General features: G+C 35.4%; 2 protein-coding genes across 3 annotated transcripts; both read left to right on the top strand.

Moving 5' to 3' along the window:
- The first annotated feature begins 7,224 nt into the window (after positions 1-7,224).
- Positions 7,225-51,727, top strand: LOC144434198 (scavenger receptor cysteine-rich domain-containing protein DMBT1-like). Its single transcript, XM_078122652.1, has 28 exons — positions 7,225-7,372; positions 23,176-23,429; positions 24,503-24,670; positions 25,922-26,009; positions 26,529-26,876; positions 27,413-27,541; positions 28,204-28,347; positions 28,795-28,898; positions 29,561-29,810; positions 33,621-33,761; positions 35,002-35,145; positions 36,775-36,872; positions 37,269-37,436; positions 39,688-39,784; positions 40,100-40,261; positions 41,308-41,487; positions 41,700-41,828; positions 42,311-42,502; positions 44,699-44,796; positions 45,241-45,366; positions 45,838-45,940; positions 46,683-46,909; positions 47,690-47,906; positions 49,024-49,173; positions 49,761-49,952; positions 50,892-50,933; positions 51,131-51,511; positions 51,696-51,727. Exons 1-28 carry the CDS (start codon positions 7,225-7,227, stop codon positions 51,725-51,727), a joined length of 4,512 nt encoding a protein of 1,503 aa, XP_077978778.1.
- A 1,045-nt stretch (positions 51,728-52,772) lies between these two features.
- Positions 52,773-60,206, top strand: LOC144434539 (uncharacterized). 2 transcript variants are annotated; one of them, XM_078123003.1, is made up of 7 exons: positions 52,773-52,833; positions 53,624-53,820; positions 54,478-54,891; positions 55,669-55,859; positions 57,403-57,480; positions 58,556-58,688; positions 59,412-60,206. In XM_078123003.1, the coding sequence occupies exons 1-7, from the start codon at positions 52,814-52,816 to the stop codon at positions 59,624-59,626; spliced, it is 1,248 nt and encodes a 415-aa protein (XP_077979129.1). In that variant the 5' UTR covers positions 52,773-52,813; the 3' UTR covers positions 59,627-60,206. The 2 variants fall into 2 exon arrangements, with proteins under 2 accessions (XP_077979129.1, XP_077979130.1); XM_078123004.1 differs by lacking the exon at positions 57,403-57,480.
- Positions 60,207-66,907: the final 6,701 nt, after the last annotated feature.

Below are 66,907 nucleotides of genomic sequence, written 5' to 3'. Positions count from 1 at the left end.
TGTTCACAGAGGCGACAAAAGAACTGATAAGATGCCAACATTTCTGAAATTTCTAAAGTGGACGTCTACACATTGTCAAAATGTAAAATTCATCGCGAAAGTTGACGATGATGTGTTCGTAAATCTTTGGCATCTCGTGAAAATGTTATTGGACACGCCAAGAAATTGCTATTTCACTGGTTATATTTTGGATGTTACGAAGACACCAATCAACGAACATACCAATATTTCAACAATATTAAAACAGAATTTGTCAGAAAGATTTCCTCCTGTCCCGAGTGGATTTGCATATATTTTGACGTCAGACGTAGCTAACGAATTGCTGTCGTCTGCCCGGCCGGAAAGAGTTTTCCCGCTTGAAGAGGTATATATGGGTATGCAACTAAGTTATTTGGGAATTTCACCAGTGCATCATGATGGGTTTGATATGTCGGGTTCTAAACAAAGTATATGTGGGTTGAAAGAAATAATCGCGTCAAATAACATGATGAGTGATGTGATGTTCGCAAAATGGCAAGAACTGGAGGAATGGGGAAATTTCAAACGCTGCAGTAAAAATAACATTGGATTGAAGCACAATACGTTGGAAGGAATAGGCGTTGAAGACGGACAAGTATATGGACTAGAGTCAACAACCACCAAAGAACGTGGAACTGGACCCTTCCTTATCAATCACCCTAACAGATGTAAAACCATCAACACAACTGACGATGTATTCGTACTGGTAGGCGTCCTTACTCATCCAAAGAACGAAGAGTTGCGCAGAGCCATTCGAGAAACCTGGGGTAGCTCTAGTACTGATTCAGAATCGGGCCTTCGAATAGAAACTATATTTTTCATTGGATTGACCGACAGCGAAGAGGGCCAGAAGTCAGTTGAGAAAGAAAATTTTGAGTATGGAGATATCATTCAAATCAATTTTGTTGAATCTTATCAACGTTTGGTTTTGAAAACACTTTCCATTCTAAAATGGGCGTCTGAATATTGCACAAATGCCGAATATTTAATCAAAGTTGATGACGATGTGTTTCTGAATTACCATAATTTGATCGAATTTTTACAATACTCTCCGAGAAAGAATTTATACATGGGAAACCCAAGACTAGGTACGGGAGCTATAAGGAACACGCGGGACAAGTGGTATACGCCATCGGAGATTTGGCGAAGTAGTTCTTTTCCGCCGTATGCAAGTGGTGGGTCGTATGTCCTGTCAATAGATTTGGTTTCCAAAATCATAGAGAAAACTAAAGAGATCCCAATATTCAAATGGGAGGATGTTTACATTGGTGTTATTCTGCAGCAGCTCGGAATAGTGCTTTACCCACACATACATTTTGACATTGACGTTGAAGGAAAGTATCGCCATCCATGTATTTTTCCCTCTGCACTTGCTTCTCACGGGTTTACCGCAGAAATGAATAGGTTTTTCTGGAAAATGCTGCAAAACTCTTCCAGTTTAGGCAAGTGCAACGGACGAACTCTGGAGAAACTGAGACCCAATTTTTATACGTCTTCCATTGGAGAGAATCCATCGAGTCAGACAATGACCAATAATACCATGGATGTGATACACGCTCCACTTCAATATTTTTCGATTAAAAAAACTAACCCGCCATTTCTTATAATTTTTTTGATGACATTACCCAAAGAGTATGAATATCGCAAATATTTCCGACTGCTGTTAAGTCGGTCGGACGTCCTTCGTAACCAAATTATGGTTCGTTTTGTTATGGGTACATCTAAAGAATTCAAAGATGACGTATGGACAGCAGTTAGTCATGAAAAGGAACTTTATCGAGATATTTTGCACCAGACGTTTATTGACACACCACAGAATAACACCAGGAAACTTCTTTCAGCCCTTCACTGGGCTACTACTTCAAAGTTACCAGGAACATTTGTTATGTTTTTAGAAGCAACTGTTCACGTGAACATCGAAAATGTGCTGCGTCATTTACATTCAGCACCGCAAACAAATCACGTATTCTGTTATGAGAAATCAAGTTCCAAAGCTGTACGCTCACCTCAAAGTGAATGGTATGTACCAATGGACGAATGGCAGGCCGAATATTACCCGTCACATTGTGATAAAAGAGCTGGAACAATAATGTCGTTCGATGTTGCAAAAAAAGTCGTTGATTTTTCACAAAAAAGACCAATTTTTAAATTTTACGATGTTTATTTTGGTATTTTGCTCCATGATTTGAATATTACTATACGACATGGAGACAATTTTAATGTTAGAGGACTTAATAAACAATTGTATGATGTTCAAGACTGTTGTACAAATACAATGAGTTTGACGTGGAATGGTTTGGCACCATCAAATTACCACTTTATGCTGAAACGACTTTTGAGCGATTTTCCTGAAAGATGTAAAACTGGGTAAATGGCTCACAAGGTCAAAAATAGCACGTTGGTGTTGAACTTGTAGCACAAAGTTTGTGATAAGTAAAAAAAAAAATTATCCACCTGCCATTTCATCTTTGTTTTTGCTGGTTCAATTATAATGAAATTAAGTACATAATGTTTGGGGTAATGGCTAGACCTGGTTAGTTTTTGAGCAAGATCTGTTCATGTTAATTAGGTAAATTTGCATATTAATGAATCAACTAATTATGCAAAATCTTAAGACTGCATACTTCAATTTCAATATAACTTAGTATATTCGTTAAACATAACAACATACATTTGTCCTATAAAATTTGTTGATGTACCCTACAGCCTTAATGAATAATTTGCATAATTAATTATTTTTGGTAATTAGGCTATATCTTAAGAATGCATACATCAATTTCAATATAATTTAGTACATACATTAAACGTAACAAACTTTATATGCCCTATAAAGTTTTTGATATACCTGACAGTGTTAATAACTAATTTGCATGATTAATGATTTTCGGTAATTAAGATATATCAATTTCAATATCATTTAGTACATACGTTAACCACAACAAAGCGGATATGTCCTATAAAATTTGTTGATGTAGCTTACAGTGTTAATGAAAAAATTGCATAATTAATGATTTTAGGTATCTGGGCTGTATCTTAAAAATGCAAGTTTCAAATTTCGTATAATATGGTACATATAACCATAATAATACGCACCTGTCCTATGAAGTTTGTTGCTACAACATTACCTTTAATGAGTATTTTGAATAATGAACGATATTCAGTAATTAATCAGTATCATGCACTCTTCAAATTCCGTATAATTTGGCACATACATAAACCTAAGAAAGCACGCTTGTCCCAAAAAAGCCTGTTACCATAGTGTTTTTTTTAGTTTAATGAGTTATTTGCGTAATTAGTGATTCCCTTACTGGAGGCATTCAGTTTAAATCTGGTTGAATATTTATCTACTTGCCTAACCAACTCTGTTAACGTTATCTTTGCAATATGCATAGCCATTTGGCTGTTGCTATGGGTGTGGTATTGTTGCGAAGAATATATTTGGATATGATATTTTTGAATGTGTATTCACTTGCCTACCCCGTTTTTTTATCTTTGCAATAAATGTTCATTTAACTTGCTATGCATGTGGTCTTGTTGCTAGGTATACATGTTTTGAATGTTTAGTCACTTGCCCACCCAATGTTATCTTTGCAAACATACTGGCATTTGACTGTTGATGAGAACGTTGACATGGTTGCTAGGGCCAGTTGTGTCAATATGTTTTGTATAATGTCTGGGTCAAATTTTAAAGTACAACTAACACTCCGAAGTCTGGGAAGCCTTGTTGCAATGGCAATAAAGTTGGTTTAGGTGACAGAATTCCGGATATCTTTTTTAAGAAGTACCAATCGTCAAAAAATGAAAGAACAAACGTCATCGGCGAAATTCTCTGTACAACATACGGTCGGTAAGACTTTCCAATGGAAAGCAAACAAACACTGCGACAGACTTCCCGCAGGAAGTACCAATCCAGTCTGTAAGGTACGCCGTGATGGGGCGCCCTCACACATCGGCCAACCCTTCCCAGCCGTGAGGGCGGAACGTCACGATGCACAGTCTACTACCAATCATCATTGAATAAAATTATACAAGAAATGTTGGCGGCCAAAATGTGATGTTTTAACTCAGACCACTATTTCTATATTGGGCTGAGGTTGTAATGAGGCGGAAGTTTCTTCTCCGGGCATATTTCAAGTTGATTTTAATAGCTAAACTTTGATGTAAAATTACTAATTCTCATCCAATGTATAAATGTCATCAGCTACAATTTAATGTACAATCCATAAAAGAAAGTCCGGCTCATAAAGTTAGCCAGAAATAGATTGCTTTTCAAGGATGCCAAACAACCCAATTTATTTAATGGAAGACCAACGGGAGCAAGTCCCATTTGCAGGCTCCTTAAAAATGAAAAACTCAAGAAAAAATACAAGTCTGAAAAGCACATAAACATGCCAAACGAACAAAATGCACATTAAAAAAACATTACAAGACAAAACAATCTTGCCAATCTTGCCAGGTGGACCTGAGATGACAGTCTTGCAAAATTTCATTTTTAAAATTTCTCAGAAATTAAGTAAAGTCAATATTCAAAAAGTTTTTTAAAGACCATTATAAGTCGTCATACTGCATCTCTGAATTGCACAGTGTTCAAAAACATTAATTCTACTTATATCAGGTCTAAAACAAGTACAATTTCAAGTTATCCTCTGTGGAACATTATAACGTAATTTATTAGCGAGAATATACGGAATATCATAAACATTTTTTTACACACTTGTATAAGAATACTATGTCTAAAAACACCCTCCGCTGGGAGAGGACGGGTAAATCGAAAAATTCGCATAAATTTTAATGTGCATAACTATCCCGATTTTATAAAAAAAAAAAAAAAAAAAAATGTGATGAATTTTTCCTGAACCCTTTCAATGCTAGCCTGTGGTTGTTTTTACGCGTACGCATTACATCGTAGATACGTCTGGGTAGTCCTGCTTGGCAGACGGAGTATACGGTACTCGATTCTGAAATTGTCCCTAAACACAGGAGAAAGGAAAGTGACATTGCCAGAATCGAGTCCCGACTTAATCCGTCTGCAACCACGACTAGCCTACGGTTGCTAAGGTCGAGTTCCAATATATACCATGGCGCGGGTAGAGGTTCAGTCTTTGTTTACCTTGTGCCGCTCTAATGACTATTTGGATTGTCAGTGATTTATGATTCAGATAAAGCCAATCAACTTGGGATAATATCCTAAAATTGAGTACAAACCACATGAAAGTACGGTCATCACCTAGAAATAGAATTTTGCATTACATTTTTCACCATTTATCGTCAATATTATATTCCATGTTGGTAAGATTAAGGTTATTTCAAAAAGCTTATATATATATATATATATATATATATATATATATATATATATATATATATATATATATATATATATATATATATATGTCTGATGATCGCACTCATACGTGAAACTCCGAGTTTCAAGAAAGAGTTCCAGAACTACCAAAACTATTGCGCTCTGCCACTGCGGTATAGAGCACTGTCTTAGAAGATTGATACTCACCGATGATTCATCATTGCAAAAACTATAGCATGTAGTCAATGTACATGTATCATCCTGTTTTCCAATACTTTTCTTAAGTGTAGGGTTGTAAACATATGTTGACTTTTAATAAGCTTCACATCCTCCATCACCGCATGCAACATCTGACAGACAGACAGACAGACAGACAGACAGACAGACAGACAGACAGACAGACAGACAGACAGACAGACAGACAGACAGACAGGCAGACAGAGAGAGAGAGAGAGAGAGAGAGAGAGAGAGAGAGAGAGAGAGAGAGAGAGAGAGAGAGAGAGAGAGAGAGAGAGAGAGAGAGAGAGAGAGAGAGAGAGAGAGAAATTGTAAATAACAACATAAGCTTATCAGCTTACCCACAACTCACGGAAAATTTAGGCCTAAATAAAACTCACAAATTTTGTATAATTCAAGTTACGTCAATATTGTAAAACCACCTGAGTACACTGTGTAGTACTGCAAATGACAAGGCTGGCAAAAGGGTGTTGTCTATATCATCACAAATAACACAGATTGAAGTTCATTGTTTGTTATCATCGCCATCGGACATAGCATACAACAGTTTTGATTTTACAAAAATCAATATAATAAGCTTGTGCACATATATTTACTAAAAATTGGGATCAGTTGCCTTGTTAGTCTTATATAGCGTAAGCCTTAAGTAGGCCAGCATACATGTATAGGTAAAAGTATTAGCGTTTCAAACGAATGTGTAACGTACACGTATGTATTATATTAGAGTAACACACCTTTATGATGTTGATATTAGCTGATAATGGTATGTTCCGACTACAAACACTGAAACAGGGACTTTCCCTGGTCATACCCATAGTACGTGACCTAAATTGACCTCCGCTTCACGAAATTATTTGCATAATTCAACGCAACGCGAAATGAGTAAATACGCAAGACATGATCAATGAGATCACAGAAAACAGATAAGGGCAAATGCAGTCTGCAGTAGCGGCTGTTGCAGAAGTCGACTTCGCTCATTTTGCGAATACCATTTGTACATATACAAGCGTTGAAGTTCAACTACTAGCAGCACTGGAGCATTTCTATTCCTCTGACGTCATTCAGTCAAGATCATTTCTTTAGAAGTCGCGCTCCCGTCCGAGGCCAGAAGTCAACCGCGAGGGTTTGTACGTCCAGCAATTGTAATCTTGATTTTATGGCCTTGGTGGGTGGTACTTACATGGTTGATTGTATGAGGCTGTTGTGTCGGTCGTCAAAGAGAACACGGAAGTACTTTTTACCTCAGATTGCATGGATAAAGAAGAATAGCTTTATTTGATTGGAAGTACATGTAGTGTGAAAATTACGTGGTGTACGGCATTATTTTTCAGCTACATTGATCAGAAGTAACCTACATGTATACCTAATATGAGTTATAACCGCACTCGCTGTACTGAGTAAATTGTACTGTAGTCACGGAGCACCCACTCGTACTCAGCGACGTGCTATATTTGGGAGAACGTCGTTGCTTTTCTTTTTTATCGAGATGTTGTAACTTTAACATTATAAATTTATATCTCAGATTGTGATCGACTATTAGACTTATATTTCACAATCGTGAACTGTGCCGTCCCAACTACGCGTACGTACACTACGCCTGCTGTGTGGAGGTGCACCGGGGTTGAAACACGATCCCTCGAAGTTTTGTATCCTCCAATTTCAAAATGGCGATAGAAAGTACGAGCTGTGTTCAACCGTTTCATCAGCTGCGAGGGGGGCTGCAGGTTTACGGATGGATGTTTTTCTTTAGTGCGTTCTACGTCGTTTTCGCGGGAGTTTCCTCAGAAGGGCCTACCCTTCCACCCGACTACGGTAAGTTCATGTATTGTATACTCTTAGTCTAAATGCAATTGTTAATTTTGCGAATTTTTAATTCGTATATTTTATTATTACACTTTTGCTTTGTACTGTTTACATTTCATTTGTATTGACTGTAAATCTTCTATACCATCGAAAATTCAAGGATATGATATGACTGCATCGCAGCGTACTAGGAAAAAACAATTCCCTGCCAGTGTCAGTATCACAGGCACTTGGTTCCCAAGATATGTAATAATGTATCAGAATATTTTTATCAGAATACAATAAAATGTCGATAATAGACGTATTTAGCCAACTATATATGAAAGGGGTAAAACTTAAATATGTTTCTGTGATCGCGCAAGTCCACTCACCGCGAGATAAAGTCTGTACCAGAAAAACTAGTTTTTCCAAACTAGTCAGGTTTGAGGATCCGAGAATTTGATATAAAATGACAAGAACTTGCTCCCAATTTATTTGAGGTACAAAAATAGCTGTTTTCACTCCATTCTTATAATTTATATACTTATCTGTTTATTTGTTTGTTTGTTTGTTTGCAAACGGATCAGTAAAAGGAATAGAAACTGCAGAAAGACATTGTAAGAAAAACAGGTGAAAATGTCTTCCCCCCCCCAAAAAAAAAAGCCTGTGTGTATAAAATGTACAATTATTAGAGCTATGCTTTCAACAGGAATAAATCTGTTTCTTACTAGTAGTAGTATAGACTCATCTTTTGTAGGTTTGAACAAATATCTGAATTTGATTAAAACCAAGTTGATGAAATGTCCTAATTTGCCTTACTTTAGCCTGTGTTTACTCGACAATGTTTTTCAAATGAAACCGCAACTATTTTCTATTTTTTTTGCTTTTGCACCTACCATCTACACAGAGAAGACAAAAATGCAAACACTGCTGAAAGTTTGATTGTTTGTGATGTATTTACTATTTTGTCCTTTGCTTGTTCTGTCATATGCCGAATAGTGAAAAGGTCATCACCCAGCATATGCAATATAACACACATAACTTACGTCATAAGAGACACAAACAGAAAAAATAGATGTAAAATATGCAATAAAAGTATATCAAATTCTTGATTTATTGTTCCTAAAATATGTGAAGTGTGCAGTGTGAGTCATTATGTGTCAATTTATAGTACATATGCAGTGTCTGAAATTGTTCGTGACTTGTCAAAGAAAAGACCGGACAGAATTCATGTCTGGTGAAAAGACAACATTTTGCATATGAATGGTGAGCATGTCATGTCTTTGCGAAAGAAAGGAGTGTTGTGAACCAGGAAGAAACTTAAATCTGTAACCCTTAGAAAACTTTTGACAACAAAAAAACTAAAGAAAGTGTTTGGAAAGTGAGTTGATATTTGTTAGTTTTCTGTTGTTCATCCTCAAGTCTTTTTAGAAGTGATTTTTTAGAGTTGAAAAAAGTGAATATTTTGTTTGAAATATAAGAAGATGGATGAGTTAACTAGTGTGAGGTACTGTGTAGATTGGTCAGATTTTGAACCATTCAAAATAATCATGTTGAACTGTAGAAAAACAGGCAACTTTTTTAATTTCATAAATTGGAAAGTAAACTTGAAGTTCCATATTCTTATTATGACTAAGAAAATTGAATTATTCTGCCTTGAATCTTGGTGGTTTTAGAAAGGGAAACATGACTTCAAATTGAGTAATCAGGTGTGGTACAGTACCATTGGTGTTATTTTTTGCATGGAGTGTTAATTTAACTGTTACCATCTTGAACCAAATTAAAAAATCAACCTGTGTAGAATGTTAAGGAGGATATATTTATTTCCTGTTTCTAATGTAAGCATGTCAATTGTTCCACCCGCTCCTGTAGTTATTTTAAGCAACAATGTAAATTAAGACTACTTGGGGAGGGGAGGGGTTAGTCATATGGGGGTGAAGATAATCAGACGTCGTGTTGGCACTTTTTCAAAGTAACTTAAATCTATTGTTCGTCATTTCCTTGTGTCGTAATCGCTTAAATCATTACTCATGGTGGTGTACATTTGTTTTGACATATACTCGGTATCCATGGTAATCTGCTGTTTCTCAGTAATCAAACCATGACAAGTCAAGGTATTAATATGATATGTGTCAGCCATTTTGTGTAAGGCAACAGATACATATGTATTATATGTTATTTGCCAAATACCGTTCTTGCTTTGAGAGGTCACCTGTCAGCCATTTTGTGTAAGGCAACAGATACATACATGTATGTATATGTTATTTGCTAAATACCGTTCCATATCTTGCTGTGAGAGGTCATTTTTCTGGCAATAACGGCGAGCTGTTTTTACTCTGTAGTATTGACATAATGTTTACTCAGTAATAATATATTCAAACTTACAACCGTCAGCTGAAAAATTAGTGTGTCTTTGTTTTGCGTACTGTATTCCATTTATTAATGTACAGAAATGTTTGTGATATGCTTTTCTCTTCTAGTTAAGCAAAAATGTCACCCTCTGCAGCAGTAATTTTGATATTGTTCATAAATTTAGGAATTCATGTTAATGATTGTGTGACAACCGTGCATTCGCCATCACTGGACTTTCGCTATTCTGTGTGGAATTTTTGACGATTTCCCTGTAACACGAAATGTACAGTTCAAAGACTTGTTACAATGTATACAACGATGATATTTTTTTATGCTTGACATTAAATTTGGCATTGGAAATGCTGGTCATAGCTGGGTTTCTAGTTGTCTGCTAGATTTCAAACTTTGTTTACAAGGGGACGTGCAGTGATCACATGATACAACAAGCAAAAATGTGGCTGTTGGTGAAAAATAAGCCTGCATGTCTGCAGGGCTCTCAACCAATCAGAATGCGAGATTGGTGACAGGTGATTATAATAAATGTATGTATTGAGGTAAATCGGTAATTTTGATGACTCTTCCTCGCCTGTAGTAATACTACATGTACAGACTCTTACACAACTAAGGGTTTATGAGGAAAGTGCACAGAATTAGCACTTAATAAAAAGGTTGCAGTTAAACTAGGTCAATATTCATGTTAATATGTTGCAAAGTATATACATTATAAAAGACTTATTGCATAGGTATAATTTATGTATCTCCATATGTTCAGAGTGAGAGTGTCTTAATTAAAGGGGCACATGTCAGTAACATTATGAACTTTAGTGGTTATTTTGTTTCAAATTGAATTGTTAAAATATATGTGATTCCAAGACTTCAAACATGTTGAGTCATGCCTAGCAATTGGCACGTACAAGTATAGCCAGGAAGTCAGATAAAATATAATATAACGTCATGACATAATTTATTGGTTACCGATAAATTAAAAAACGATATCTTAATCTCAGTTAATACCTCACCTCTATATATAGATTATATCATGCATTGTTGACTTGGAATTGATTCTAAAATAAGTTTTTAATGGAATTTTTTAATGAAATAAGTGTATTTTGAACACTGACTTTATCTGAAAAACAAGGTTTTGGTAAAACAGTCTGTTGGTTAATATATCTACCTTAAAGCCTTGCATTGAGCTGATCCACCCCTAGTCTAGTTCCTATACGGTATCGTTATGATTTACACCTCCACCCACGGAGACCACTTTGGCATCCAGACTAGTCCACCCCCATCCACCCCTGATCGCAATTTAAACAGGCTAGTAGAATATAGATGTGTGTATTAATAATAATAATCATGTTGGGTTCTTATATAGCGCTTTCCCACTCCGTGCTCAAAGCGTTTTACAATTATTACCCCTGGCTCGGATCAGAACGGCACAATGACCCATTAGTCTTCCTCTACTCCCCGGGGAGCATACATTCCATTGCAGCCATTTCAGCACATAGGATTAAAGCCTTCACATTGCAACCTACATCCTATCAGGTGTAGGTATAGGCTTAAGATAGGCTTTAACCATGTTAACAGGGGATTTAGCGTACAAGTAGAAATACCTAGGGAACTGTAGATTTTACCATTGCCACAAAATCAGGATGTTTCAAGCACTTCACTGTCAGAGCCCAGTTTAGAGCTTACAGGAGATCCCCTGTTGGAGTAGTACCTAGGGGACTGCATATCTTACCATCCTCACATTAATTCGGGACTGTTCCTTTTCAATATGAGCACTGAGGTTACAGGAGATATTGGTATTGTTAGTCAGAACAGATGCAAGTGGATGTTGAAAATTTTTTATCCCCCGATAGGTGTCTGACAGTCATCATAGCAGCTATATATACATTCATGTGCTTTTATGATCACATTCTTAAGTTTCTAAGGAAAAGTAAAAGTTCTTTTAACTCCCAGACATATCGTACTTTGTACAAATACAGTAACTACTTAGAATTACTGCTTAGTCTGAAAGATCCAGTCTCTGGTCCGCTTATGTATTAACCACTCACTACCAACGGTTACACGGAAACAAATGACTTGATTTTTTAGGCAAGATACGAGATCAGCTTTATTTGACCATGCACACACAGTTTATGGTCCATTGAATGTTAACCTTTCAGAATGACTTACAACTGGTTCTTATCTATCTAAATTGTTCTTAGGGAACATAAAATGTGTATGATACCACAGTCGTTTGGCAAGCCCTCAATGTTTTAGTTGTAATCGTTATATATCGGGTAAAATTTATTAGCGTTATTGACAAATTGTTGATATATGGCTAACTTGGCATTTGGCCAACAGGATGTACATACATAGTATGGCCATATAATAAATCTGTATTTAATAATTTGACATCTATAACTAAAGTACATACAGTAAAGCTACTGTCAAATATATCAAAAGAAAGAACTGAAACCTGTATCTCTAACAGCAAAATCATGAAAATCTTTCAAAGGAATCCAGTGACAGTATTTGAAAGTGGACGTTAAATTCTGTTTTTGATTCTAGAATTGACAATTTTAGGCTAATTCAGTATTACTTTATTTGGAACTTAAGTTGGTACTGAATTGAAAACAATAAACATTTCTTGGTGTTTATTTGGTTTATAGTTGATATAAAAAATATGTTCAGATAATTAGGTGGGGAGGGGGGGGGGGGTTGACTGGTTTTTTTTTATTTCAAATTAGTTGGCTTTGATATTAAGTTGGTCAAAGTAAGGTGTTCAGATTATCAAGTTTTGGTGGGGATGGGGATGGATATACTGATTTCTTTTTATTTCGCAGTGTGAAACGTTCATGATATTTGCTTGGTTGATTGTTGGTTGTTTTCAAAGGTGTTCACATTATCAAACAAATTAGCCAGTGTTCAGATAATCAAATGATGTAGATTAGTGATAATTTGATAATCAGCAAGGATGAATAAAGAGCAATCAGATGGAATGATATAAATAAAATATTGTTTGGATTATCAAATTGTCCAGATTATCAAATAGTTCAGATAATCAAATAGTCCCGATTATCAAATAGTTCAGCTTATCAAATAGTCCAAATTATTAAATAGTCCCGATTATCAAATAGTTCAACTTATCAAATAGTCCAGATTATCAAATAGTTCAGCTAATCAAATAGTTTAGATTATCAAATAGTTCATATAAAGTTTTCAGGGTAACCGAGTAATAGATAGACACAATTATTGTCCATATTAGCAAATAGTCAACATGCAAACAGTTCATATAAAGTGTCCATTTATAATCAACCAGGTTTATTAACCACCGTGCACATAATCAAAGAGTTAAGATTATTAGCATTCAGAGTACCAAACAGAACACAAACTGTTCAGAGCATACAATTTAAATAATCAAGCCAAACCGTTCAGATATTGAGCAATTGAGATTTAGATTACCGAACAGTTTAGGTGAACTATGTGTTGATAGTCACAAAAGTTTGAGTAATTGATTTAAAGCAGTTTACTTCTATAGTTCTGATGATGTTCTGGTAATCAAACAACTGAGGCTTCAATACCTGGAACTTTTCATTATTTTTTTTGTTAATATTAACGCATTGATATAAAGAAACGTTTTACTGGAAACAGTAATACTACAACCTCTTTACTCATCCTTGATGGCACTGTGTACACTGAATTGATGTCCATATGTAAATACTTGTGAAAGAGGTACCATTTTATCTGTTTGTCAACAATGGTAAATTCAAGGGATGCGGAATGCACTGTAATATACTGGATTGATGTTCTTGTCAGTATCAGGGGTGAACAAATCCACTGGTCCTGGGTCCAGGACGAGCGATTTTTTTGGGCGGACCACACAAATTTTACCTTGTCTGGTCCATCGGACCAGTACCTTACTGTTAATAACTATGTTAAAAAGTCGTCTGAATATACAGATTCATAGGTAAGATTTAATGTTTCACATTAGCGAGACCTGGGACCACTAATTCTTTCAGCAGGACCACTGGATTTTTTTAAGGCACTGGTCTGGGGACCACCAGTTCACAAAATGATTTGTTCATCCCTGAGTATCCTTACCACACTGAAAACTCTTGTCACAAGCTGCTACAGGTCATTTTCAGCTCTGTTCCAGTTTACCAAATTGGCTCAAATGCAGACATTCAGACATCTTTCAAGCTGCACAATGCTGGTAACAGATTTCTTGGGTCTTAGACAGTTTGGGAGAACAACTTCCACTGCTTGGTAACAGATGTATGTAGTAGTTGTGAAGGCCGAGCTTACACACTGTTAACTCATTTCTCAACAAGATGTAAATTTTAGAGAAATGCGTTGCCATGAATTATCTAAATGTGCAACAACATAAATTAAGTCAAAAATAGAAACAAAAAAATTATAATAAAAAGTAGAAAATAGAACAAAAATTCCAGTTACAGATGACCTTTAAGGTGTTTTACTAATTGTAACTTTTAACACTGACCTGACATTGAAACTTGCATTTAATACAAAATAGAACAATAGCAACAAAACTAGTGATCATGTTTCTCAACGAGTGACTCATAATTGAAAGTTCTACACGGGGTTGTGTAGTATTTGGGGGGGAAAAACAATGAAATCGCATAGTTGTTACTCGTGTACATAAAGTGCCGGGGAATCATATCTGTAGTATGAAACTTTGTGAATACAGTTTTTAAAAGTAACACACAGCGAGGTAGTAGAGTTTCACATTCCAGGGCAAGACCTAATTAGTCAGACATTAAAAACTAACTACATGGGGTCCAGGTTTTGTAAGGTATACTGTCAATGAATGCACTAGATAACAGCATGGGTTAGGATTATCATAGTATATACTGTATCAGGTTAGCAATATCAATGTATACTCTATCAAGATTATGCACTAATGGCTTACAATTTTCAAATTTGTTTGCAAGTGAAAATGGACAGTTAAACATGCTTAGTATGTTATTCTTTCATTTAAGATGATATTCTGTAAAATGCTGAAATTTGGCAAGACAAATTACATATGGACTGTATACAGTTGATTTCATGTTTTTCAGTCATTTTGACAACGTGTAGGTTCCGCCTGGAGATAGCATAGCATAGCTACCACTATTGACTATCATCTATCATGTGTCTATCCTGTCTTTGTGTGGGCTTACTAAAGCAATGCTTCATATCTTCAAGGCACTGGAAAGAATAAACTGGTAACCTTGAACTACTGAGTAAATAGACCTTATCATAAGATATCTCATATTCATAAACAACAGTGCTATTATATATAATACTAGTGGTGCCTCACAAATCAAATGGATACAGGGTGACAATGGTAGCTTTAGTTTCAAAACAAATCAGGTTGTCCCGCAAATTAGTCATTTTATTACTGGTGGATGGATGGATGGATGGAAGGATGGATGGATGGATGGAAGGACAGATGGCTGGCCAGACAGACGGACAGACAGACTGATGTATGGATGTTTAATTTTGGGATAAAATTGCTTTCATATAATAATAATAATCTTTATTCCCAGTAGTATAAGTATTACATAAAGAATTACAACACATACAAACAGTCATTGTAAATATTCACCATGGGAAAGGAGACGAAAAATAGTTGTTTCCACAACTAGTCGAGTCCGACCCCTTTTACAATGCTAAAGATTACTAAAACTCTGGGCCTGCTGATCATACGATATAAAGAGAAAGAGAATATACTATACATGGTTTTCAAAAACGGTTCGCAGTTCAAATACATGCGAAGAAATCAGCAAATAAACAAACAAATGAGAAAAAAAGGAGGAAAAAGAAAAAAATATACAAGAAACAATACTAATGCAACATAAGCAAACTGTTGTCAAGTTGTGTATGACGGCTATATATGTCTAGTCTTCATATTTAGTGGTAAGCATCCCTGTAGGTACATAGTGGTGGTCAACCCAGGTGTACAGTGGCAATTAGCACAGTACACAGGAAGACAGAGGTGATTTAACCAGGTGTACAGTGGTGGTTAACCCAAGTGTACAATAGTGATTAACCCAAGTGTACAATGGTGATTAACCCAGGTGTACACTGATTATTAACCCATGTGTACAATAGTGGTTAACCCAGGTGTACACTGATTATTAACCAAGGTGTACAATGGTGATTAACCCAGGTGTACACTGATTATTAACCCAAGTGTACAATAGTGGTTAACCCAGGTGTACACTGATTATTAACCCATGTGTACAATAGTGATTAACCCAAGTGTACACTGATTATTAACCCATGTGTACAATGGTGATTAACCCAGGTGTACACTGATTATTAACCCATGTGTACAATAGTGGTTAACCCAGGTGTACACTGATTATTAACCCAAGTGTACAATGGTGATTAACCCAGGTGTACACTGATTATTAACCAAGGTGTACAAAGGTGTACAATTGTGATTAACCCAGGTATACAGTGGTGATTAATCTAGGTGTACAACAGCCAGGTGTACATTGGTGATTAACCCAGGTGTACAATGGTGATTTACCCAGGTGTACAGTGGTGGTCAACCCAGGTGTTAATTGTGGATAACCCAGGTGTACAGTGTGGCAATTAATATTATACCAAGGGATGCAGTGGTAATCAGGTGTGCAGTGTGATTAACCCAGGTGTTCTGTGGTAATCAACCCAGGTGTTCAGTGGGTATATTTGTGCATTATGTATGATGGTCATCATCATGTACAATAAGTGATCCCACCATGATTATGATAATTTAGTGTATGACTTAAAATGTTGAATCCAGATACTAGTAATAACTCTTGATTATAGGCTTTCCTAGTGTACTCCATCGACACCTGAGATGGTCTGCACCACTATGTATTGTAACTGGGGTGACACTGTATGAAATTGCATTTTTCAGACAAAATCTGTTGAAAAGTAAGGGTAATTTAACGGTGGGAGGTTATACAAATATAATACAATGTCTGACCTTTGACCTAGATCAACAGGTGTCCTGATTCCAAATTACAATATGTATACATGTGAATTGACTATTTTGAGTGTGGTGCCATCTCGGTGGTATGGTAGGCTGTCTGCAGGCACCATGTTTAATAGTCGGCAAGATTAAACTGTCATTCATAAAGATATAAATTTGTTGTACATGCCAATCCTGTCAGCTAACTACTTGAGTGTTGGCTAACACAGTGATATGGTGACATGACCCAATATCTAATACAGGGACGGAATGACGTGATCTTATTTTACTGATTATACAATGCACAAGCCAGATTTAGATATCAAAATTTGCCTATAAGTGTAACACATGTCTCCTATTTCAACATACATTGATCAGTGTTTTTAGTAAGGGAGGTAAGCAGGTAAAATCTACCTGACTTTCACTGTCATTTTACCAGAGTTCCCCCCAATATTACCATCATGGTAAAACATATGGGAAACTATGCCAGTTTTACCAGATTTACCCCTTGCTGTTGCCGGGGTTACTAGCCATTAGCAAAAGACTGTTGACAATAACTTTACAATTAATATACCGTAAATAAGTCATGATGGGCGAATGGTTGGAGTGGGCGGCTTCAATGGAATCTGCAGGTTGCAGGTTGTGGAGTCATGATGGACGAATAATTGGAGTGGCCAGCTTGGAGTCTGCAGGTTGCAGGTTGTGAAGTCATGATGGGTGAATGGTTGGAGTGGTCGGCTTGGAATCTGCAGGTTGCAGGTTGCAGGGTCATGATGGGCGAATGGTTGGAGTGGCCAGCTTGGAATCTACAGGTCGCAGGTTGTGGAGTCATGATGGGTGAATGGTTGGAGTGGTCGGCTTGGAATTTGCAGGTTGCAGGTTGCGGTGTCATGATGGGCGAATGGTTGGAGTGGCCATCTTGGAATCTGCAGGTTGCAGGTTCAAGCCCATTTGTTTCTGAGTGGCTAAGTTCCTTGGGCAAGATTTGAACAACGACTATGCCTCAATCAACCCAGCTGTATAATTGTGGACCTGGTAGGATAGAGGTTGCAATGTGAATGCTTTAATCCTATGCGCTTGTAAAGGCTGCAATGGATTGTATCTTCCCCAGGGAGTGAGGAAGTACAAATTTAGGGCCGTTGTGCACCTATAGATCCGAGCCAGGGGTAATAATTGTAAAGTGCTTAGCACAAAGTGGGAAATGCTATATAAAAACCAACATTATTAATATTATATTTGTGACAGCAAATAAATATACATTAAGTTTAATAATTTAATAAATATACTAAGTTTGATAAATTGTTAAATTTTTCAAAGATCAATGACTACCAAGGAGATCAAGGTCATACACTTGTGTGTATTCAAGGTCAAAGTTTCCATTGTTCTGTATGCCTGAATGTAGTGAGTCATGTGCACTTGGCACAGAACTTCACCTCACCCTGTGTACATGATGGAGTCACGAATGCACACTTTTTTTCTTTTTTCTATTTTTAAAAATGTTTATTGAACATTCACAAAGAAAATATTTCACAAAAGCAGAAGACAGACCCAGGACGAAGAAATATAAAAAAGAAAGGTTCACAGATCACAAGAAAAGAATACGACACGAAAAAAACCACAATACTGTGGGAAAAAAATATATTTAAGAAAAATTACAAAACCTTTACCAGTAGTAATTGCATTAATTGTTGATTCTAAATTCCAGCAGCAAATAAAAGAAAGAAAAAAAATTATAGCAAAAATTCATTGAGACTTGCTATGCATCATTTTTGCCTTATGGGTTCATTAGAAAAACATACCAAGACGTGTCTATAATATCTAATATTTTCTAATAAAATGTTAAAAATTGGAATGATCCCTGACATACAGTTGTAAATAAATCTCTCTGCAAGGAGGCAAATAATATTCTAGCTGTTAATGGTATGATCGGCACTAACGATTCCCAAGAGGACCTCAGTTTCAGAGTGCACACTTGAGGAATTTGACACACAACTTCACCTGCATGACCCTGTGTACATGATGGAGTCATGCAAACTTGGGGAATTTGTTGAAATGCTTTTAATATTACCTTACAAATTACTAGTACCCAGGTCCCTGTGTACATGATGGAATCATGCAGCCTTGAGGAATGTAATTGTAAATATGAACACAGAACTTTACCTGCAGACCCTGTGTGTACATTATGGAATCGTGCAGCCTTGAGGAAATTTAAATAGCACAGAAGTGTACCTGACCCAGTGTACACATAGAGTCTTGAGGAGTTAAACACAAAGCTTTATTTTGACCTTTTCCTACAATAACAGAAAGTTCAAAATAAAAATAGAAATCTGTCATAATAATTTCGCCCATATCAAAAGGTCCACCCAACTGTAGACAGTATTTGTTTTTATTATAGGTGTGGTTTGGTTTGGGTGACATTTCTGGGTTGTACAACTTCCTGTAACTCCATTCTGATCCTCAAAATTCTCATTTACAGGAGAGTTTGTCAACCAAGCTAATTAGTGTTCAGGGGTGAACAAATCCACTGGTCCTGGGTCCGGGACTAGCGATTTTTTTTGGCGGACCACCTAAATTTTACCTTGTCTGGTCCATTGGACCAGTACCTTACTGTTAATAACTATGTTAAAAAGTCATCTGAATATACAGATTCATAGGCAAGATTTAATGTTTCACATTAGCGGGACATTGGACCACTAATTTTTTCAGCAGGACCACTGGATTTTTTAAGGCACTGGTCCAGGACCACCCGTGCACAAAATGATTTGTTCACCCCTGGTGTTAATGCTAAGCATCAATATCACAAAGACATCTTTATGTGTACATATAATTTATAATTACCAGATGTATACACCAACAAGGGATAATATTAACATTTCCACAAATTGGGTTTCAAGTGTAAAGGAAACACAACTACCTTGTATTTATCTGAAGGTACTAAGCACTTAGGAGGAGTCATGAATATTCATTTTTCATCTCATACATATGCTGACCTGCAAAGTCCCATGATGCAACAGTGAGCCTCTGCCAGAACACTGAAGGTGAAATAGAGTTTCAATTTGGTGTTTTGTGGTAATTGCATGAAATTTATGTGATGTGAAATCATGAAATGACTGTCATGAACGCAATAGTACCTTTATTTCCTGGAGTGACATGCCGCTTTAATATTAAAAGCACAAAATGAATTTGTTTTGACAACATAATTAGGGTTTGAAACCGTAAAACTTTGTTGTAAGTTTGTGGTCTGTGAATGTTAACTGAACTCCACTATTGGTCAATAAATTAGCAAGTTATATATAATGAAATAAGACAGGGAGAAATAGATTAGGGAGATATATACACTGGTATTATGTTACACACCCACATATGACATTGATAAATTTCAATATGGGTGTAACGTGATGAGTCAGTGACCAGTGTGCTTATAAGACTCTCTCACCAGTCCTCAGAAGTATCGCTATTAGCTGTTGTGTATGTACCAATATCTACCGAATAATTGTACTAGAATATCCTTGTACTGTGAGCCCTCATTGACTACATAGGGTAATCATTTGTTGAAGTGTTACTGTGACTCAGATCTGTGTTATTGAGATGCTCCCAGAGCATCGCAATAACGCATCAACAAAGATTATCCCTGTGTAGTGGATGAGGGCCCACAGTATAATTATGCCGTTCACATCGGTACATACAAAACAGCAATTTTAGCGATGTGATGCTCCGAGGACTGAGAGAGAGTGTACATGAGTGTTCCCTGTAATGAAAGATAAATTATTTTGTTTCTGGTCAGAATGATAAAACTGTAGTGTGTTATCTTGTGAGTACCACACAGTAAGCTATGAGTACATGAACACCAAATTTGGTGTCCTACAACCAATTGATGCGGGTCAGTGGCAAATGAAATTGGCTTAGAGGAGACACTACAATTGACATGCGATTTAATTTTAGCTTAATTCGGGTCATGTAGTAAACATAATATGGTGATTATATATATCATACACAGTTGATAAATACAAGTTGGGAGTTGTTTAGTCTGGAACAAATTAAAAGAATGTTTTGATGTATGTAATATGCAAGGAGGTTGTTACCATGACAACTAGCCTGATGAAGCATGATACTGGCAAAATATATTAAAGATTGATATAGTCTGGCAGACAATTACTACTTTGTATCAGGAGTAATAGATCATGTGATAGTATATTAATGTATAACTTCATTTTCAATAAAAGCTATCGAATACTGTAATAGTATTTATGATTTGTATGTATTTATTATCCTTTGAAAAATGAAGTCAACTTTCAATTTTCTGAAAATTTGACATACTAATCAACATATTATTATTATTATTATCTGTGATGTAACAATTAGTAGTATCAATAGAAATTTAATCTTTAATTTAAATATTATGCGATATCATCTTCCGCTTGCCAAATTTTTGAAAAACTTAGTTATATTTGTATGTATGTATGTATGTATGTATGTATGTATGTATGTATGTATATATGTATATATAATGTATATATATATATATATATATATATATATATATATATATATATATATATATATATATATATATATATATATATATAGTTTTGGTAGTCAAGAAGCTCTCCTCAGTGGTGTGGAGAGCATCACGTGTGGAGAGAACCATGTGTGGAGAGCACCATGTGTGGCGACTCAGCACCACGTAGAGCACCACATGTGGAGAACACCACATGTGGAGCACCACGTAGAGCACCACGAGTGGAGAGCACCACATGTGGAGAGATTCTTAAGATAGTTATCTTCACAGAGCAAGACTCTGGGCTAGCTATCCTGTACAGTGTTACCTTTAGGAAAGCAAAGAAGTTGATCATTGAACTCTCACCCCAAAAATAACTTTGAAAAGTTGTTAAAGGGCTATCTTCCTATCCCATGTCATCGTATTAGTGTTAGGTCAAATAAAAAAAGTTTTTTGGTTCCGGTTACCCGACCCCACCTAGTTTTTCACACTGACCCTAAACTTTTTTTTACATATTCGAGAAAAATAATAATAAAATCGCGAAAATCATGAAGTCTCGCAAGAAAGAGTGGGTGCGGAAACTGACATCAACTTAAAAAGACAATATAAAACTATTCTTCCAATCTGTAATGGCTGTGCATCTGATAGGAAGAAATAAACAAAACAGAGACCATTTGGAAAACAATGGAAAACCTGAACTAGATACACATGAAAAAAAAATGTAACAAAATAAAAAATCTACCTACCCCACCTATTTTAAAATTGAATGTAATCGGAACCACACAATTTTTTTTTTACACCTTATCTTTAATATTAAGGATTACATGCAATATTTCTTTTGTTCTGGACTAAGTTTTTCTACAGCTCTGCCAAGCAACCATGATATCTCAACTAGATTTTAATCCTAATCCAGACTCTGAGTGATCCTTTAAGTTTGTCCATATATCACTGTCATTGATATTATTTGGATTCTATGTCATTTATATATAAATGTGCTCATTTTCATACCTTAAATAGTAAAGAAATTTGTTTGTATAGTGGTAGTTCAGATGATAAATTTTCACTTGCGAAATTCCTTTCTGACACATGTAAATGAAAACAGAACCTTCCAGTAGCTAATTTTATGAGTGCTGTAACATGACAATTTGTCTATGTGTTTACTATGCCATGCTTTCCATAACATGTTGTAAGTAACAAAACATGTCAACGTGATGTTAATGTTTAAATCAGGGTCTTTGTAAATTACATCTTTTCGATCACTATGAAGAAAAAAAACTGCATCATCTGTCATTGTGAATCTTACTAAATATAACTATGTGAAGTAAAAAGTCATTATCAGAAATGTCTTCATTTGTCATGTAAAAATGTATACTATATGAGGTACGTGGAACATGAGTTCCCATCTACTAATATAAAATCGTAAAAGAATTCTGTCCTTTTATTTTGCCATATTTATCTTGTAACGGTGTTTCAAACTTGTATATATGACAGGACATGATTTCCTATTCATTTAATTTAAAACTGTACTATAGATTTTTCGTGGTGATCTTGTAACGATGTTTCTACACTGTAGTTGGAACTCAACGCACTAAACAATAGTACTGCACAGTTACAGTAGCATATAACTTGCTCAACAGGTGGTATTAAAGACCTACACCAATAAAAGTCATTAAATCTATTTCTGTAGAGAAGTGCATGGTTGGAAACACTAAGTCTTTGATTAAAACCTTCACTACAACAATGTTCAACCAACTATATCTCTTAGCCTGTCTCAAGCTGTTCTAAAACTACCTACTAACAGCAAGTTTCTCTGTTGATCACAGTGTAATCTTTCATTCCTGCAAGGGCTTGTGGTAAAATGTCACTTGAGACAATGTTTTCCCATAGACCCTTGCAGGAAATCACCAAAATAGAAGAACACAGGGCTTCTTTAGAACATTTCAAAGTCATAGAAGTTACAAAAGTGTTATTTTATTATCCAAAAATCATATGTACGGTGGTAGCAGTAATTGATGTCGACTTGTGTTTTTACAGAGTTTGTCTATCCGTTGCCATGTGATTTTGAAAGCTCACTGTGTCAGTGGGTACAGATGACTGCTGACAATTTTGACTGGATCAGACAGAATGGCAGTACACCAACTTCAGGTACAGGACCAACAGGCGATCACACCAATGGCGATGGATCAGGGCATTATATCTACATAGAGACATCATATCCAAGAAAAGAAGATGAAGATGCAAGACTTATCAGTAACTATATCAACCCATCAGAAAGCGATGACTGTACAGTAAGTATTATGGTCTCTTGAGCGATGTTATATACATATAAGAGATAGAAAATGAGGCTCTACTTGTGACCATGCAGACTGATCAGTTATAGCAAACATTGCCTCAATTTATGAAGTGAATGAACACTTTATGATGTTACTTGAAAGGGAACAAGATATGTGGTGGTTTTGTCTAAAGTAGCATTTCTCGTGCTGAAATATGAAGACTCAGATATTGTTAATTTCCACTGCAGCACATGACTTATCTGTACTAGAGTTACAATTATAAATACTGGCAAATCTGGCCTGGAAGAGACCTGATGTACACTGGCACAAAGTATCATGTGGAAGTGTACAATGACAGATTCTCCATTGCCTCGGCGTAATTTGGGCTGAGATTCAAGAGGTGTGAAGTTCCTGACATTGTTATTACCCATGATGCACCACCCCAGTGCAAAACAGAACTCTTTTGAGTAAGATTTGACAATTTGCATATCTCTATTTCAGAGATGACGTAGTCACCTCAGAGTAGGTAAAAATGGGTTCTTGTTGCTTTGAAGTTTCTAAACACAAGAAATGTAGCTAAACAAAGTGACTTTTGCCTTTTGCTTGCCTGGAAATTTAAGTACAAAAATTGAAATGTTGACGGTTTCATGGGGGTTCTTAGTTTGTGTGTACATGTCCATACACAAGGATTATATAGATCTTTGAGGGATAGTGGATATGACAAAGTAAAGACAGGTATCATAAAAGACTGTCCTACCAGGTAGAATGTCAACCATTCTTTAACTCGATACCAATTCAAAGTACTTTTCAGAAATCAGCAAACTGAGTGGGAATCAATATTGCTTGGTTGGGTTCATATTCCTTCATATTTTTTGTACAATTTTTTCATTCAGTCTATGACAATGTTTTTAAAATTTCTTTTATGCTGGGAGGAAGATTTAAGAGCAAATAACTATTGTCATTACTATAAGTATAGCACTATTTGCATATTTTTATTTATAAACTGCATCCCTATTTCAATTGCTCATCACTGATGTATCTGTAACTTTCTCAATTTTCTAAACTTCATTTATTTTCATGGTCAACAGCTTTCCTTTTACTATCACATGTATGGGAATGCCCTTGGCAGTCTTAATATCTACTCCAAAGAAGTGAGTTCCACTGTTGAAGATTTACGGTGGTCAATAAATGGGTCACAAGGAAATTCCTGGATTGATGGCACTGTATCATTCCTCAGTATGCAACATCCATTCCAGGTATGTCATTTCTTATTTAGCTGTACTACTTAAAGGCCAATGTTTGAATCCCACAATTTTCACGTTAGTGCTGTCATAAGTATGAGCTCATGATGATAGATAGAATCTGGCTGTTATGTTCAGGTTAAACATTTATTATAGTTCTGTCAGGCAACTGTTTTTTTCAAATCCCCCAAATTTTTATCCAAATCCAACGTGTGCCTTTAATTGTCAGATTTTCCGTTCATTTCAGTTATAACCTCATTTTTGTAATAAGTTTAAAGTTAATATTTTCATTTTCCCTCTCAATATAAGGCTTTTGGAAATACTCAAAGTTGTTCATTACTGTATATGATATCTGCAGTCAGAGTTTTACCACAACTGCATAACGGTACAAATAGTGCGATTGTGCTATTGCATGGTATAGTTTCTGCGTGTGTGTGTGTGTGTATTTGTGTGTGTGTGTGTGTGTGTGTGTGTGTGTGTGTGTGTGTGTGTGTGTGTGTGTGTGTGTGTGTGTGTGTGTGTGTGCGCACGTGCATGTGTTTGTGAGTGCTAAAGTGTACATGACAAGATAAGGCAAGAACTCTGCAAATTGAACTGTTGTTTTAACCCATATCACTGTTTATTCTGTTTTGAAGTCCCCGCTGAAGCATACTTTAATGTAAAACTTTGTCAGATGTCTAAAATCACATACATACATACATACGTACGTACGTACGTACGTACGTACGTACGTACATACATACATACATACATACATACATACATACATACATACATACATACATGGCATGTTCTATTGGGTTCTATTTGGTATGTGCGAATATTAGAACTTTTCACACGTATAACCGTTAATCACGCGCGGTTGTCGTTCTGTTCCATAACATTCAGATGTGTTCAGGTGTTTACCTAACATGTCTAAAGCTCACCGATTATACCTTGAAAAAGAATTTTTATTTGAAACGTCGGATTTTACATATACGGACTGACTTACAAGTTCCATATGCATTTCTTTCTACATATATATATACATACATACATACATACATACCATGTACATAGATAAATTTATAATACACATACATACATACATACATACATACATACATACATACATACATACATACATACATATACATCTTTGTACTCCTTTATTGCAGAAGATGTATGAATTATTCATAGGTCCATAGTTGTTGATATTATCTTTAGTACTTTTTCAGAGCGTGTTCAGAGATTGTAATTGATAAAATTTAATATTTTACATTTCAGATTATCATAGAGGGTGTTGTTGGTAATGGGGTCAGAGGTGACATAGCACTAGACGATACTTCTTTCTCAGATGGCTGTTTCAAAGGAGGTACTGTAAGATTATTACATATGTACCAAAGATTACTTGCACTGGTGCACGTCTGCATACTAGTGGTATTTTCACTGAAGTGCAATACCGAAAAGATATTTGCTTACCTGCATGCAAATTATATGCAAATGAGGATGCAATCATTCGCTACACTGTTTCAGATAAACATATTGGGCACAGAGAACACTGCAAGCACTTGTGCAAATAACCCGAGTGTGCTACAGTTTCACTTACACTTATGTGACATGACGTTCTGTCATATTATAGATTTCTAAATAAAGTGTTAGAGATGATGAAGACACCTGCATCTAAACCTTAAAGATGTTTTCAGATTTTGAGGTTTGAATGAAAAAATACTTTTGTAGCACAACTGAACTAAGAAGTTCATCACTAGTGGATAGTATTTAGTACAACTGAATTGTGACAGGCAAACTCAGATGCTTGGTCGAATTTACTCATTTTTTTTTTTACTTGAAACATGAAGATGTCACTAAACTCATTAGTCCTAATATTTCACAGAGGATGGTAAAGTACGGTTAGTAAACGACGGATCCTCGAGTTCACCAAATGAAGGAAGAGTTGAAGTCTATTATAATAACACTTGGGGAACCATTTGTGAATATGATGGAGTCTGGAATCAGAGTACTGAAGGAAAGGTCATCTGTCAACAACTTGGATATCAGAGTGCTGAAGATGCAACAAGCTTTTACCCTCCATCACATAGTGTACCGGTACATCTTGACAATGTAGATTGTACTGGAACAGAGCTATTGTTAACAGAGTGTTCTAATGACGGTTGGGGTGTTGCACGCTCACAATGTTTAGCACCAGGCATGCGTTTCACTGATGTAGCAGTAAAATGCACAGGTAGGTATGAGGATGATCTAAGTTAATTCTGTGTTTCCTATGACCCGACCAGCCGGCCCAGTACTTCTTCATTCTGATGAAAAAAAAATGAAGATTACAAAAAAAAACCACAATGTCACTGATTGTCAGATGGCAAACCCATGAGCATGTATCTGAGTGAACATTTATCATTTATTGCTGAAATTTGGGAATTAATTTTAAATTAATAAAATGATTTTAATTGTCATTTCTAAGTCATTCAGACTGTTTTAAAGTACAATTATGAATGCACATTCAAGATCCGATCTTACTGTTTCTCTGAAATCACAGACAATTGTAGGTGATGTAAAATCATGAAATGTTTACTTTCCAGAACCCACTTTTTATGAAAACGTTTCTATTTTATGGCGTGGCGTTTTCCGCTTTTAGTGAGTCTTCATGCTTCATATCAACATTTCATAAATGTACAATTAGTTTTTTAAAAATCAAGTAGTGTCCTGTTGTTCCTGATTAAGTGTATGATATAATTTATATTTAGTGTATTTTTCAACCTCCAGATATGGCGCCACCACCTTGTCACTTAGATCAATTCATCTGCTCCAATGAGATGTGTGTGTCTAATGGCAAACTGTGTGATTACACAGACAATTGTGGTGATGCTAGTGATGAACACATCTCATTATGCGGTAAGGTTTTGACAGTTGACTGACTGAGAGTATATTGTTCATGTACTTGAGATGTGATTTCATTGATTAATAGTGTGAACATTTTGAGTTTCGATGATCAGCACTTGATGAGTGAGATATGATAATGATTGTTCAGCACTTAATTAGTTTGGCTAGCAGATTGATGATTGGTCAGCACCTGTATAGCTAGTTGATGATTTGTCAGCACCTCTACTTGATGATTGGTCAGCACCTGTGTCACTAGCTGGTGATTGGTCAGCACCTGTAGCTAGTTGATGATGGGTCAGCACCTGTGTAGGTTGTTGATGATTGGTCAGCACCCGTATAGCTGATTGATGATTGGTCAGCACCTGTATAGCTGATTGATGATTGGTCAGCACCTGTTTAGCTAGGTGATGATTATAGTTAGAACTTGTTTTACCTAGATCTTGATTGGCTAGTTGTTGTTGAGCTAGGTGGTAATTAGTTAGCCTTATTTAGCTAGTTAATGATTGGTTAGCACTTGTTGAAGAGGGTGATGATAAGTGCGCACTATAGTTAAACCATAGACCCTACACATGGTTGAACTCAGTAGCTAATTATGGCTTGTTGGTATGACCCAGCTTTGATGCCATTGTATCTCATCATGTGCCGATCCTTGACATAATTTACTTGCTTGACAGATTCATACCCTGGTAGGTGTGACTTCCAGGATGATTTATGTAATTGGATCCAGCCAAGTAACGATGATTTTGATTGGACCAGACAAAAAGGTTCCACCCCGACACCAAACACTGGGCCAGATGGTGATCATAACGGCATGTCTGGTATGTCATATTATTTGCTCTGAGGAGTGGTTTAAATCTTGAAATATCAGTTGACTTCATTTATTTTAGGATTATTAACTTTATCCATGCAGATCTGTGTATTATCAGATAGTGTAACTCTATAACCTTTGTAATTGAGATATGTATGATAATTAAATTTTTCACAACCACATGTTAATACTGTAATATGGGCCTTCCCTTTTAATACACTTTTAGTAGGTATATACTAAAACCTGGGCTGTGGTCTTGAGCTGAGCTCTTCAAGTGAAAAACAAAAATGAAATTGAAATACAGTCTGTCAATAGAATGGACCTTAAACACTGCTACAAGGGTCGTTTTCTTTCAGTCTTCTATTCCGGGAAGCAGTGATGCAAAAGTTGACGTCATATGAGGGAATGCCCACTCCTTATTGATGCAATAAAACATGTCACATGCATTTGTTTTCAGACAAATACTATATGTTGATGGAGGCAACAGGTAGAACACAATATGATAAAGCCAAGCTGGCCTTACCACAGACATTCCTACCTACAACAGATGACCTATGTAAGGTAAGTTGATTGGAACCAGACTGGCCAATACCACAGACATTCCACAGCAGACGACCTATGTAAGGTAAGTTGATTGGAACCAGACTGGCCTTACCACAGACATTCCACAACAGATGACCTACCAGGGTATGTAAGGTAAGTTGATTAGAACCAGACTGGCCTTACCACAGACATTCCACAACAGATGACCTGTGTAAGGTAAGTTGATTAGAACCAGACTGGCCTTACCACAGACATTCCACAACAGATGACCTATGTAAGGTAAGTTGATCAGAACCAAACTGGCCTTACCACAGACATTCCACAGCAGACGACCTATGTTAGGTAAGTTGATTAGAACCAGACTGGCCTTACCACAGACATTTATATACCTACTACAGATGACCTAAAACAGATAGACTATGTAAGGTAAGGTGATATGATATGATATGATAGTATGTGATATTATATTATATTATATTAGATATGATAAAATGATATATATGTGATGTGATATGATTTGATATGATATGATATGATATGAGATGAGATGAGACGAGATGAGATGAGACGTGACGTGACGTGACGTGACGTGACGTGCTATAATATAATGGACATATGTGCTATGATATCATTTGTTTTCCCTGAAATGCCAATCCACATTTTTGGTACTTTTGTTATAGATCCGTTTTTACTACCACATGACTGGCAATGATGTCGGTGTATTGAGACTCAAAATGTTGTCCACAACCTCCCATGCCATATCAACAGTGTGGCTAGAGTCATCCCCACAAGGCAATGATTGGAAGTTTACCCTCATAACACTCAGTAATGCAGAGAGCTTTCAGTTATACTTTGAAGGGGAAATTGGACGTAGTGATGCAGGAGACATCTCTGTTGATGATATCTCATTTTCTCTTGGCTGTGAACTAGGTAGGTTGTACTGCATTATCATGGAGGTGACTTAAAGGCCAGGGTTTCAATCCCAGGTTCTTATATATTAGTGTTATCAGTGGAGTCATAAGGATTAAATGGGATTAGTCTTTTATTCTTGTCCAAACTTTTTCTATATCTCTGCTGGACAGCAGTCTGCTGTTTTTCATCCATAAATTTTAATACTAATCTGAACTTGGTCTATAAAAGCTTTTTGCGTTTGTAAAATGGAAGTTATGTAAGGATTCATTGTTTCAATTTTCATTTCAGTTGTTTGCTTAAAGTCTTTAAAGCTAGTAACATATAGCCAAATCATATGGCAGCCATATTGGATTCTGAACTCCCTAAGTTGATCATTATAATACCTTCAGTTGGAAAGGAGCATTAATTGTCAGGTTGAACTCTTCTTTGTCACAGTCACCTACAAGGCAGTATACATTCCAAACTTAATGACATATTACAAAATTATAGACACTACTTGAAAATAAGTCATCCAGTCAGCCCATGTATTCAGTGCAGCTGTTCTTGACACTTTTCACTACAGCTTAATTTACAAATACAACAACTCATAAATTAAAGTATATTAGCTGGACTTATTTCTGCAGAAAAAATGTTTGTTTACATTGAGCCTAAAATAAATCTAGTGCCAAAACAACATGTGACTACATGTATAAAGAATTTACATTTATTAATCTTTTTTTCATTATCTGTTGCAAATATAAATTATAACATTGAGTTCATAATTTAAGTAATGATTATTTCTGTCATTGTATGCTGAAATAAACACAAAATGTAGAAAAGTTGATTGAAAACTAAAAAAAAAGGTACAAAAATATTAACAGGAAATTTCCTGATAGTTTAAAAAGAGGTTGAATGATAAATTTATAAGTTTATCTCATAAACTTATTTTTTGAAACAAGCGTAAACCATGCCATGGTATACCATGCATGAGCCAGGGTCAACGAAAGATATGGAATATATTATACTCTGGTCGTTCTATGTCATGGCAATTCATGTGTCTATGTCATTGGTTCTGTTGTGGTCGAAGTATGAGTCAAAACATTCCAAATTGCCATCAATTTCACAGATCTTTCTTTGTTTTCACTGGGGATGGTGTAATTATATTATTCCCCGATATTTTTCTTCATTCAGCCGGAAAATACTCTTGACCTAAAGGGTTGTCACTACGAGTCTAGTGACTCATAGGGACAAGGGCCACTCAGGTCACTCTTATTTTCCTTGGCTGAAAGAAGAAAAATTTTGGAGAATAATATCTAATTATCCTCACCCAAATGTTTACTCATACAATTGTACAATTTTACAAGTACACTCATGCAAACATCGTCAGACTGTTGACCCTTCTCTTAGTAAATGAATCATTCGGCACACACAATGGTCTACACTGAAGTAAAAGGGCAGTCAGGTGTAACTCCTATTATTATCTCTAACACATAGGGTCAGATGCTTTTGTTATGTCATAACTAGCCACAGGTCAAAATATATAAGGGTGCATTTAAAATTTATGGAATTGGATCATTCTCCTTTAACTTACATTACAAACCTACTTTAACTAACATGATTCAATATACCTCCAAGGGCAACATCACTACAAGAAATATAGGTATTTTCATAAACTTTGGGTTCTTGAGAGTAAATTATTTCAGATCACATAAACTTTGCTCTATTGTCAAGAATCACCAAATTGAAATAGTTTCTCTATTTCACCTGTATTGTTTTCACACAGGAAAAACGTTGCCTCATTGGATGAATATTTATGGTTCCTAAGTGCTTATTATATTTAGATGAATTATCATGCATATTCAGTGTGGCCATCTAATGCATATGTATGTCTGTTAAGCAGTGTGTCCTCTAATGATATCCAAATTTTGTTGTTAAAATGATAAAAACTGGGATTTCTTGTGAGTCACCACATAGTAACTTGAGATAAGAGAACACCAAATGTTGGTGCGTCACTAGAAATAGTGTACATCAGTGGCATGTCAAATTGGCTTACAGGGCACACTGCTGCTTAGTCCTATGAGGCAAAAATGGACCAGTGTTAGAATGATGGAGGTAAAATAGACTTTCAGTTTGGTGTTTCTTGGCAAGCACAGAAAAGTTATATGATATGTGAAATTATGACTTGATTCTAGAAAATATGATGAAAAACAGTTGCTGTTTACATGAAAGAAGGAGAGAGAAAAAAACATTTAACAATCACTGCCCAAGGTTACAAAGTTTTAAGAATTCAAAAACATCAAGGCAGCATGTGTAAGTGCCAATTAAAGTAAACATAGGTAGAAATATTTTTTGATGCTTGATTAAATTTTAACAAAAGATGGTTATACCAGACTCTCAAAGTAATGTCTTTTATTAAAATGCCAGGAATATTTTAGTGCATTTATCTGTCATTGAAAATAGACAATGTACTTTATGTATACCTGTGTTCACCTGTTTGATTTATGAGTCACAGACAATACCATAGTTGTGTGCCCCACAGAAGAGCAGGTAGGGGGTTTTAAGAGGTACAAACTGAGTTTATGAGCATTTTTTAAAGTGAAACCTTAATTAAAGTATATGTATAATGATAGTGTTCATGTCAGTGTATGCCTTCTGTGACATTACAAGTGTCTTCTGGCATTGCTAGCACAGTTGATTGCATAGTATGGATTTCTTCTACATTAATAAATCCTACCTACCCACCCTATTTTGAAATTGGGTGTTATCGGAACCACACAATTTTTTTTTTGACCTAAATGGAAACATATCATTACCATCAGTTTTGCTGTAATTTCTCTATGAGTATTTTTTAGTCTCCGCCGGACGAAGTCCAGGGTGGGGTCTTATGGATTGGCTTCCATCTGTGTGTCCATCCAGAGCCGTTTCTTGGAGATGCCCGGACCAATTTTTTTCAAACTTGGTACTGGGGCAACATACAATAGCATACATATGCAAGTCAATTTGTTTCATGATACGATCCAATATGGCAGCCTAGCAGCCATTTTGTTTGCGAATTTTCTCTGTCCAAAGCCATAACTCAGACATGCTTGAACAGATCTCATTCAAAGTTGGTATTAGCACTGTGACAGTGTTCTATGACATACATGTGCATATTCGTTGTTGTCGTGATACGATCCAATATGGCTGCCTAGCAGTCATTTTGTTTGCGAATTTTCCATGTCCAAAGCCATAACTCAGACATGCTTGAACAGATCTCCTTCAAAGTTGGTATTAGCACAGTGTTCTATGACATACATGTGCATATCCATTTTCGTCGTGATACGATCCAATATGGCTGCCTGGCAGCCATTTTGTTTGCAAATTTTCCATGTCCAAAGCCATAACTCAGACATGCTTGAACAGATCTCATTCAAAGTTGGTATTAGGACAGTGTTCTATGACATAAATGTGCATATCTATTTTCATTGTGATACAATCCGATACAGACCCATTCTTTATTGTTGAATGCTTTTTTCCATCATGTCATCTTGAAGAGTAGGCATGTCCCATGTCCAACGAGGAGACACAACATGAGTAGGCATGTTCCATGTCCAACAAGCAGTCTGTTTGATTTAGGTTCACAAGTGTTGTTGCGTGATCAGAGTAGTGATATCAAGAAAATGACAACATAAACTGCCAGTTCCTTAAAACCCAATCATAGCAGGGACTATGTCATTCTCAATGACTTGTTTTTTTACTTTTTGGATCCAATTGTAATTCCTATATCATTATTCACAATTCATGAATTTAATATTTCAAAAGTTTCATACAATAAAGTGATAATTATGATAATGTTACTTTATTTGACAGCCAATGGTACTTGTGACTATGATGATGAACCAACCTTCAACTGTACAAATACTGGAGAATGTATCTTAGCTGATCACACTTGTGACTACCATCATAACTGTTTAGATGGTTCGGATGAAAGTCCAGACGTATGCAACTCAAGTAAGTTGTATATCTCGATAACTTTTGTTGAATAGTAAATGCAACCCAAGTAAGTTTTAGCATCTCTGTAATCTTTGTTGAGTCTAAATATAGCTAAATCAGATGAAAGTCCACAAGTGTGCAATCCAAGTAAGTTTTATATCGCCATAATTTTAATGACTTACAAATTCAACCAGAGTACTTACTTCCCTACAATTTTTGTGGAGTAATGAATTTCATTATATAATTCGTTTGATCTCATTATACAAATGAAAGAAAGGTACTTTTTTTCATCTTTGTCATTAAATAATTCAAATTTCATTCCTTAAATGACAAGAGTAAATTTTTGAATATTTTGACCTCAGACGATATTCCTTTTGTGAATTTCTTATTGATGTAAACAGTCCTCCTGCAGCTGGTTAAAGGATTGTATAGTATTCACTTTATTTGTGTATTTTACTTTTGTATTCTGTACCGTGCTTGCTATGGCATGTTGTTATGCAATAAAGGTTGATATGGTTAGATCGGATGAGAGACAAGAAATATGCAACCCTAGTAAATTTTATATCTTTATCATATTTGTTGAATAACAAATACAAGCTGAGTATTTAAATAGTTTTATATCACTATGATGGATGTGCATTCTTCCACACTGCACCCTGTCTATGGCACTGTCTCTCTAAAATACAAAAAAAGCTAATACTGTCAAAAAGAACTTGAAGACATATCTATTCTCCAGAGCATTCTAACTGTACAGCACCTCTGAACTCTACATTGTAACGGAAACTTTATGAATTCACTGATTGATTGATTCAATGATTTAATGTTTGTTGAGTAATCAATATGTCAGTGACTAGACAGGATGAAAGTTTAGAAGTGTGCAACCCGAGTAAGTTTCACATCGCTGTAAATTTTGTTGAGTTATAAATATCGGTGGATAGGATGAAAAGCGAGAAGTAGGGAACCTGAGTAAATTTTACATCTCAATCATTTTAGTTGAGTAATATTATGTTGAGCAATAAATATGGCTAGATCAGGTGTAAGTATCCATCCCAAGTAAATTTTACAATTCTATACTTTGTGTTGAATATTAAACATGCAACCAGAGTTAGAACAAATGCCAGTAAACGTAACAGCCAAAAAGAAGTCTCACTGTGTTCTCTACATCAGATTTTAATCAGATTGAACCAGAGTAAACTTTACATTTCTGTAATTATCTTGAATAACACTATTTATATTCCCTCTTTCACTCTGACTATAGGACCAGGTATATGTGATTTCCAGAATCATTTCTGTTCTTGGGATCAAAGCTGTTTTGATGACTTTGATTGGAAGAGAAACAAGTGGGATACAGATACAACTTCTACAGGACCATCAAAGGACCACACTTTGAAAAACATTCTAGGTATGAAGTTGTTCTGAATATACCCAATCATTCACAACTGATTGTAGTCATAATGGTGACCCTATATGTTTCTGTGTCTCATTCCTTTTTCATAGTAACTATGGGTCAGTTGGTCGATTTCTTTTTAGTATTTTAGTCATCTTCTTCATTTTTCTCCAGTTGTTTTTCTGCCTCTCCTTCTCCTCTCCTCTATCTTCTTTTTATTGGAATCCTGGTAACAAGCCCTGTCCCAGCTTCTCTATACAATCGACATGTTCTCAGCACCACCCCCACACCCCCGCCCACTTGAATATCTCCATCATGAAAGATGTGCTCCATTCATGAACAAGTGTCGCTACAGCCGCCATGACTGTAGATGACAGTCCAGATACTTGCTTATTCTTGCCAGAGAGGGCATCGTTCCCCAAAATATCAAAGGCAGGCAAAAATAATTGTTTTTTTTAATTTTGACGTTGGAGCTGGAAATTTGGGTCGGTCTGGTATTGAGAAACAGAAAAAAATAGGGTCACCCTGAAAACCACGCTGGACATTGAAGCAAGAGACACAGTTAGTAAAATTTGATGAGAATACCATGCATTGCACATTCCATGTTGTACTGTGTATTAGGCTATACAAATTCTCCACCCTCATTGGTTGAGTACAATCATCCCTGAATGGATATATCATCACCCAAAATGGCCGACTATTACATTATCTCATACCTTGTACAAAATAAACAAACAGCATATTAAAAGGGCATGTGGGTGCGACACTGGCACAGACTCTTGTGTAAACGTTTTATCGTGACTGTTCTTGATTGTATAATCTAATCTAAAAGAACAAAAACATTCTGGAAATTAAGCCCAACAGCTGGACAGTTTGAGGACTGCATATGAATATATGATACATGTATAGGTAGTTGTACTTTTAGATATTATTACCCAATATTTTTCTTCGTTCAGGCAGGGAAGGAAAATATGAGTGACCTATTGGCCTTTAATAGCCAACACATAGGTCATAAATATTATCCTGGCATTGGTAATTATCAAAAAAAAATTAGGGAAAGTAATGGCAATTTTGAACCCGTTTTGACTCATATTTCAAACCCAGCAGAACCAGTGATGTAGACACACGTTATAGTGACATAGATGCACGTTGTCGTAACGTAGAACGACAAGAGTATATATATTCCATATTTTTTGTTCAGCTTGGCCCATGGATTGTATAAATTCTGTGGTGATATGGAAAATAATGTCTCAAGGCAGGATTTTACCCAGTTAGTTTATACTGTACCTTTAATTATCACCATTATGACATCATATATATATAAAGGGTGGCACGTACCAGCAGAGGTTATGATTTATCTTTTCAAGAATGAACATTCATGTATTCTAGGTTCATGGTGTCATAATATGAAATTTCTACTCACAGATAAAAAATTGGAAGCAAATCCCACATCTCATCAGCATTGCCAGGTGTATACTATAATTTGGGATTTGCTTCAAAGAAAATTTTTGACTCTGTGAGAAGAAATTTTCATTGATTCATCTTTTTATTTTTGTAATATACAGTTTATTCATCATACACAACATCGATTGCATGATTATGTGGTATAAAAAGTATCTTTTCACATTTCGTGTTTTTTTTCAGGTTATTATGCCTATATTGAAGCATCAAACCAAAATCCAGGAGAAGTAGCTGATCTGGTCAGTACATCGTGGTCAGCTTCAGTTGATAGACCATGCTATGTAAGTACACTATAACCCTTTTCAACAAATAGCGCCCTCTACCATCCAGGCACAGAATACAATCTGATTGAGTGGTACTTCTTTTCTCTTATCCACTACCATAACTCGTTTGTTTAGTTTAATAAGTTCACCAACACACCTGTTCTGCAAATAGCCCCCTCTAGCATTTAGTCACAGAGTGGTACTTCTTTCCTCTTATCCAAAACCATATTACAGTACCAGTAGTAACTTTTTTATTTTAATACTTGAATGAAAATCTATTTAACCTTTACAGCAAAAGTTCTCGAAAAGATATTTCCATCCCTCAATCCTTATAACATTAGTATAATTAAGGCTTTAAAATTCTATATTATATAACTGTAATGATTTCATAAAGTACAATTTTTAACATTACAGTTAAGGTTCTACTATCATATGTATGGAACTGGAATAGGCAGTCTGAAAGTCATAGTGAAAGATGTCATGTCAAGTGCTTCAGTTGAAAAATGGTCTGAGTCTGGTAACCAAGGTAACGAGTGGCAGTTTGCATCAGTGGATCTCCAAAACAGTTATGCTGAGTTTGAAGTAAGGAACACAACTTTTATTATAAACACAATTGAATTAAAAAATTAGTAGTGGTATAGGAATGATAAAAGTGTCTGTCTCTCTCTCTCTCTCTTTCTGTCTCTCTCTCTCTCTCTCTCTCTCTCTCTCTCTCTCTCTCTCTCTCTCTCTCTCTCTCTCTCTCTCTCTCTCTCTCTCTCTCTCTCTCTTTATCTGTGTATGTCTGCCAGTTTGTAGTGCCTTTGTGTTCATCTGTCTATTGTGTGTGTGTGTGTGTTGATGTGAGTTCAATCACTTTTAAAAAGTGCTCCTTAAGAATTGATATCAGCACCTCACCCCCCCCCCCTTTACCAGTCAGAGTGTTTTTTGAGTGTACAGTGTATAATATAGTTTTACATATTGAGTGAAATCTTTTTATAAATTTAGTCCATTGTACTCCTTTCTCTGTGACAGATGTACAGAGAACATTCTGATAAAAATAAAATACTTTCAGAGTAGAGTTGCAGTTTCAGTCGCTTCTTTATAAATCATAGCTTGTAGAAAGGAAGTAAACTATAACATTCTTGTCTACTTTTCATATTAATGATAACCATAAAAATCATTCATTGCACGTTTCCCTTTGTCAGTTGCTTCTACATTCTATAAACATATGTTTCAATGAATTATGTTGACGAAAGACATAAAGTGAAACTTTTTTTTTTTCATCCTAATCTTTCATATAAGAAAGTAACAAATCAGCCTTTGAAAGACATCAGTGTTTTTAGTTTTAATACTAGGGGTAATGACTAGGTTCCCCTACCAAATTATGGCAGACTTGGGCCAACCTAACCAAAGTAAATTTCGTCTGTCATATGGTCAACCTAAGTATTATGATATAGTCCTTTACAAAAGTCATAATGTGCACACAGACACAAAAATAAACTGCAAAGCGTGTGAACCTGAGAGGAGTGAGGAAAAATTTAGTAATCATTTCAAAATGTAAACTGCAATATTTTAAAGTGTTTCTGAAGTTCATTACTATGATCAGTTATGACTTTATCTGTTTCAAATTTTGTAAAAATGAAATTTTTTAAATCATCGAAGTTGATGTTTATATCAATGATATGGGAAATTTCCAATGAGGAGAGAGAAATATAGCATTTGTGTGGTATTTAGTCAGACATAGCAGTCATTTTTGTACTCGATGACTTCACAGATAGAACACTCATGGTTATCATAACTATTTTACATATGGCCAATTTTATTTTAGTGAGAGATTCGTGTACGCTTTCTGGCCAAACTTGTTTCAATTCACCAAATTTAATATAGTGTGAGATGCGTGTAACTTTACTGGACAAACTTTCACATATGTCAGATTTTATTTTAGTGTGAAATTCCAAACCCTTTTCAATCTGTTCAATTTTATGCTGAACTATTGCATATGTCAGTGTGAGATTAAAAATATTCATGTAACTTTTCTGGCCGACTATTTTCAATCTGTAGAGCGAGATTCGTGTAACTTTTCTGACTCAGCTATTTTGACATCTGTCCAATTTTATAAAGTGTGAGATTTGAGTTACTTTTTTTTTACATCAACTGACGTCAATTCATGGTATAAGTATTACATTGAAATAGTGTCAAAGTAAATAATAGATCATCCATGAATCTTGATTTCTGATTCATTCACCAGATGTGGTAAATGAAACTCAAAGGATAATATGATAGTACATCTGTATTTTCATGCCTTTGCTTGAGACTCAAGTTGCATCCAGCTATTAATAGAAGGGTGGACTATTAAGCTAATATCAATACTTTGACCTAGCAAGTCTTCTGTATGTGTCAACAGTAACATTTTTGTACAATGATGTGTGTTAGCTATACGTGATAAATATACATACGACAATCTATGTAATATTAAATGACATAATCAAATTTTTTATGGGAAATGGAACCAAGCCAATATGAATTCTTTGATATAGCGAGGATTCTATCTATGTGTATAATAACAGTGTACAACGACAACGTGTCAAAAATTGATATTTTAAAGTTAACATTGTGAGGTAACTTGACAAATTTACATCCAACAATTTGAGTCAAAACATTTATTCTAATTTTGTTCTACAACATTTTTTGGGAACTGAGTTGTTTTCTCATTTTAGCCACATTTTATTGACTTCTTTGTGTACTCGACAGTGTGTAATTTTCTGCTCATGTGTGGGGCGCCCTCTTGTGACACTTATCAGTGAAGATTACAGAGGATTTACATAAAATATTAAAATTGATATCTTCCTAGGTAATATTGCGAGCCATGCGTGGATATGACAATGAAGGAAAAGGTGACATTGCTATCGATGATGTATCCTTCAGTGAGGGTTGTGAAGTTCAGACTGGTAGGCAGCTGTCATATTTCTGGTGAAAAACAAACATTTTTCTTTCTTTTTATCAGAAAAATTATATGTGGGATTCAGTCAAAGAGCACCCACAACAACATGATTTTTTGATTAATGTCAAAACTAAAATTAAAAAGAAAAAAGAAATCTTATGAGAATTCTGTGTTCATGTTAGTAATTTCCCAAATGTTCCTGAGGAGTGTTGTGTAGTTGAGCGCCACCAGTGGTCGGTGTTATGATTTAGTTGTTGAGAACTAAACAAAGTCTTGGAAGATTTGGGCATTAATGATGTTTTTTATCATTTTCTTTAAAAAGATCTATTACCATCTGATGAGGCTGAAGGAGTTCGTTTAGTAGACGGTGATGATTCCAGTGAAGGTCGCATTGAAGTCTTCAAAAATTCACAGTGGGGAACTGTTTGTGATACTACAAACGGGTTTGATTCAAGAGATGCCGGAGTTGTATGTAAACAGTTAGGTATGTAAATAAATAAATAAATAAATAAATAAATAAATAAATGAATGAATGAATGAATAAATAAATAAATAAATAAATAAATAAATAAATAAATAAATAAATAAATAAATAAATAAATAAATAAATAAATAAATAAATAAACAAACAAACAAACAAACAAACAAACAAACAAACAAACAAACAAACAAACAAACAAACAAACAAACAAACAAACAAACAAACAAACAAACAAACAAACAAACAAACAAACAAACAAACAAACAAACAAACAAACAAACAAACAAACAAATAAATAAATAAATAAATAAATACAAGGAATAAGGAGGAGGAGGTGAAGTTCTCTCTAATGGTGAACATTTCAATTTCATATGCCAATAATATGGGTTATTAGAAAAACAAAAGAAGCTATAGGTTGTCACTAGGAGTGCTGTTTGGAAACGGCTTTTGGACCAGAAGTGAGGGCCATGTACTAGTAATCGTTTACTAATAATTTGTTTGAAGGAATTCATCATTTCTCAGTGTTTGACTAGAAAAGTCAAAACATTATACATTTTATTGACTTCTTTGTGTACTCTTGTGTAATTTTTTCTCCTCACTTTTGTTCATGTGGGGTGCCCTCTTGAGACACTTATCAGTGACGGTTAGAGGATTAGCCTTCTGACCAACTTTTTCTACAGCTCTGTCAGACAACTGTTTTTCACATCTAAATGTTAATCCGAATCTGAACTGAAGGTAATTTCCTACGACATCTACTAAATTTATGACACACACACACACATATAATTTTTTTTTTTCGATTTGATTCTTGAGTTGCAGACCTCAGCATCTCAGCAAGAAAAACTTTTGCCTAAATGTAAGCAAGTAATGCAAAATTCAAATTTTCAGTAACAAACTAGCATAGTCGTGGTAACAACTAATATGGGAAAGGCATTTGCTGAACATTTCAACACCTTTATATATAATTATATAGATACAAATTCAAATTTTTTCAGATACATGGTATTAATTGAACTACTATTTGTGACATGGATGTGTTCTTTACACAGGGTTTAAAGGACAGCTTGAGGTCAAGAGAGGAGGTCACTTTGGGAAAGGGTCTGGACAAATATGGATGACAAATGTCGGATGTACAGGAAATGAAAATTCACTGTTAGAATGCAGCCATAGTACCGGCACAACAAGTTGTAGCCATGACAACGATGTGGGAGTCATATGTGATAAAACAGGTAAACCTATTTTGTAAGACTTTGGAGTCATCCACCATTTGTATAACTATAGTCTAATCAAGAAAAATTGGAATAAATTCTATTTCAAATTATATTTGAAAATAAGTTATTTCAATTTTAATACCTTAATTCAATATAATTGTACTGATGATCAGATCCGGTAAAACAGTCATAACTTTCACAACCTGCATTTTGATTGATTGTATATCTAGAAACATCTGGTCAAGCAGTGAGATTAACAGGTGGTCGTACTGACGTTCCATTTGAAGGCAGAGTTGAGATATTCCATGGTGGTCAATGGGGCACTGTATGCAATACAACATTTGGTTTGAATGAAGCAAGTAAGTCCATGTTTGGCTGCTTAACAGTTCATTTGTTTTATTTCAACTTTGAGAATTTTTAAAATTCAAATATTATGCAAATCAGCAATAAAACATGGCAACTTATGGATAGCCATATATTCTAAGGCACCTTCTTCTCACTTTTTCACTTTTTCTTCAGAAATAGCCAATGAGTTATGTGAACTTTCAATTGCAGCATGTGATTTTACTCCTTGTTTGGGGAACTGTATGACTTTTTTATATTAAATATCAGTATTTATCAGCTGGGTAGACATATTTTACATATTTCAAATTTGTGATGATAAACAATGTAATGAATAAATTAAGATTTTAATTTGAAACTAGTGCTGTTTCAATTGACCCTGAGGTATGAATAATTTACATTACCATAATTTAATTATGAAAGTTATATCTGGTCAGAAAGTTAAACATTAATTTTCTGTTAGTTCAACTAATAGTAATATCTTGTTGTTGTTTTTAAGTTGTTGTTTGTAAACAGCTAGGATATGATGGTGCTTATCGGCCTCAAAGTTTTGGAGCTGGTAGTGGTTCTATACATCTAAGTTATCTGGATTGTTGCGGATCAGAATTGTCTCTGTCACTATGTCGTCATTCATCCTGGAATACAACCTCAACGTGTGACCACAGTCAGGATGCAGGGGTCATCTGTAGATGTATGTTTGACAAAATCGATTGCTTTGAAGTGTACAGTTTGACAAGAACCTGATACATTGTGATGAAAATGGTGTTGTTTTTAACCAGTTAACTAGGGGAACTCAATGAAATGTATCAAAGCAAGTGTCACCACAGGACATCAAAACATATAGCATAGTGCACACTTACGAAAAGATCCTATATGATCTTATTACGTAATCCTACAGGACAGTTTAAAAGGGCAGCATATAGGGAGTCCTATGAGGGTTTTGGACATGACACCTATAGGACAACCCTATTGGTGTCCAATACGACAGCCGTGTGGGTCCTAGAGGACAACCCAATTGGTGTCCAATAGGACAGCCATGTGGGTCCTAGAGGGCAATCCTGTTGATGTCCAATAGTACAGCCCAGTAGGTCCTAGAGAACAATCCTATTGGCATCCAATAGGACAGCTGTGTGGTCCTAGAGGACAATCCTATTGGCGTCCAATAGGACAGCCGTGTGGGTCCTAGAGGACAATCCTATTGGTGTCCAATAGGACAGCTGTGTGGGTCCTAGAGGGCAATCCTATTGGTGTCCAATAGGACAGCCCTGGAGGTCCTAGGGGACAATGCTATTGTACATGTAAACACAATCAGACAATGACATTGTTTTAATCAACAAGAATCATTTATGACTCTGGTTTACTGAGATAGACACAAAATTAAAACTACTGTTGTTCTACACAGTCTACTAGATTACATAGGTGGGTGATAGCACTTCCTTTGTTATCTAATCACCCTGTGATGAAGATAGTGTTAACATTGAAAGTCCCAAAACAGTACACTGAATGTCTATGGAACTAGCTTTCAGTGTGCCACCCTACTGAGACTATAATTAAACCAACATCCATTCAATAGCTTATCACTTTTGTATCAACATGTTTGCAACAATGCTTTTAGTTTGTGTCTATCTTTGTTAACTGAAGCACAAAATACCACAGTAATAATTTGGAGTATGTTGTACTGACTGGACACGTTATATAGTTGATGCAAGTTTTATGGTATTCTAGTGGCCCATGATTACTTCAATACCAAATTTCATTGAGTTTCCTGGTAGTAAGTAAATTACAGCAAGGTTAAAACACAATATTAACAACAGTGTGTCTGGTTTTGGCAAATGGGATACTTCAAGTAAAGCAAGCCACATCATAAGGGTTAAGTTACAGGATATGTCTTGTCTTTTACATGCCATCCAGACTTGAATGTAGTGTGCACAGCAAAAAAGGCTTCTTGGTATTATTCACAGATCTGGTATTTCATTATTATGAAAACTGAGCTAGGGTCTCAGTAGTACTAGATGCTTATTCTAATCATGGTACAGTACTGTCTCAGTCTGTTTGTCAGCCGGTCTCACAGGATTTGTGAAAACAACTGAAAAGTAACCACTTGACATATTGTAACAGCACATATATGCAACATCCTGTCCAGAGTTTACTTCTGAATCAGTGAATACAACATTTTGTAAAGTTCATCAAATATTCATGACAATTTGCTAATATATATGGAATGTGATATATAAATACACATATAAGTAATATATAGTTTAGTGTTTGTATACAAGTGTGGTGTACCTAATCTGTAATACTATATACCTGATAATTTTCACTTAACCCTTTCACCACCAGTACCCAGTATACCAGAACATGCTAAGGCGACCACCAGAACCCGGTATACCAGGACGCCAAAGTTCATTCACCTATCTTGCCGTAAAACTGTTCAAAGGCAGCTATTGCTGCAAAATTTGCTGCCATTACTAGTTCCACACATACGTATTAGCCTTGTTTATCTAGCCTGCCATTTTGAACGTATGATAGTGAATGATATCTACAGTGACGATCCAAATGACAAGCGATCGTAATTTTATGTGCGTTTTTCGCCCACAAGATCAAATCTAAATATGGCAGATGTTTCAATCCCATGAGGCCAATGGTGGTGAAAGAGTTAATTTTCGTTAATATCTCTAAAAATAACAAAAATAACAAAAATATTTAAATGCAAACATATATTTTCGTACATGAACACAGTGTACCAGAGTCTGGTTATTAGTGAAAATTAGCCTTTAAGAATTATCTGAAGACTGTAAAATCACAAAATTTTCTAGTAGTAAAAAGTTTTAGGTTACAGTATAGAGTGAGTTACTAAATCATAACATTGTTTTAATTTTGTTTACAGCGGATGATCATCCACCAGAAGGAATTACATATTTGAAACATGGGACTGAATCATACGAAGGAAGATTAGAAATTTATCATGACTCCCAGTGGGGTACAGTAAGTATATGTACTCAGTCCAAATACACAGATTAGAAATTTGTCAAGACTCCCAGTGGGGTGTAGTAAGTATATGTACTCACTCCAAATACACTCCTTTAGTCATGCAGTTTGGTGCTTCAGACACACAAAGTTCTCATGCAAGGGCTTAGCATCTGAGGGATGTATGTAAAAAAATTACTCCCTTCTACTCTCAAAATTCAAAATTTGTGGAAAATAGAAGTTGACAATTAACAATATGATACAAGTGGTAATGATTATGGCAAGCAAGGAAACTGCTGTTGTTGGATGTTACAAGTTGTATTAGTATTCGTGGGTGTATAACTTGTTTAACATTATGATTGCAACAAAAATTCATGTAAAAATAACTGTTTTGATGTCAAAGTCAAACTTTCAGAAATTTTAGAACTTTTCTAAAGAGTCCCAAAACTTTTTTCATTTCAGATCTGCTCAAATGAATGGAGTATAAATGATGCATATGTAGCATGTCGGGAATTGAATTTTCGCTCTGCTCTTGTCTACTTGACGAATGAGTTCGGACAGGGAAGTGGAAAAACACATCTTAACAAAGTAAGTAGTTGAAAATGGTATTATCAGCATTGATGTTTTTTGACTGCAAATGATAACCTGGTTTTAGCAGCATTTACTGCAAAAGGCATTGGAGAGAGACAGTGACCTCTTCTGAATAGTATTTTGTCTTGGAATGTTTTGGTGAAAAATGCCATTATATATGTGCTCTGTGAGGTTGCAAATTATGACAAAATATAAAATAATTTACTTTTAGCAAAATGTCAACTATTTGTCAGTCATTATCTTTTTAAGTCCAAAATGCACATCTTTTACATGTAACTGTATAGCAATCTATAAAATTAGTATTAACGCAATCACAGTGGAAAATTTTGTTTCTCTATTATCAATTTTGATAGAATTTATTTTTGAAAAAACAAAAGAAATGCAAATTGTTAACTTGAAATTTGTCAGAAAGTACCCTGTTGGTGTATAACAGTTATTTGAGATGTCTGTTTTGTTAAAATTTTGTAGGTCGGTTGCCAAGGCGATGAGCGGCACTTAATTGACTGTGACCATGGTGCTTGGGGAGATTATCAGTGCTCTACTGGCCATGATGTTGGCATTGAGTGTACAGGTTAGACTATAATGTCAATCTCTAACTATTCACTCAACTTTCTTCTTATATAAGAACATGGACTATCAAATCATCCCATTTCTACTCATCACCTTAAAGGGAAATGCGACACCAGGGTATTTTTTAATTGTGGATTCTGAAGAGTATTTGTACTCGTACACTATGTACACTATCTATATACTCAGGGGGTATTTGCACGAGTGTTTGCAGTGTTTTCTACTGCATTTTCACTCGCAAGTAAAGCCACAGAAAACACTGCAAGCACTCATGCAAATACCCTAAGTATGCACTCGTGGGGTTCTGTCACATTATAGCTTATTTGAAGGTAAAGCATTATGCAATGATGAACATTTACATATTGTTGTGTCACTCTAGATCAAATCAAATAATACAAATCTTGGCTTGAACTCAACTGTAGTCCTGTGTCCACAGACTACCAATTCTTGTCATGGGGCTACCATAATTTGTAGCTGGCAGCCCACTCAAATAGGCTACCACTGATTATGCGATGATTTAAGGTTGGAAGATTTACTGACATATAAAAGTGTTTTGATAAGAGTGTAACACACACATATTTCCAGAGGGAAGTGTGTTTTCAGTTCAGGAATATGGGATTACTGGTCACCATTCTTGGGCTACCATTTTCTGAAATTGGTAGCCCACTGGGACTACCAAAGGAAGAAGTTAATTTTGAGCCCTGCAAGTACGAATAATTTAATACTTGATTTTATTTTCAATGTAGATACTATAACACATAGTTTAACTTTGGTGGAGGAAGATACAGTTGGTAATAAGGGATGTGTACAGTTAATGTCTGAAAGTCATCCACAGAAAAAACAAGTCTGTTTAAATGGTTTATCAGATGAAACCAAAACTGTGATTTGTCATCAGTTGGGATTTGACGGCTATGAAACAATTGATACCTCCTCCACATGTTCAACTGGAAACCCAAGAGTGATGATTGCATTTGTAAGTACTTAAATCTATAGTTTTGTTTGAAATGCTGGAAAGAAATTTGTGCTCTCACTGTAACATACAATGGGCTTTAAAAATAAATATCTTAAACTTTTACTGATATTTAGGTCTTGAAAACTGAAACTGATTCTGAGCTAAAATAAAGAAAGAAAACAGAGGGTTACATGTTTTTGAAATAGAGGTCAGAATGATATCAATATAAAGGCATTTTAGAATCCAATATGGCCACCAAATCCAATATGGCCACCAAATCCAATATGGCTGCTGAATATTCTATTCATATGGCAAAGTTTATACATTAGAGAGAATTGAATAACTTTGATTTTAGGGAAATAGGTCCTTCAGACACATTCTACCTTCATTGAATAATACTATTGATGGTTATGTTTCGAATAATTAGCATAATGTATCGATAAAACATGTTCTTAAATGCTGGTTATCATCATTACAAAGACTGAAATGGTCACTGAATACTGAATCTACCTCTTTGTTATGAGTTTGGCTTCATCTTTTAATGTAACACAAAAACACAAATGATCTTTGATTTGATTATATTATGTAAATTAAGTCATCCATAAATGCAATAAGGATGTGTAAGGGCTAAATTTCGGTAAATTGCAGGTTGATAAAAATGTTTTTTGCAATTGTCAACTTCACATTTGAAGCTTTGATCATGAGATTTCATTAATGTTCATGCATCTCTCTGTCTGTCTGACCCTATCTGTCTGTCTCCCTCTTGCCCCCCCCCCCCCTTCATTTTTTCCCAAAAACTAGCCATCATGCAGTGGTACTGAAGCAAGACTAAGTGATTGTACAGACTATGCTTGGATACCTGCCTCTGGATCTCAATGTGGTAGTTCAACTAGTGATCCTAAGATAGTATGCAAAGTAAGAACAACCACAACCATACCACCACAAACAACACATACAGTCGTCACAGCACCAGATACACATACTGTACCTAGTGGAAGTGTCTTCACAATAGAAGGGGGTAAGTACAAAATTACAGTCCTTTTCAAGTTACCATTCAGTGACTCTGTTTGATACAGAAACCAATAAGAAACAGCACATGCTACAAAGATAGCATGATTGATTATTTAAAAATACAGTTTCTTGTTACACTTTGTTGAAATGTCCCACCATGCAGACCTGATGAAAATATCATATTCATATGTCAAAAAATTGGTGCTTGCCATTTAGTACCTGATAAATGGTTTATTTCAATTAGACAAAGCAAGAACTTGCAAAATTGCAAATTGTGAATTAATTTATCCATGGTTGTCTCAGATGAGGTTGTCAAACATTGACTTGAAATGGGCTGTATTTATTTATTTCAGTCAGACTTGCAGTTGATTTCTATACAATGGATTTGTTACAGTATTACAGATTTGAAAACAGTAATATTTGATACTAAAAAGAAACAGTGACGATCAGATATTATTCCCCAATATTTTTCTTCATTCAGCCAAGGAAAATACTCATGACCTAAGGGGCCTTGTCACTATGAGTTGCTAGATGAGTTAAGTGATAAACCCTTAGGTCATGAGTATTTTCCAGCTGAATGAAGTGAAATATTGAGGAATAATGTAATTATACTTCTTCAAGCATAATTAATGAAAAATTGGGGAAAATAATGGTGATTTGGAATGTTTTAACTCATTTTTCAAGCTCTAAAGAACCTGTGATGTAGATATGAGGTTTCATGACATAGAATGACCAGGGTATATAATCAATATTTTCTGTTCAATGACAATATCCTTGCTTGTGTATGGTATAAAAACCATTTCAATCTTATTTTTGTCTGAATCATATTTGTGATCATATATTTGTTTATTGAATGTATTTCAATTTTATACTTAACATTTTCAGATTTGTTTTGAACAATGTGTTTTGAATCATACAAATTGAGTAGTTTTACTTGTATACAAAGTCTGTCTGTCAAATATTTGTTGGGATTAGACTCACCAGATAACATTTTCTCAATTGAATTTCTTCCATCTAGTCACATTATTCTTTATTGTGAGCTAATAACACGAATTTTTGTAATTATCTAGTGCTGGGTTCATATTTGTTTTTCAAACACTTCGTCCTATTTCATACAATTGAAGGTTGTGATTCTGGAGCAGTAACCCATAGTTATGGTGATAGGAAGGCTTACATTTGGTCACCCAACTACCCACAGTCATATGACAATAATCTGGACTGTGCCTGGACAGTAACTTTGAATTTAAAAGATACCATAGCTATACAGTTTGAAGGTAGGTGTCCTTTGAATTGAAACATTCAATTTTCAATGCTCAAATGCTCAAAGCGCTTTACAATTAGTACCCCTGGCATAGATCTATAGCAGCACAATTGCCCATTACTTCCTCGACTCTCACCATACAATCCATTGCAGCCTCTATAAGCACATATGATTAAAGAATTCACATTGCAACCTCTATCTTACCAGGTCCCCAATTATACAGCTGGGGTGACTGAGGCACAATCGTGGTTCAAATCTTGCCTAAGGACTTTAGTAAATTCAGAAACAAGTGGCAGTAATGGGGCTCGAACCTGCCACTGCAGGTTCCAAGCCGGCCACTCTAACCATTTGCCCATCATGACTCAACAACTTTGAAAAGCTGACATCATGGTCATTTTAACACCTCTTACAGGGCTAGCATAACAGTATTTGATTGGCTGCAACCAAATCTAGTTGCAGTGTGCAAGATAATGTCAGTTTAGTACAACCTGATAGGGATTACCAACACGACATATTTTACAGTCTATATTACACACTATAGATCGTACTATATTATCTTGATGTTGTTGATTGTTTGTTTCGTGTATTTAATTACTACAGCATTACACACTGAAGATCATGATGAACTTGAATTATATGATGGTGATTCTGATGATGCAACAGAACTGGGAAGCTATTCTGGAGTACAGTTCCTGGAGACTGTGCGGACTACTGGTCGTCACCTCTATGTTACGTTTGAAAGTGATAATAATCAGATTTGTACAGGTTTTAAATTACTCCTATCAGTGAATAGTAAGTAACTTGGTATTTTCACATAAGATTATAATAGTATAATTCACGGTATGTTGAATAACTTTATCCTGCCCGGACTAATACACCACCTGTCTATTACTTTTGAAAGTGAGAACAGATAACACCATATTACAGTATATGATTATGAATACTACAGGTTTAAAATAGCATCCTGTCCACATAGATGGTTAATACATGTAATATCTACACCCAACATGCTCCCCAGACAGATGGTTTAACACCTACACTCATCATGCTCCCCAGATATATGGTTACCACCTACACTCAACATGCTGTCCACACAGGTGGTTACCACCTACACTCAATATGCTACCCAGACAGATGGTTACCACATGCACTCAACATGCTGTCCAAACAGGTGGTTACCACATGCACTCAACATGCTGTCCAAACAGGTAGTTACCACATGCACTCAACATGCTGTCCACACAGGCAGTTACCACCTACACTCAACATGCTATCCAGACAGGTGGTTACCACCTACACTCAACATGCTATCCACACAGATGGTTACCACCTACACTCAACATGCTATCCACACAGGTAGTTACCACATGCACTCAACATGCTGTCCACACAGGTGGTTACCACCTACACTCAACATGCTGTCCACACAGGTAGTTACCACATGCACTCAACATGCTGTCCACACAGGTAGTTACCACATACACTCAACATGCTGTCCACACAAGTGGTTACCACGGCACCTGCATGCAACATCCACACAAGTTTAGAGTTCTCTCTATTTGAACAGTATCAGCATAGTTAACCATATAGTATCAAATTATTTCAAATAATATCCTAATTCAAAAAATACAACATTAATTTAATTTTCCTTTAATGTGGATGTACTGCAAACAAACTGACGTACATGTAAGGTTTTTGACTTAATACATTATGTCTTGTTTTATATTTCAGGTGACCCACTGCCTAAACTATTATTTGGACCTGTTACACAGAGTAAGTTATATATTGGTGGCATTGTTTATTGAGATTATACTCCTACATGGATACATAATATCACAAATACAAAATCAAAAACTGTACAGTACTTGAAACCCAAATGTTAGAATGGAACCCTAGTGAAATAAACACAGAATCCATAGAGAGTTTACCTAGTTTAACTAGTTCTCTCATTTATATAACTTCATCAACAGAATGCTGTGAGCAAACATCTGATGAAATCTTTGATGACACGTATGACGGCAATTTTGAAAAGGGATCTATTAAATCTCCTGGCCACCCTAAGAGATATCTTAGCCATCTCTCCTGTGGATGGATGGTCAAGCTTAATGACAGCCAGAAGGTTACCATGACAATTTCAGAACTAGACATAAAAGATGATAAACTTGCTATGTTTGATGGTAAAGGTGTCAGTGCCGATGTATTAGGAGAGTACACTGGTGAAATGAGGAGAAGAAAACGGTCATCTGATGTTGAGCCAATACAAAGTACAAGGAACGTAGTGGTTATGAAATTTACCACCAATGGTATAAATCAAGGCAATGGATTCATAGTGGAATATGAAGGACAGGAAGGTATTTATTTTCCTAAGAATAGACCAGCAATACCTGGCATATCATATCTTGTAATACATTGTATCTGACTATTAAGAGTTAATACTGACTTAGAGGTTAGATGGGGGAGGGGTTTGTTACATATGAAAATGTACTTGTACTTACTGGTATTAGCATAAACTTAACCATTACTTGTTTTTGGCAGCACTCAAACCTATTCCTGGTGTTTGGGCATAATACTGACATTTTTGCTTAAAGTCAAATACGATTATTTTCAAGGGATTTAATTTTTACTGAAACGAAAAATTTCCTGGATTTCCTGGCACTAATTTTCCCTTATTAACCCCCACCCTACCCCTAGTTGGAAGATATGCATGGTGTCATTTGAATAAAAAGTATTTTCAAGAGCATTTCGTTTAGTGGAAAACCACCAGCAAAAAACACTGGAAATAAATTACCAGTGACAATTTAGTATTTTTACAGTATACTGAAAGTCGAGTAAACCCCTACACACCATCAAATGTACATTTGATTCAGTCAAATTACCATTGCCATTCATATTTTAAGAGAATATTGCTTTAAGATATCAAGTCATGTAATTGTTACATGTTAAGTAAGAGGCTGAACAGTATGCTATTACCCTGGTAGTTGAGCCTTCAATTTACTAAAGATAGACACAGACTAAAACAATTGTCGCAACATGTTGATAAAACCATGATAATTAAGCAATTGAATGGCCAGATGGTGGTTTAATTATAGTCTCAGTAGGGAGGTGTCTCTGAAACTAGTTTATTTAGAATTCCATGAACTTTCAGTGCTGTTTTGGGACTTCCAATGTTTACACTATGTTGATCACATGGTCATTAGAATCGCACAACAGAGGAACTACTATCACCCATTTGTGTATAATCTACCACATTGAAGAACAATAGATTTGGTTTACGTCTATCTTAGTAAACAGAAGGCTGGATTACTAGTGTTGTACATGATACCAAATGATTTCACAAAATTGTTTTCAAACTCCACTTTATTATGGTACCATAACATGTTATATTGCTAAATGTCACTGTCCTGCAAGAAAGATATTCAATACAACAAAGGAGTTTTATGGGGATAGAAAAAAATGTAGCATATTGATCAATATTTGATAGCAATTTTATATTTCAAAACAAATGAAACCAAAGATGCATGTAAACATTTTCTCATACAGATGGACCTATTCCACTTCCTAATGATGACAAAAGTAATGGAGGAGCAATTGCCATTGGTTTTGTGACAGTTCTTTTAATCATTATTGCTGTCATCCTTCTGACTGTTGGATACATGAAGCACAAAAACAAAAGGTAATAAATGTACCAGCTGTGATTGGACCGTACTATGATTGATTTAAACAGGTAACAGTGTATGATTATGGACACTACAGGTTAAAAATAGCATCCTGTCCAGACAGGTTGTTACCATCTGCACTCAACATGCCGTGCACACAGGTGGTTATCACCTACACTCAAAATGCTATGAGGTTGCAATATGAATGATTTAATGCTATGCACTTACAGATGCTGCAATGGATTGTATGCTCCCTAGGAAGTTGGGGAAGTACATGTACATGTATATAGAATCATAATATCCCTATAGGGCCATGTCAGGGACAGTAATTGTAAAGCCCTGTGAGCACTGTGTGTGAATTAAAAGTGATTTTCAAAAGTGTGATTTGTTTTAACCCAAGGAATGTTTTGATAGGAAACTGATGCCATATTTAATGCACCCCATTTCAATTTACAGCTCACTGGCCTTGTTTGATACCACCATGCAGAAACAATAAGAAACTGCTCATGATGCTATTTTTTTGATGGCAAGATTGAATGAATGCAGTTTATTGCGACACTTTGTGTAAACAAAATGAACTCAAGTACCCCCCCCATGCACACATCAAATGCAGACGTCAAAACATTGGCACCCACATGGCTATGTCTAGTTGCAGTACATTTTAATGAATACCAGGTAGACAAAATGTAGCAAGAAATTGCAATCTTGCTATTGTAGTCTAGGACATGCAGTTTCTTATTGGTTGCTGCATGGTTGTATTAAACAGAACAGGTGAATGCGGTAACTGTAATATTTTCTGTTTCATAGACTGCCTTTTCCTGACCTTTTTGGTTGCAAAGATAACAACAGACAGTCTCGGTATGCAGGACATGATGAGGATGAAGGGAATGATGATTTTGAAAATCAAAGTATGGGGTCTACAGTACAAATAACAACCCATGGAGCACGTCCAGCTGTTGAACATGTATATGCTACAATTGATGGAAGGTCATCAGTGTACTCAGGTAAGTTGAAAAACATCAATGAGATGTAATATAATTATAACTACTCTTATTTTTAATCCCAAATAACACGATAGCAAATTATGGTCAATTATTGACTTTATTTATTTAGTCTCAGCTACTACATAATGTTGTAACATATTTAGTTTCACACACCTTTCAGTGATTGGCCTAGACAGTGTCACATGGTATGGACTAGTGACCCATTTTCTATTTTCCCTAGGGCACTATTACAGTAGCACGAGACTAGTCCTACCAGTGATTTTCTTTCTCTCTGGAAAGAATATGTGCCTTGGAATGTGATGTGTTATAAAACACTTATTGCCTGTAGCAAATAATTTCCTTGGCGGAAATAGCAGTTGCCACTTATAACAGACCTTGGGGTAATAGACATCTGCTAGTGCCCACATAGCCATGCAATAAAAGTACAATTAATTGTAACAAGAAAGTATACCAGTATTCCGATAATGGGACTTTCCAAGGGCTTCAAATCCCCACCCACCCATCCCCCACCCCAACCTCTGACCCAAATACACACATGTTCACTCTCTTATCTACATAATCATCTTCTTGATTATTAAAATCTTACATATAACTGCAAATCATTTAATATTAATGGATTGAAGTTCCAGTGACAATCTAATATTTTTATCTTCTCAGGGCCACCACCTCCATACACTTCACATCCAGACATTGGAAGTCATGTTCAGGTATCATTTCAAGGTCATGGTCAAGTGCTGTACTCACCAGGTGCTCCATCGGCACCCCCAGCACCTAAATCTGCCCCAATACACCACTTTAATTATGAAAAACCACAGACAAACCGAAATCAACACCAGGATGATGACGGCTATACCATACCTGCTCAGACACCGAGAAGTGATTACGAAAGACCACAATTCTTTACTACAGAGGAGAAAACTAAGTATGAGGCAATGAGATCTGTTAATCCAAGTAATCAACTAGGTAATCAAAATGATGATGATATCAAGAAAGGTGCCGGCTTGCCAATGGGTGATTCAGCATATGTGAATTTGCCTCCAGAGGGAGCACCAAATGCACCTCCAGCAATGGGTAAGTTTCTATGGTAACTAAAGAGAAAGTGTATGAAAGTAATAGGAAAATATATTCTTCATGGTTCTAAGAGTAAAATTGTTTTAATATGACTGTTTCAAAGTGACTATATTTCATTGGGTGAAATAAAATTAAACTTGAATTTTATCAATTACTTGGAGATTTAATCTTCTGTATCTGTCTGCAATTGAAGTAAAGTTGAGTTTTTGACGTCCTTCATGTACACTGTAACTTTTATTACAAGATATTCTCAAATTCCGACAATGTAACCATAGAAACATGACCAAAAATGTTCATCTTGGTAGGTCAAATGATTTACAAAGGTTATAACAACACAAGCAGTTGAAAGTTTTTAGCATCAAGATTTTCAATCTGTCGTGGTCGACTGATCTCTTCAGAATGACAAATTCCATAGTTGCAGCTGACCAGAGATAATCATAACTACAAAAATCATAAATTTGCCACCAGTTTGGCATGTAATAAAAATATGCCATCCCCGATATGATCATTAACACCTTTGAATCATTCCATCCTGCCCAGTTAGGGCAGAATACCATCTGATCCTCATGTGCAAATACTCTTATTGGGACAGTAATATACAAAATTAATTAAAATAGATGAAGAGTTTTAGCCCCCCCCCCCCCCCCAAAAAAAAAAAAGTCACCTTTTCATCATAATTTGAATGATTGTGGACATTTTACTTTCATGTCATGACTAAACATGGTCTTGCTGTGACAATCTACAAAATTACCATTTTGAATCTTTAACACTTCTTAGATAAACAAGTATACCAGTTCTTACTTGACCTGGATGTAGAAGGGCTTGCTGACATATTTGCCAAGGAGGACATCAAGTATGATGACCTGTTTATTTTGACTGACAAAGATTTGAGAAATATGGGTATACCAATGGGACCTACGAAGAGAATCTTGAAAAGGTTGAAGAGGATCTCAAGGAGATCTGAAAAGGTACACTAAATATTTGTCTAAAATCTAGAAGATATTTGATGGCAAATGTATAAGTTGAAACTAGAGTGCAGTTGATAGAGCACATACCTGAGTCCTCTGTAAAAACTGATCGTGAGCAGTTCTCGTGGTGAAAACTTACTCCCATTCCAACTTCAAACCAATCAAAAACCAAAGAAAGGTGTGAAAACATAGCACCATTCAATTTCGAACCAAACCAAACAAAAAAATAATGAAGGGTGCCCTTGAGTGTTGGAGATAAATGACTGATGCTAGTAATGCCATTGGTTTGCTACAATCAAGTTGATGTACAAATATAGCTTGTTGGTTCTTGTTTCATAAGCAATTTTTCCATAACTTTGTAGAGATGTTGCCAACAGACAGACAAATTGGGGTTAAAACATAACCTCTGACAGAGGTAATGAGGTGCATTTGAAACTTAATGATACTGTTGGCACAGGAAAACAAATAGAACATGTAGATACTTCAAATTATAAAACCATTACTGTGAACCTTATAATTGATTCACACTATCCAACCAATCAGGATGAGCCATGTAAATGCTTCACATTATACGACCAATCAGGATGAGGTTTGTAAATGCTTCACATTATACAACCAATCAGGATGAGCCTTATAAATGCCTTACATTATTATACAGCCACTCAAGATGAACCTTGTAAAATGCTTCACCTTACCTTTAACCTGTCGCATTGCTTCCTTTTCCCCAAAACATAAAGACACAGCCACAGGACACAATAGTTGAGGAACCAGAAAGCAACGGCAAGATTCCTGTACAAGTTGATAGTGCTGATGACAAATGCAATGGGGAAGCAAGATCAGACAAGCATCTTGTGTTTACGGTATTACAGAAACTGTCCTGTAACTGTTATGTACATTATCATGCATGTCAGTATCTGTAATGTCACAGAAATTAATACAAACTCAAAGATGTATCACGAAGAAGTATAGACAATGTGTCAGGGTTCATCTATATGTGACCTGGCTTGAGAAACTTTTAATTATGGGAATGTCAGAATCTGTGGGTTAAGTTTATTTTTACGAGAACATGGCATTGTATTGGACTATTCTATTGTTTCAAACATGTTACTTGAATAGTTTTACCAGCCAAGGATGTATCACGCCTCTTATATAGTACAATCCCACATCTGACTTACCCCGATAAGTTTACCCTGTTCTCCTCGAAATAACTAGCCCAAAGACTTGTCATGGCTATCTGACACAGCATACTGGAATGATATTGTCAAGCCAAATAGCCAATTCTCTGGGCAACCAAGTGGCAAATACCCATCAACATGTTGAAGTGTCCAATCTTTGTTCATAGTCAGTGCACAGTATAGATGCCCTAACATTGTCTATATGTACATACACATGGTCATTAATATAGTCTCTATTGTGGTCTATAATATAGTCTACAATGTAGTCTATAATATTGGTCTACACAGTGTTGTCTATTATGTTGTCTATAGTATGCATGGTAGACTCAGATTGCATGATTGTATTTTTTTTTTATAAAAACACACAGAATCGCTACTCTGCTGCACCTTCACATTACCTACAGCCAGTGCAAGTACGCCAAGTTGAAGTCAAATCAACACCAGAGGTAGTTAGTAGTACACATTGATTAATATTATGCCAACATGAAACCAAAGCTTACAATAAGAGGAACATGGCAAATGTCACAGTAATGTATAATGGAAATGTGTTTACTTTTGCATGTGCAACTTGTGGAGAGGTGCACCTGAGTTTTTGTCTGTATGTTGCTTGATACATGTGACAATACATAATCTTGCAACATGCTTTCATGTGGTGATGGTGTTTGGAAAGTTAAGACTGCTGATTTATTTTGAAAATAAGTTCTCTACTTCACCATACTGGTGTTAGATTTTATGAAGAAGTGAATAGTTAACAATTATACCACTGTACCCTTAGTCATGTTGTATAGCTTCAAAAATTCTTAGAAACCTAAAGGTTGATCACACAATGTCACACAAGCTCTATAAGTGAACTTCATTCATTTCAAGGGGGGAGGGGGTCTGGCATCAAAGCGATTGCTGAACTTCATTTTGCACTTCTATTTCTAACCAAATTTTGAAAACTTTCACGCCTTCAATGACAACAGGTTTTGTATTTACTACTGAGATGTTGATAAGTTACTATTTTGATGTGTTTCTACATGTTTTTGCATTGCATCGATCATAGTGGTGTGACCACTACAATTTTCATTATGGTTTACATGATATATAGACATGTCGATGTCACATTTGTGTTTATTTAGGGTAAGGGGAAAAAGGAGGGAGTTTTGACCTAAACAAAAGAAGTTTGTTTATTGAGTTTGTGGGACATTGTGTAATCGTCCCAAACTGTGGTTATTTACAAGAAATTATTTGGTTTTAATTTTGCATTTCATTATCAAGTAATTATAAAGTTATAAAGATATTGTCACAGTGGTGGATTACGAGAAGTAAATATTTAAACAGTAATATGAATATTTTAATATAATAATTATATTTTGAATGAATAATGTAAGGAAATCAGAGGTTGGATTAACAGAGCAGTGGAATTAAAAGGATTTATGAAATATGGCTTTCTCAGTGTGTTGTCGTAATAGTTGTTTGTTTGTTTGTTTGTTTGTTTGTTTGTTTGTTTACGGAATATTTCATTGTCTGTTGTTTCAGAATCACATGTATGACACTATCCAAGGTGACTTTGAGATTCCAAGCAAATATCGCTGTCCAATCACCAACGACATTATGGTTCACCCGTTCACTGCAACAGACGGTAATACATATGAAAGAACCAATATCATGGGTGAGTCAAATTCCTACAAATTATGGAATAGGTAACTAGCACACTGGCCATCTTGAATGGTGCAGTATGGGAAATATGATGCGTGCTAAACACATGACAAATGCATGAAGTAATAATAAAATCAGTTTTCAAAACTAAAAGTTGCACAATTGAAAACGAAAAAAAGGGGAACTATTTGAAACTAATTACAATAGATTCCAAGATGCATTGCGCGTCTCTACATGCAATGCTATGTATTCTGTATGCGTGGAGGGGTTTGCACGTGCTACTCAGGGGGATGGTTGTCACATGACGGTACCCTGGGTTTACCCGTAAAATCCCACTCTATCATCGATGCCGTAGAACGTTCACTCTTTGTTCTATAAAATCACCCATAATTAAAGAGGTCAACATGTCTTGCCATTGTTTCATAATGGAAATGGTTTTTTTTCAAATGTAATAAAGACAAAACAAGACTAAATCTAACAACATAAGCAACGTCATTTCGCGCAATGCATCCTGGAACCGGAAAATCAACTATACATGTTGTCGACATTTGCCATGAATATAACTATGAAACCTTGGGCAAGTATTATTTTCAAAGTTTGCTACAGTGCAGAACAAATCTGGCCCACTACACAGTAAAAAATCCACTGTCAGATACCACCCCTAGTGGCCAAATTGTAAAATCTTCTGTTTTTGTCAAAGTGTATGACTTACTTCACCATGAATCTATGTTTTCAGAATGGTTTGCAAAAGCACATACATCCCCAGTGACTGGTCAACCACTCAATGATATTGGTCTTGCACCTAATGTTGAACTTGAAAAAGAAATCCAGAGGTTCAGAAAGAAGGCTGAAAAGAGATACCGCAGAGAGCAAAAAGATAAACGGAAAAGGGATGTAAGGGATGATCCATCAGAACGACCAGGCACCCCTCTGACAGATGTAGACTGTTAAGGCAGAACGACCAGGCACCCCTCTGACAGACGTAGACTGTTATGGCAGAACGACCAGGTACTTCTCTGATAGATGTAGACTATTACAGGTCCAGTAGATATTTAACAAGACTGTAAGATACATCGTGTCACTTCATCTTCACCAGCCTGTCATCCAATGAAAGAGGTTGACCGATGTGTGAGGGCGCCCCATCATGGCGTACCTTTCAGATTATTATTTAGCCGGTGACATCAGTTTCAAAATTATGTCATTTAAATATGATAATTAATTTCAAATAATTATATTGTATGACTGTGATGCATTTATAGAGGATTAATTCTACAAACAAGAATCTACATTATGAAATCCGTTGACATGAGGGGATTTATTTTTTATAATAGTAATTACTCACTACAAAAGTACAGAATTATTGCCGGTATAAACTTTAGAATTTCCTCCCCCTATACACAAGACAGACTACAAACCTGGAAATTCGGAAGAGCTAGTTGAAGATGTGTTTATTCAAGGAAGTGTGGATTAACCTTTCAGCATTATTGAGCACAATCTTTTTGGAATATGGTGCTTTTGAAACGTATTGGTGGATGGGTGGGTGGATGGGTGGGTGGGTGGGTAAGTGGGGGTGGATGGGCTTGGGTGAATTGGAATACTTCTCTAATAAATGAGATTTACACTAGTTTAACTCAAAGGGATCATCAATCATTCATCAAAGTGATATCAAACTCAATCACAGCTCACAAATATGTAATTAGAGCTTTAATATGTTTTTGTGAAATTTTATTTTTAATGTCTACAGAAAATTCTGTGCTTTGACATAAAAATTAACTCTTCATCACATTTGCTTGATGTTGACTATCATTATACTCTGATAAACATTTGAAAACTAAACTGCATTTCAAAAAAAAAAAATTTTAAATTATTATTTCAAGACCTACTTAAGTTACAATTATTACTAGTTATTTTCAGTAAGCTTAACGTTTATAGATTACAGAAAAGTAAAAACAGTAATTTCATAGAAATATGATTTGTGGTAATTTGGTAACAAAGTTATGTATTTTAATTGTACAGGCATTTACATTTCATGTTGATTAGCAAGTGCAAAGAAAGCACAGTTTGAATTATGTGTATTATACATATCGTAAGAAAAACTAGATATAATCTGTATTGACAGAAAAGGCTTGAATGTTAATCTTCAATATTACTTGTCTGTGTGCATTGAGAGAGAGAGAGAGAGAGAGAGAGAGAGAGAGAGAGAGAGAGAGAGAGAAGAACAGATAGCAGACAGCTGACTGTGTTTTGAAATTGAAGTTTCTACCAAAATACATTCTTGTGATATTTCTCAAGAACATTCAGACATCAATCCAAGGTAGCAAACTGTAATAGTATGTGCTGTTTGATTAATACAGAGTTACTGACCAGGAATCTATACCTGTACCAGTGTGCCCTCTAAAGCTAATTTGATGTGCACACAGTTTCTAGTGACGCACCAAAATTTGGTGTTCCCTATCTGTTACTGTGTGGTGAATCACAAGAAATGACAGTTTTTATCATTTTGACCCACAACAACAAAATCTGGCTATCACTAGAGGGTGCACTAATCTATGCTACATTTCAGTGTCTTCAGAAACTGTTATGTTAGTCAGAGTTACGAAGGAACCATCAATACACTGTATGTTGTGATGGTAACAGAGAATATTGTAATATTTTGGAAAGTTTTCACAAAGTAGTGATGACAATGTAGTAATTACATTTTCATAAGTCTCACCTGATAATTTTTTCAGATACCTTTTTTAAAAAAAAAGTGCCTTCACAAATTGTATATGTCAGTACTAGATTCACCCTATTGAGTGCATCAGTAATGTTAGTCTTAGTAGAAACACAAATTAGTGTACCAGTACATACTTACTAACTAACTAATTGTGGGAACAGTACTTTAAAAAAGCTTGAGAAAGTTAAATTTGAAATTATGTGATTTGAGAAGAGTGCATGTTTATATATAAATCTGTCTGAATGCAATATGGTGAAGAGAGTGAAACGTCCAATTTTTTTAATCAGTTGTTCACCGCACTAACTATTTAGACAGAGACAGAGATTGCCCTGCTGGACAGGGAAATTTGAAAAATTATGATTTCAAGGTGTGATTGATTGGATTTGATAAGTATAGTGTACAAACTGTAAGTACTGATTGTGTTAAAGGGTATAATCTCCCTACAGAATCCAAGAAGCATGGGGGTAATTAGTATTCATTTATGCTAATTTTTATTCAAATGTTATGATAATGACATGTTAGCAATGTTGAATATTCATTGGCTTTGCAACTTTTAGTGTATTTTTACCTTTATCAAGTTGCACATACCAGATGCTTTAATTCTTTAGTGTTGGTAAAAATTATATTGCGCGATGAACATTATCGTTCTTGTTTTACTCAAATGGAATTTGAACAAAAAGTTATTTCTCTTCAATGCTTTATCATGTATTGTAACTTTCGATAGAATGTCAACAAATCTGATGGACTATAAAATTCAAAATGTTAAAAGTTAAAACATACTTATAATAATCTATGTTTTATTCCAATATTTTACCTTCCCAATTTTTAACTACATTATAAGTGATTTACGGACCTTGTGTTGTAGCCGTCCCTCTGTTCATTAGAGTTTAGTATATGTTTCTCTTCTACTGGGAGACTATAGATGTCAGATTGCTGTCAAATTTTCTGCTGCATATGTAATTTGGACAAGACCAGTTTAGATTTGTACGTGGCAAAAATGTTATCAAAACTTCATAGTTACCCATAAACTTTAGGGTTGAATTTTTTTATCACTGTGATCGATAAACAAAACTTTTGATTCTAGTCCAAATGACATTTGCATGCAAACAAACGTGCAAGCATTCCATGATATACACATCATTTGAATGCCCAGTTTCCAAAATTTATCTTGCATGGATAAACAATGTAATACTATTACTTTACCATGCATGCACATACAACTGTACTGAATATATAATGAAAGCATTCCTACCCCATCTTTAGATAGGGGACATACCAAATGGATTGTGAGAAGAGAGCTTTTTTAGTTGTACTGCAGATTGGACATTGCTGTATGTGTGACTAGAGCTATACAGGCCCTCACCGGCTTGCTCTAGACTGTTAGACCTAAGATATGTTGTGTTGCTCCACCATCACCCAGGTTCAGGCGCTCCATCATGGCATACCTTACTTTGTGTATATTCATTCTGAAGTACAAAGCTATTGAGTTCAAGTTGTAGTGTGTATAAATTTCAGCTATACTATACGACATCTATGTATGGATGGATGGAAGTATTGCTTTCTAATATGTCGTATATGTTTTTTCCGTCCGACTATGTCTATAATAATGGTAGTTATCAGAATCTGTGTTTATAATCAAGATAAAAGTGTGCATATTTTTTTCAGTATTATCTGCAACATTTACATTTCACTTTCTATGGAGTCTCAGTCTATATTTGACATGAACAATAATCACAAGTTTTAATGAACTCGTAAAGTCTGTTTAATAAGCATTATTTTTCCAACAGAATCGTCCGCAAGAAATAGTTTTAGTCAAAATTTTATGTGTTTGTAATACAATGGAAACTTTTGCCTCAAACTGATCAGCATAGTACAATTACGACAAGTTTTCAACTCAAGTGGACACAATTCTTTAGGGTCATTTACTGGATAGTGTTGTATGTTCTATTTACAATTTTGACATGGCCACAACATCCAGCAACAACTACAGCTAAAATGATGTTGGCTTCAAGTTGGCATTTCACTCATGCAACATGCCTCAGATAACTTCTAATGCAAAAGAAACAATTGCATACTAAGGACTGTGCATAGTGGGGATGTAGAAGTAGTCAGATTATCAGTCAGAAAATAAACATTTGCAGACATTAAAATCAACGTGTTCATATGTAATGTTTTCATTAGAAGCCTGTTTTTACTACACTGAAAGAATAGCAATCCTTATCAGTGTTCAATGTGATTAGGCAAGGGTTCTTCTCTGTTTATTGTGTCTCTCTCTTATTGTTAGTCTAGAGTTGCAGTATGTCTATCTTTGTGTCAAAAACATAATGTCCCATGAGTGAAACACCAAGCCAACATCATTTTAGCTATATTTATCAAGTACGTGTTTCAGTCTGAGCCAAAACCTCAGACGACTGTTATGTTCAAGAAACTCCTGTCCCCTGTGCCCAAACTGGCAAGGTGGACCACAAATTAAAGACATTTTGAGTAAATACATTCAAATGTTTTATATAATACTTGACAGCCAGGTTCACTACAAATTCATTATTACATACAGTATTCTTGATACATCAACAGTTTTTAGTATATCTTGCAACAACTACAAGTTTTGAATGAACTTCTGGTCTTGGACAGAAAAATGAAGTTACTTCACATCATTTTTTTTGTAAGAATTAAAGTTAGACTAAATCTCAAATAATATCATAATTAATGCATGTTTTCTAGTGTCATAAAGACGCAACTGTTATTAGACCCGGTCAGAGTTTTTAACCATTTTTGTATTGCTATATTGTTGGGAATTTTAACAAAATTAACAAATGATATGATGATATAGAAGTATTTCAGACAGTGTTATTACCCTGGTAGTTGAGCCTTCAGTTTTCTAAGATTGAAACAAACTAAAACTATTGTCACAACATATTTATACAACAATGATAAGCTATTGATTGGGCGTGGGTTTCATTATAGTCTCAGTAGGGAGGCATGTCTGAAAACTAGTATATTTAGAGTTCCGTGCAGTGTACTGTTTCAGTACCTCCAATGTTTACACTATCTTGATTATGGTGATTAGAATTGCACAGCAGAGGAACCGCTATCACTCACTTGTGTAATCTACCACATTGAAGAACAATAGTTTTAGTTTGCGTCTATCTCAGTAAACCGAAGACTGAATTACCAGAGTCGTATGAATTATCTGCCATGCCTTTCTGTCTTTATCCATTCAATTAATTATCTCTGATTTCACAGAAATTGAACAGAAAAAGTTTAAATAGGCTGAAAACTAAAACCTAGGCAAGAAAATGGCTTGATTTAAAAAAAAAAACTGCATTAGCATTCCATAATTTGAATAGTCAGCAACCTCTCTGCTGATAACATATATCACAGTTAAATTTCAGTCATTCAGTTTGTGTAATTAAAAGATTCTTACATTGAAGAACCAAGTATTCAAGAACTAGTTGAAAGATGTCAAAACCAGTCCATGACGCAAACTCTTTCCAAAGAGAATCTAAGTGATAAGATATTATACATTAACTTCATTATTATCATTATTATATTATATCCAAAGAATTGCAACCCTGGTCAGTGTTGCAAATTAAAAGGACATGGTCTGCAACTTGTAAGTATTTTTCATTTATATTTGTTTCCAAATAAAGGGTTATTTGTATGTTACCCTTCAATGTCACTTGTTTAATAAAGTGACTAGCAGTCACCGACGGAACTCCCACCAGATTAACTGCTGTGATTCTGTATTCACATACTATGGTGTATGAACAAAATGATGTCATTTTATTCAACTGTAATATCTACATGTACAGTATCACAGCAGTTTATACAGTAGGCGTTTGGCTATCAGTGGCTGTTGGTCTTTAGACAAGTGACAGTGAAGGGTAAAATATAAAAAAAATTTTATTTGGAAACAAAAATGTTGAAAAATACTTACAAGTTGCAGACCATATCCCTTTAAGAATTGAGTGTGAAACTATGGTAAACAGAATTGTTGTGAATTTTAAAAGTTTTAAAGACATGTGCATTAAGTACTGAAAGTTACATTTGTATAGAATCAATAGTTTCAGAGTATTCACTCTTTGAATAAAGATTATTATGCAAAGCCCTTAATGTTGTTGTTGTTGTTGTTGTTGTTGTTGTTGTTGTTGTTGTTGTTGTTGTTGTTTGGGAACTAGAATGCTTTTAATATTTCAGAATTGAGCTCATTGGCAATCTGGAAAAATTGTTTTGTCTGGGTAACAGACAACTAAAATGGTTTTCTCTGTTTGTCACAATCGTTTATAGCATCCATATCAAGCGTAAAAGTATACTGTTAATTTTACTTTAAGCCCAGTATGTAGTGTCTCTTAAATGTAATCAATCTGTAAACAATGTTACCACTACAAAGAACAAGTTAGTCATAAAATGACTGGAGATCAGAGTAAACTTAAATGTCACAAGATGTCTTCATCTCACTTAGAGCAGTAGATAATCACAGTTGTAGCACTCTCATTACAATGTAAATGATTACATCAGTTTGCTGTTTGTTAGCTGACAACATTGTTTACAAATTGACTACAGTTGGAAAGGCTACATGCTAGTCTTATAATTAAACCAGTGATATTTTACACTTGATATGGATGATATATAAATGATTATGGCAAGTAAGGAAAACGCTTAAGTTGGGTGTTACAAGTTGTATTAATAAAGAGAATATTAATCCGATTTGGAAACGAAGTTTGAAAAAACATGAAATGAGTTAGTCATAAAGGAATGTTTGAATTTATTTTTGGATAAATGTTCATTTTTTTTTCAGATGAAATACACTCCTTATTTTCATGTACAGTTTTATCATTTACTTTAAAAACATGGTAAGTAAATCGTTCACAATCCAATACATTTTATATGAAAGAAGATATTTCAGGAACATCCAATACATACATTCATTCTGGACTACACCATAGACTCTCCACAACAAACGGTCTATGACTACACTGTGTATTTCTCGCTCTTATACATATTATGTATTATTATGGGAAAGTAGAACGTTGATTGATTTAATAATCTTAAAATAATAATTAATAATTTAATAATCTTAAAATGTATAATTTTAATAAGCTGATATGTAACCTTAATAGGAAGTGGAGTCAACATCATTGAAGTATGTGCAAAAGCTAAACTGAGTGAACCCCACAGTAATATCTGAAAAGGGTGAGGTGTGCCGTCTAGGCCAATTTGAGTGTGTTCCCCTATCTCTTACTATGTGGTGACCAGTGTGCCCTCTAAACCACTGATGTACACAATTATCAGTGAGGCACCAAAATTTGGTCTCTTACAACGTGGTGGTGACTCACAAGAAATCCCAGGTTTTATCATTTTGACTCGCAACAATAAAATTTGGCCATCATTAGAGGGCACCCTGAAAGGGTGACCACCCATGGTTTTATTTGACTCCTATAAAAGTACTATTTTAGTGTAGTGTAGAGAGTGAGTATCAATAACAAAATACACAATCAAACAACTTCATAGCTCAA

Source organism: Glandiceps talaboti, chromosome 4 (assembly GCF_964340395.1).
Source record: "Glandiceps talaboti chromosome 4, keGlaTala1.1, whole genome shotgun sequence".
Lineage (NCBI taxonomy): Eukaryota > Metazoa > Hemichordata > Enteropneusta > Spengelidae > Glandiceps > Glandiceps talaboti.
This window is presented reverse-complemented; position numbering and strand designations above follow the sequence as displayed.

Coding starts and splice junctions, on each gene's coding strand:
- LOC144434198 (XM_078122652.1), top strand. CDS start 7,225: ATGGCGATAGAAAGTACGAGCTGTGTTCAACCGTTTCATCAGCTGCGA. Junction 39,785..40,099: donor GGGTTGTGAAGTTCAGACTG/GTAGGCAGCTGT, acceptor TTCTTTAAAAAG/ATCTATTACCATCTGATGAG. Junction 47,907..49,023: donor TGTCTTCACAATAGAAGGGG/GTAAGTACAAAA, acceptor ATACAATTGAAG/GTTGTGATTCTGGAGCAGTA.
- LOC144434539 (XM_078123003.1), top strand. CDS start 52,814: ATGAAGCACAAAAACAAAAG. Junction 53,821..54,477: donor AAGGTCATCAGTGTACTCAG/GTAAGTTGAAAA, acceptor TTATCTTCTCAG/GGCCACCACCTCCATACACT. Junction 58,689..59,411: donor TGAAAGAACCAATATCATGG/GTGAGTCAAATT, acceptor CTATGTTTTCAG/AATGGTTTGCAAAAGCACAT.